At 35.1% G+C, this 72089-nt stretch overlaps 2 protein-coding genes and 1 long non-coding RNA gene across 4 annotated transcripts; 1 reads left to right on the plus strand and 2 right to left on the minus strand.

The window, feature by feature from the left end:
- Window positions 1–24459: 24459 nt before the first annotated feature.
- Window positions 24460–39387, plus strand: LOC114755503 (ran-binding protein M homolog). Of its 2 annotated transcripts, XM_028944386.1 has the most exons (10): window positions 24461–25045; window positions 27380–27526; window positions 29780–29866; window positions 30497–30542; window positions 31171–31247; window positions 32858–33020; window positions 35674–35742; window positions 38004–38063; window positions 38485–38571; window positions 38794–39387. In XM_028944386.1, the coding sequence occupies exons 1-10, from the start codon at window positions 24663–24665 to the stop codon at window positions 39067–39069; spliced, it is 1395 nt and encodes a 464-aa protein (XP_028800219.1). In that variant the 5' UTR covers window positions 24461–24662; the 3' UTR covers window positions 39070–39387. The 2 variants fall into 2 exon arrangements, with proteins under 2 accessions (XP_028800220.1, XP_028800219.1); XM_028944387.1 differs by lacking the exon at window positions 29780–29866 and having other exon boundaries at window positions 24460–25045.
- Window positions 39388–43648: 4261 nt separating this feature from the next.
- LOC114755498 (uncharacterized) lies at window positions 43649–44079 on the minus strand. Its single transcript, XR_003741311.1, has 2 exons — window positions 43998–44079; window positions 43649–43891 (listed from the first exon to the last, which is right to left on the minus strand). It is a non-coding gene; the product is annotated as an uncharacterized LOC114755498 (long non-coding RNA).
- A 468-nt stretch (window positions 44080–44547) lies between these two features.
- On the minus strand, window positions 44548–45242 carry LOC114755511 (uncharacterized). The gene is made up of 3 exons (XM_028944399.1): window positions 45168–45242; window positions 44814–45091; window positions 44548–44737 (listed from the first exon to the last, which is right to left on the minus strand). The coding sequence occupies exons 2-3, from the start codon at window positions 44939–44941 to the stop codon at window positions 44548–44550; spliced, it is 318 nt and encodes a 105-aa protein (XP_028800232.1). The 5' UTR covers window positions 44942–45091; window positions 45168–45242.
- Between the last annotated feature and the right edge of the window lie 26847 nt (window positions 45243–72089).

Genomic DNA, 72089 nt, shown 5'->3' on the forward strand with positions numbered 1-72089 from the left:
GATTTGATCTTCTTGAATCTAAGGCCATCTAAAGTGGTCCTAATTGACAAGAAATGGATCATAAGAATGGAAAATGATGAGATTTATGTTAGAAAAGTTAGAAAGAAAACCCTAAGACTAAGAGAAAGGGTTGAGGTTCAAGAGAGCTAGCTTTGAACTTTATGTAATCTAGTGGTCCTAATAGATTGTATGATCATTATGACTATGTTTAGGACCTTTGGAACATCCAAGAGGATGTTTGATGATGTTGACTAAAAGCTAACATGGTTGGAAAGTCAAGGGAGTCAAAGGAAAAGTAAGAGAAAGACTTGAGGTGCAAGGTAGTGAACTTACATATTGTCATTGCTTGATGTGGTATGCTTGTGTGTTGCCGTGTACATGTTATTGAATGTTATTGTGACATGTTTTAGCTGCTGTAATTGCTATTCATGATGAGTAGATTATGTCTCCATGGCCATGCATCAAGAAGTTAGCTTTGAGCATGCTAGTATGTCACTAATTAACAAGAGAATAAACAAGTTGCGTGTAGTGCATGAGTATCCATTTAGCATGATTAATATGGTATTGTTTGCTACTGAGATTCCCCCGAATCTCACCCCCTCCCTAAACAACCATTTAGGTCAATCAATGGTGGGCACTAATGGCATGAGAAGCAAGGAGAAGAAGTGGAGAGTTATTGATGCTAATGATTGATATTATTATTCAATGTATAATTCTCCTATGTTATGACTTATGTTATGAATGCCATCAATTCAATGTATGTGCTTAGGATGTTTATGGCATGAATGAAAGTATATGAGCATGAATGGGAAAAAGTAAGCCCATGTTAGGTATGCCAAAGAAATAAAAAGAATTAAAGTAAAGAGATATTAAGGGATAAAACGTAGGTCCTGAAGCAGTTAATTTCAAGCTTCAGTTCAACCTATCATATGAATGAGTTAAGCTACGAAATTTGGTACACTTATAATTCATATCCCAAGCTTTAAAATGAGTGGTAAATCACATCATTTGGATGTGTATACAATGAGATATGAATTTTTGAAGTTAAGGCGCAAAATCTGGAAAGTCCAGATTTTACCAAATGAATAGAAATTTTAATCCAATAAACTGTACGTTTTCAGTGAGGATGAGTTCAGTTGAATATTTTTCCTTAAAGAGCATTGAAAGAGCTTTCTGTAGAATTTTGGAACACCTCCATGTGATTTTTCTAGAATTAGTTATGATTTTTCAAAGTTGGACCTGTAATCTGAAAACTGGATAGTGAACAGTAATTTTCTGAAAATTAACATCTAAATTGAAATTTTTAAGCTTAAGACCATCCAAAGTGGTCTGGAATGATTCTAAATGAATGCTAAGGTATTATATAAGTAAGGTGTGACACTAAGCCAACACTCTTAGTACCTACTTAACGTTATTAGCTACTTAACTGGTTAACTAGATAAAATGCCTTAGGACTTAGCTTATATTAGACTCACATAGGTTCTTTAACTCTCAACCAAACTTAGATTCCTAGCACATTCAATTGGAAGCTTCAAGAACATGAACAATCAATTACAATAGACAAAAAGACTATAAGGCAATTGATTATCCACTAAAGGTAAATCTAGTACAAGTAATCAGAATCCAGATCAGGCATACCAGTACCAATCTTCAATACATACATCAATTGAACTACAACTAACATACATATAGAGTAGAAACTAAAATTAAACAAAATTACGCTTCCTTTTTGCTCTAGAAACTCAGAATAGCTTTATTAATCATCAAAGAGTAGATGAATTTAGCTTCTCATGACTAGAGAACAGCTACATCGAGCTCCTGGTTCTCCCTTGGCCATTGATTGTTGATATGAATACAAAGATGGATCAGATTCTGGAAAAGAGGAAGAATTGATCGGTGGAAAGTGATGGAATATGGATAGAAATAGTGTGGAATGGTAGATGGGATGAAATGAGAGTGGAGAGAATAGAGGACATGAGATCTGGATGAAAAACTACAAAATGGGATCTCCTCCTCGAAGATGCGCGTGATTCTATTTAAACTTGGAAAATTTAAGTCCTTTCTCTATGGTGAAGAGAATATTGCACCATGATGAAGCCAAAACGACATCGTTTGAATAAGTAGATCTTTGCTCCTCTATTATGTGTATTAACCGTGGCGAAGATAAATGTGTGCCACAGCAAAATAAGGTAGAATGGTCAAAGATATTGATAAAACTACCTACAATGCATACAAACCAAGGGTCAAAAGCACATACATATAAAATCACACAAAACATACAAAAACACATCTAAAACCTCACAATTCCATTCACAAACTCTTATGCATAATGAAGACTAATTATACCCAAAATATGCAATTATGAATGACAAAAGCATAAGTTTAGGATTAGAAATGTATGCAAATAATATGACTTATCAACTCCCTCACACTTAGCTTTTGTACTCCCAGGCAAAATCAAATCTAAACATAATGCAAAAGAGAAAGATGATATAAAACGAATAAGCAAGCTTAAGAGTTCAAGCTACAATGCAACCAACAGTGACTTTTTAATTAATATCAATCCATGAAACATTCTAATGCAAAGAAATATATTAATGATATGTAATTTAATCCAAATGAATAAGATATAGAAGTCCACACAAGGGGTTAGTGTATCACTCAACTCAAGTGTTTAGGGTTCTTTCACTCAATTCACTTTTCAGATGCTCTATCATATGCTTGTAATATCTCTACCTCTCTACCACTCAAATACATGAGCACTCAAGAATCAAGAGGACTTTTGTGGCTTGTAATGTAAAGGGTAGGAAGGTAATGCACAAGAATGCATATGAAGAGGAAGATAAAGTGTAGATCAATGAGTAGAATTTAATAGCATTAACAATGCTCAATTCAAGGTTTGATTTCTTGATCTTGAACTCTAAAGTTGCAAAGGTACTTTTATTCCTTATTTCCTTTTTTTTCCTTCCTTCCTTTATTTCTTTTTTCAACTTTTTTCTATTTTTTTCTTTTCATATTTCTCATTTCCTTTCTTAATTTTTCTTTTTGTTTCTTTTCTTCATTTTCTTTTCTTTCCATTTTTTTTACACCCATGCTTAAGTATCCATTTTCTCATATCAATCTATCAACTGAATCCATTGAAATGCTAGTGATTCTAAGGGGAAAGAATGAAACGAGATATGCATCTTTGTAAGAAGGAGGTTATATAAATGGGAGTGTAATGAATGGAGGATTCAACTAAAAAGCTCAAATGGGTAGCAAAGAATAAATCATGTATGGGTTGGCTATTTGATCTAAGTAGCTAATTTGAATGAATAACTCAATCATGTTCAAGTGATGTAAATGTTACATGTGGTCTTGATTACGAACTAGGACAAGTTCTAGAGAGCATAAGAGACAAGTGAATGCACATAAAGAAATGAATATAAAGGCCTAAAGAATCCTTCTAACTAGGCTTTGTCTTCCATATTCATTCACTTAAAGTAAAGAACATATCATACTTAATCTCATTGCACTAAAACATTTCACTTCATAATATTAATTTCCAAATCAAAATCAATTACAAATGCAATATTAAACTCTTAAAACAAGCTTAAATTTTCAAAAAGTTTTTGAAAACCAAGGTTTTACAAAGCATACAAACAACACACAAAACACAAAAACATAATATTCACTCCCCTACACTTAATTCTTGCAATGCAAATCTAAACAAAAGATAAGCAAGGAAGAAGGGTAACGGGTAGGATGGACAAGACTAAAATAACACACAAAACAAGAAATTAAAACACATAAACTACCTTTTACTATTGGTTATGCCCCTCCCCCATACTTGTTTGATAACATATAATCAAGTAGAGACAAGAACAAGGTGAAGAAAGAAACAACCTTACATCATGGTGGCTTATAGCTAGAGATGAAAATAAGGAGGAAATCCAGTCTTGTCCTCCTCGGTGGTGGCTCAGGCTCAATTAGCAGAGGATCCAAGTAATATGAAATTTGTAATCATAATACATCAACCAATTGTCCTATAAAAAGTTAACCAAACAAATAGCAATACCTACTCCAAGTGTGCCACATGAATCAAAGTATTTAAATCCATTAAAAGAATTAGTACATGTGCAGTGGCTAATTGAAGCATGCAATGTGAGAAAACTAAAGTTGGGAAATTTTGATAACAGGTGCTTCTCACAACCAATGAAATCAATCAAATCATCTATAGGCTCATAGCATGCAAAAGTAGGTATATCATAATGAACTTGGTTATCATCCATAATATCATCAAGATCAAGTATTACTTTGGCATTTAAAACATCAACCAAGTCAACATAATCACCATCTATATCAGGTCCAACTATATCTAAAGATAAGTCACATGATAGGAGTTGAGAGTGAGAATCATGAATATGCTTGACATCACTTAGCAAATGTATATGTTCATCAAGAGATACAAAATCAGGTTCAAGCAATTCAAAAGAATCCAAATGCATGTGATTAGCAATATGGAATGTATTGTCAATAGAAGTAGAAAGCATGCTCATGGAATCATAAATAATAGGCACATCAAACTCAGGAAAGCATGAATTAATCCTAGGACTAGTGACCAAGTTCAAAGCACCATTTTCATCTTTACTCTTATGTGAAGTAAAAGATGCAGAATCCAATTCAAAATCAGAGTGCAACACATCACTTTCACGTGTGAGAGGGAGAGGAGAAAATAAAGATGAAGAAGTTACCTTATGATCATGTGTCTCATGTATAGCACTAGGTCCTTGAGATTGAAGTCTTACTATGTCACTTACAAGTTTTCCCATGGCATCTTTGTAACCTTGTAACTCTTCTTCTAATTCCTTTGAATGTCCACATCCTTTCATTTCTTCAAGAAGTTTTAGGTAATATGGTTTTAATCTTGCAATAGCCTCTCTAAGCATTTAGATTTGTTCATCTCTAGGAATTAAACAAGGTGAGATATAATATGAATCACAAGAATAATCTTCACAATCCATAATAAGATAGAGTGGATAAATCTCAATAAAGATGAGTAACTAATGCATTCAAATCAAAGTCAAGGAAGGTATATGTGAAGAAAAATTTTCCAGCAAAAACATGCATGCACCGCAACAAAGAGCAGAGATCGCCGCAGTGATCCTTACAGAATCGACCTTCCCTATGTCCGATAATAGTTCGTCGTGATGAACAGAATAAGGCGTTGTGGTGATCCTTAACAGAATTGAAATTCTCTTTCTCAAATTTCTTTCTCAAAAACAGGTTTGCCGAGGCAAAGAGCTAACTGCGTCATGACGAAGCTTGACAAAATAGTGATAACAGAAATAGAACAAAGCGATTCCAAGGAGTTAAGATGCCAAAATGCACTAATAGATGTTTGAATTCTCAAAATACCTTTCAACACTCTTTTTACACTACAAATGACTTGTGTAGATGGGAAACCAATCCAAAATCTCAATATATGCAATCAATGGCAATCCAAAATTCTCAAGATTTCCAAATGAATATTGATGCTCAAATCAAGTTCAAAATGTTGCAAATGAAGTTTATAATAGACCAAACTTTACTTCTAACATTTCAATGTCAAAATCCAATAGAATGTTAGTAGCAAGAAAAAAAACATCAAAATGCAACAACAAAATTTTTGTTTAGTTTTTCTGAAAATTTTGACAAAAGAGAACAAAAACAAAATAACTAAGTGGAACTAACTGCACTATAGGACAACTAACCTAGGTGTCTGAGGAGCCAAGCCAAAAGCTCCTAGGTAATTAGGTATCTATTACATCTTGACCGAGGTTAAATTTATTTTTGCTTCCTTTGACCAAAATTTTCAAAAAAAAAAACCAAACAAAAATTTTGTTTTTGCATTTTGTTGCTGTTTGCTACTTTCATTCTATTAGGTTTTGACATTGAAGTGTTAGAAGTGAAGTTTGATATGTTGTGAACTTTACTTGTAACATTTTGAGCTTGATTTGAGCATCAAAACTGTTTGAAGAACTTTGAGACTTTAGATTGTCATTCATTGCATATATTGAGGTGTTGAATTGGTTTCCCATGTACACATGTCATTTTTAATGTAAAAAGAGTGCTGTAAGGTCTTTTGAGAGTTCAACTATCCATTTGTGCATTTTGGCATCTTAACTTCTTAGAATTGTATTGTTCTGCGTTACTATAAACATTCTATCATACTTCACTGTGGCATACTTAGCTCTTCGCCGCGGCCAACCTAATTCTAATAAAGAGAAAGTCGATTCTGTTAAGAATCATAGCGGCACATTAGCTCTTCACCACGACGAACCCGTTTCTAAGAAAGGGAATATCAATTCTGTAAAGAATTGTTATGGCGCCATCTTCTATTCGTTGTGGTGAACTATTATTAGACATAAGGAAGGTCTATTCTGCCAAGGATCGTCGCGATGATATCTAATCTTCACCGCGGCACACAAACCTACATACTTGTTGAAAATTTTCTTTACACATACCCTCACTTGATTCTGATCTAAATTCATTAGTTGCTCATCTTTATTGAGATTTATCCACTCTTTACATTATCATGGATTGTGAAGATTATTCTTGTGATTTGGATTATATCTCACCTTCTCTAATTCCTAGAGATGAACAAATCCAAATGCTTAGAGAGGCCATTAAAAGATTAAAACCACATTACTTGAAACTTCTTGAAGAAATTAAAGAATGTGGACATTCAAAGGAATTAAAAGAAGAGTCAGAAGGTTAGAACGATGTTATGGGTAAACTTGTGAGTGACATAACAAGACCTCAATCTCAAGGACCTAGTGCTATACATGATACACATAATCATAAGGTAACTTCTTTATCTTTATTTTCTCCTCTCCCCCTACATGTGAAAGTCATATCTTGCATTCTGATTTTAGATTGGATTCTACATCTTCCACTTCACACAAGAGCAAAGATGAAGATGATGCTCTGAAATTAGTCACTAGTCCTACAATTATTTCATGCTTTCCTAAGTTTGATATGCCTATTATTGATAATCCCATGAACATGCTTTCTACTTCCATTGATAATGCATTTCATTTTGCTAATCATATGCACTTAGATTCTTTTGAATTGTTTGAACATAACTTTGCATCTTTTGATGAACATATACATTTGCTAAGTGATGTCAAACATATTCATGATTCTCACTCTCAACTCCTATCATGTGACTTATCTTTAGATATAGTTGGACCTGATGTAGATGGTGATTATGCTGACTTGGTTGATGTTTTAAATGCCAAAGTAATACTTGATCTTGATGATACTATGGATGATAACCAAGTTCATTATGATATACCTATTGTTGCATGCTATGAGCCTATAGATGATCTGATTGATTTTATTGGTTGTGAGAAGCACCTATTATCGAAAGTGTCCGACTCTAGGCTTTTCACATTGCATGCTTTATTTGGCCACTGCACTTATACTAATTCTTTCCGTAAATTTAAATACTTTAATTTATGTGGCACACTTGGAGTAGGTACTGCTGTTTGTTTGGTTAACTTGCAGGACAATTGGTTGATTCCTCATGATTACCAAATTCCATATCACTTGGATCCTCTGCTAATTGAGCCTGAGCCACCACCGAGGAGGACAAGACTGGATTTCCTCTTGATTTTCATCTCTAGCTATAAGCCACCATAACAGTAAGGTTGTCTCTTTCCTTACCTTGTTCTTGGTTTTATTTGATTATATGTTATCGAACAAGTGTGGGGGAGGGGCATAACCAGTAGTAAAAGGTAGCTTGTGTGTTTTGCTTTCTTGTTTTGTGTGATATGTTTGTTCTATCTATTCTATCTTGTACCCTTTTTCTTTGCTTATCTTTTTTTTAGATTTGCATTAAGGACAATGCAAGGATTAAGTGTGGGGAGTGAATATTGTGTTTCATGTTTTGTGTCTTTTGTTGTCTTTTGTAAAAACCTCAATTTTTAAAACTTTTTGAAGATTTAAGCATGTCCTAGGAGTTTAGTGTTACATTTGTGATTGATTTTGATTTGGAAATTAATATTATGAAGTGTAATGTTTTAGTGCATTGAGATTAAGCATGATATGTTCCATAGCCTAGGTGAATGAATATGGAAGAAAAAGCCTAGTTGGAAGGATTCTTTGGACCTTTATATTCATTTCTTGTGTGCATTTACTTGTCTCTTATGCTCTCTAGAACTTGTTCTAGTTCTTAATGAAGATCTTGCATCTTTTGAATATGATTGAGGCATTCATTCAAATTAGCTACTTAGACTAAATGGCCAACCCTTATATGATTTACCCTTTGCTATCCATTTGAGCCTTTTAGTTGAATCTTCCATTTATTTCACTCCAATTTATATAAACTCTTTCCTGCAAGGATGCACATCTCATTCACCAGCATTTTAATAGATTCAATTGATGGATTGATATGAGAAAATGCATACTTGAGCATGGCTGCAAGGAAAAAAAAGAGATGGAAAGAAAAGAAAAAGAAAATTAACAAAAGAGATGAGAAACATGAAAAAAAAAAAAAGAGAAAGAAAAAGTTGAAAAGAAATGAAGAAAGCAAGAAACAAAAAGAAAAAAGGAATAAAAGTACCCTTACAACTTTAGAGTTCAAGACCAAAAAACTAAACCTTCAATTGAACATTGCTAATGCTATTGAATTCTACTAATTAATCGACACTTTATCTTTCTCTTCATATGCATTATGGTGCCTTACTTTCCTACCGTTTACATTACAAGCCACAAAAGTCCTCTTGATTCTTGAGTGCTCATGTATTTGAGTGGTGGAGAGGTAGAGCTATTACAAGCATATGGTAGAGCATTTGAACAAGTGAATTAAGTGAAAGAATCCTAAACACTTGTGAGTTGAATGATACATTAACCCCTCGTGTGGTCTTTTATATCTTATTCATTTGGATTAAGTTACATAACATTGTTTGATTTTTTTGCATTAGAATGTTTCATGGGTTGATATTAATTGAAAAATCAGTATTGGTTGCATTGTTACTTGAACTCTTAAGCTTGCCTATTCCTTCTCCATTATCTTTCTCTTTTGCGTTATGTTTAGATTTGATTTTGCCTGGGAGTGAAAAAGCTAAGTGAGGGGGAGTTGATAAGTCCCATTAATTGCATATATTTTTAGTCTTAAACTTATGCTTTTGTTAATCATAATTGCATATTTTGGGTATAATTAGTCTTTATTGTGCATAAGAGTTAGTGAAGCAATTGTGAGGTTTTATTTGTGTTTTTGTATGTTTTATGTGATTTTATACGTGTGTGCTTTTGATTCCTTAGTTGGTATGCATTGCAGGTATTTCACATGTGAGAGGGAGAGGAGAAAATAAAGATGAAGAAGTTACCTTATGATCATGTATATCATGTATGGCATTAGGTCCGTGAGATTGAAGTCTTGCTATGTCGCTCACAAGTTTACCCATAGCATTCTTGTAACCTTCTAACTCTTTTTCTAATTCCTTTGAATATCCATATCCTTTAATTTCTTTAAGAAGTTTCAAGTAATGTGGTTTTAATCTTACAATAACCTCTCTAAGTATTTGGATTTGTTCATCTCTAGGAATTAAAGAAGGTGAGATATAATCCAAATCACAAGAATAATCTTCACAATCCATAATAAGGTAAAGATTGGATAAACCTCAATAAAGATATGCAATTGATGTATTCAGATTAAAAGCAAGTGAGGGTAGGTGTAAAGAAAATTTTTCAGTAAAAAGTGCATGCGCCATGGTAATCCTTACAGAATCAACCTTTCTTGTGTCCGATAGTAGTTTGTCATGGCAACAGAATATAACGCCATGACCATCCTTAATAGAATCGAAATTCTCTTTCTTAAAAATAGGTTCACCATAATGAAAAGCTAATTATGCTGAGGCGAAGTATGACAGAATCGAAATACTCCCTACCAGAATTAGGTTCACCGCGGCAAAGAGCTAAATGCACCATGGTAAAGCCTAACAGAATGGTCACAGCAGAAACAGAATAATGCAACTCCATGGGGTTAAGATGCCAAAATGCACAAATAGATGTTTGAACTCTCAAAAAACCTTTCAACACTCTTTTTACACTAAAAATGACTTGTGTAGATGGGAAACAAATCCAAAATCTCAATATATGTAATGAACGGCAATCCAAAATTCTTACAGTTTTCGAAAACACTTTTAATGTTCAAATCAAGTTCACAATGCTACAACTAAAGTTCACAGCAGACCAAACTTCACTTCTAACAATTGAATATCAAAATGCAAAAGAATGATAGCAGCAAAAAGCATCACAATGCAACAATAACATCTTTTGTTTGATTTTTCTGAAAAATTTTGATAAAAGGAAGTAAAAACAAAACAACCATGTTTAAAATGCAATAGACACCTAATTACCTAGGAGCTTTTGGCTTGGCTCCCCAGCAACGGTGCCATTTTTTATTAATCGTGTCATAGGGCTCTCAAAACAATAACTAAGCTAATTGCACTATAGGGCAACTAACCTAGGTTTCAATCTCTTAGAGGAGCCGATTACAAAATACTAACTAACTAGGTGTTAATTACAAATTAACCAAGAGAAGTGATAGAATTTAATTGACTATTCTAAAATGAGGAAAGATAACTATTGTTTATGATTTTCTGATTTTATTATGGAATGGATGATGAATGTAGTGAATCTCCTTGATGGTTTGACTTAGCTACACTTTCTTGTTTCACTTGTACTAAGTTCAATTGCATCTCAGTTAGCCAACACTCTTAGTATCTAATTAACATTGTTAGCTATCTAACTGGTTAACTAGATAAAGTGTCTTAGGACTTAGCTTATATTGGACTCACAGAGGTTCTTTAGCTCTCAACCAAACCTAGACACCTAGCACATTCAACTAGAAGCTTCAAGAACATGAATAATCAATCACAACAGACAAAATGACTATAAGGCTATTGATTATCCATTAAATCTAAATCCAATACAAGTAATCAGAATCCAGATCAGGCATACCAGCACCAATCCTCAATACATATATCGATTGGACTACAATTAACATACATATAGAGTAGAAACTAAAATTAAATACAATTAAGCTTCCCTTAGGCTCTAGAAACTCAGAGTAGCTTTATCAATCATCAAGGAGTGGGCGAATTCAACTGCCTATGACTAGAAAATGACTCAATTGAGCTCCTGGTCTTCTTTTGGCCATGAACCTCTGAATTGGAGAAGGATATGGATCAGATTATGGAAGAGGAGAAGAATAATCAGTGAAAATTAATAGAGTGTTGTTATAAATGGTGTGGAATGGTGGATGGAACAGAGAAGATGACATCTGGATGAAAAACTGAAAAATGGGATCTGATCTTTCGAGCGCAAGCGATCTGATTTAAATCTAGCAAATTTCGGTCCTTTCACCGCGGCGAAGCCAAAATGATGCCGTTTGAATAAGTAGATCTTTGCTCCTCTATTATGTGTGTTCATCATGGCAAAGATAAATGTGCACCGTGGTGAAATGAGACAGAATGGTCAAAGATGTTGATAAAGCTACCTGCAATGCATACAACCCAAGGGATCAAAAGCACATATATATAAGATCACACAAAACATACAAAAACACAAATAAAACCTCACAATTCCATTCACTAACTCTTATACATAATGAAGACTAATTATACCCAAAATATGCAATTATGAATGATAAAAGCATAAGCTTAGGACTAGAAATATATGCAAATAATAGAACTGATCAATAATGATTTTATATTTTTTTTAAATTCCATAAAAAAATTTAATTCAATTTTTTTAGGTAAAAATGAAGCAAGAGGCTTCGTCCAACATGGAAACTCATTCTTATGGTTCGTTTAGCATAGAATACATGGATGATGTGCTTCCACAATACAAGCCATTAAGTGATGACTTCAAGGAGGAGTTAGAGATGTAACCAGAGGAGGACCTTGAGATGGATCCTGAGGAGGATCCAGAGATAGACCCTAAGGAGGATCCAGAGATAAACCTTAAGGAGGATCCAGAGATAGACCCTGAGGAAGATCTAGAAATGGACATTGAGAAGGACCCAGAAATGGACCCTGAGGGAGACTTGGAGATGGACATTGAGGAGGACTCTGAGATGGTTCTAGAGGAGGATCCCGAGGAAGAGGATCTTCTTAAGCATGGTCCCGTGGATCATGTCACATTCTATTAATTTTAACCCTGAAAATAAAAAATATAATATAGATCATGGGTCAAGCAGGATAGCCAATAGATAGACTGCACAACTTTTGAACTGAAACTAGACTAGGGACCGGATTGTCATTTTCAAAATATTCGATCAATATTGAACAGAGTGGGAAAGGGTACTCAAAATTCTAAAAAATTCCCAAAAAATTATGAAAAATAGAATAAGAGGTATAGAATAGTATTTGAGACCTGAAAGGTAAAAACAATATAAAAATAAATTATTTTGAAATTTTTCTGTATTTTCTTGGAATTTTGGCTAATTAAAGGAAAATTAGTCAAATTGAATTATTTAAAATACATAGGGGCCTCAATAATTCATGAAAAAATTAGAAAAATTATTTGACATGTTATTATGAATTTTAAATTTTTTTTCCAACTTTTAAAGATGTAGAGGCTAGCTTTAAATTATTTAAAGTGAAATTATATGGTGAAAAACTAATTTTAGGAAAAATTTAATTGAAGAAGTTATAGAGCAAAATAAAAGCTAAGAAAATTAAAGAAACCTCTCGTCATCAAAAGGAAGCTATTGGTGTAAGGAAAGAAATTTTTAGAGACAGTGAATTTAACAAGATCTAAGAAAAATTTAATCGATATCATGAAACTATACAGTGTAATAACTATAAGCTTTATGGGGCCAAAATTTCTCCTATTTTTCTAACCTATATGGTGCCATTTGAGAAGGAAGAGGACTTAAGTGGAATAAGACAATTTGTTGAAGGATAGAATTGGAAGAATGGAATTATGGATAAAATATAAGGAATTTTACACATGAGAGCTTATGTGTCCCATGAGGTGGCACCTTCATTTAATTTGGAGGATACCTAAGAGGAGCAAATAGTGTGTTATGAGGGAAGAAGAGAAGAGATGGAGCCAAGTGTCCTATGGTAAAAATCAATGGTAAAATGGGTTACCAAATAACCAAGACTTAGAGTAGGTTTATAAATACTATCTCCTCTCCTCTTAGGTTACTCTTTTCGGTCAATTTGGAGAGCTTGGGAAGCTAAAGGTTTTGGCCAAGAACGAGAAGAGAAGGATGGGTGAAAGAACAAGGCCAGTCTAAGTGATTTCAAATCTTTAATCAAGGTAAAAGCATGACTATCCTCTGTAGTGCTTTATTTTCTATAGATTGATGGTTTTAAACTTGGTTTTGATAGAGTTTAATGGTTGGAAACCCTAAGTGATGGTGCTGCACAACATGTTTCTTGATGGATTATGATTGATATTAAGTTGGTATATGGATTAAGGGATAGAAAATGGCTGTTTGCTGATGATTAAACCTTGTTATTTGAAAGATTTCAACTTATGCAATTGTAGGAAATTGTTTGGCCAAGGTTGATATGTTGTCATAGGGTTTGATTTTTGTTGTTTAATGCTTTCAATAAGTTTAGAATGTGAATTTGTGCACCGGTATATGAAAAACATATGTTTGGAAATATTGAAATTGAAAATAGAATTTTTGGAACCCTAGGGAACCCTCTCGGCCAAACTGAAAAGAAAGGAAAGAGTTAGATTTTGATGAATTTAAGTTCAAATATGGATTCTACATAACAAATTATGTAGGAAAAACCTATGAGAATTATGTTAAGAAGAATGATGCTAAAACCCTAAATTAAAGGCTAAAGGGTCAGGGCTTTAGAGAGAATTGTTTAATGGAATGGTATTATTGATTTGGAATACCATTATCCTTCTTGTTTGATAGGCATTATTTTTGAACAAGTGGGAGCTCAAGAACAAAGGCAAGATGCTGTGTTATTCAAGGAGACAAGAGGTAGCTTCGAACTTACAATTTAATGTTATCTTGTTTGGTTGTTACTATGTGCAATTCCTTGTTTATATGCCATGTTATAAATGAGCTTGATAGATGATAATGTGTTTGACTTATTGCATTGTATGTCATGGCTATATGCACTATTGAATTGATTTTTTAGAATGGTTTAATCCTCTCTTCCATGGCATGAAAGTTGATTGATAATTTGTGAAGTTACATGCCACATGCCTTGTTTGATTGATATTATAATTGTGGTTCTATGCTATTGAGATTTTCATGAAATCTCATTCTCCTCTATATCCAAAATAACACTATTAGGGGCTGCAAGTGGTCATGGGAAAGGCAAGGAAGTGATCACACCATAAGGGTTATTTATGTGGAACTTTATGAACTTTTATGCTATAATATTGTAATAATTATGAGTTTAATGACTTGTTGACTATTTGGAGGCTTGTAACTTATGTGAAAAATGCTTGATAGATGCTGTGACATATGGTATAAGTATCCTTGAATTGCTAAGATTGAATAATGGTAAGTTCAGCTTTTAAAAGATAAAATTTAACCTAAAATGAGCCAAAGTTTAACCACACATGATTCAGAGTAAATGAAGAAATTTGATCATGAAACTTGGCAGATCAATAGATTTCATTTTTAGCTTTAAAAGAAGTGGTAATTTATAAAAATTAGAGTTTTGCATGTTATGCCTTTTCAGAGTTAGGCATAAATTCTAAAAAAAATTGACTATATGAACAATGCACATTTACGTGGATATTGAGAACGCATGATCTGAGCTTCCAATCTGGAATTAGTTTTCCTTTAAAGATATCGTTGTAAGATTCAAGTAGAATTTGGAACCATCTCGTTTCGATTTTTTTCAAAATTGGTTATGATTTTTCAAAATTGGGCCAATTTTAGGGTTATAATGAATAGTAATCCGAGAAAAGAAATTTAAAAATTCAAAGTTTTCCAACTTCTTAAATGTTTCCAAATGCTTCTACTTGATATAAAATTAGATGATAAATTAAGGTGTTACAAATCACATGGAAGAACTTCAAGAAATTTATACAGATTCCGAACTAGAGTCAGCAACTTCCTATCCTTATGGACTTCTTGAAGAAGATGAAGAAGTAAATCAACTTCTCACTCCTACTTTGGGAAGAAGGATAGTGAAATACAACGCAAAAAGAATTAAAATTTTCAAGGATATAAATAGAGTTCTTAAAAGATATGTTATAAGTATGTATAATACTGAAAGCATTAACTTTTATCCTAATGTCATGATAATGTTTCGTGAAAAAGTTAGAGTTAAAAAGAATAGAAAATGAAGGACATGTAGGTCTATGCTGTAAATGTAGTAGTTAAGAATCACATCAAAATCACCCAAGCTTAGAAAGGCTCTTATCGATTTTTGCACATATTTTGATTTTTTTTTTTTATGTTATGGCTTCTGTATGAAGAGACATAGTTCTTTGTAATGCTTTCAATGTTATGACTTGACTTATATGCAATTTTCATTTGATTTTTATAACAATTGTTGATAGATTTTTCTTGAGTGGAAGTTTTTAGAAGATAAGTCTTCTAAAAGTCATTTTTTTATTGGAAAGTACTTATATTTCAAATTCTTAATGGAATCTAATGATAATGCTAGACTCTGTGTGATAGGAGGTACAAATGTACTCTCCTAATTGTGGACCTATCATTATCATTGTCATTATTTTGATGATTTGAATCTTCCAGAAACCGTAATGCATTAAATTGTTGCATAAGCTGGGTTTGATTATCTATAAATAAAATTTGAGCTACATCTGGTATGTTTTTAATAGGTGGAATGATGTAACTTGCTATTGAGCCAAAGACAAAGGACTTGGTTAAATGTGAAGTTATTGATAAGAGAGAACTGAAATCTTGGCATTATCTAAATGTCTATGGAAAAGCGCAATACTTCCTTACATAACTGATACTAATTAATTTTATTTGTTAATGGCACATTATGCCTTCATTGGTATTTTTAACAGATAAATATGCATTTGACATTTATATTATCTTCTTTCTTTCATGCATCAATGTTACAAACAAGGACTAGGAAGACATCAAATTTGGGGCAGATAATGAATTAGATTTCTACATTGTCTTATTTGGACATGGATGCTAGAAAGGTTCATGAATTAGAAGATTACCTATAAAGTATTTTTCTAGATGCTTCTTCGCGTTCAAAAATATTAGTCTTCTCTATCAACATCTGCAGACATGAGATAGAAACACATGATTATTAAATAACAAAAATTTTGTCATCAACAAATGGATATTGGAAACCAAATAAATGAACCAATACCTTTGGTAGCTAATAGAAATATCTTCCACCATGCAATAAGGCAAATGCACTCCTCTATGTTGTAAAGAGACAGAACACCTTATTATGAAATAATAGAAACATAGAAATTTAACAACCAACAAATTGCTATTGGAAGCCGAAGAAACAAACATAGATGTCTCAGAAAGTATGAGAGTCACCCACCATGGTTTGTTGTTGCTAATTTTTATGAGGAAAACAAATCTGAGGCAAGGACGGGGGAGTGAGAGGATCAAGCCACCTAAATGAGGAAAGGGCTTTGTTGAAGGGAAATGAAGAAGCACAACTATTGGGCTAAGAATGAATCATAGAGATCATTGATGGAATGAATTAGTGAAGAGAGAGTGTGGAGGAAAAGAAAATTGATGAAAAGCCGATGGAGGGAACTTAGGTGAAATTTAATGCCAAGCCAACGAGTTTAAATGTATGAGATGCCGAATTCAAAATTCAAAATTTGAAAACCCTAGGATTAGAGAGATGAGAATGTGGGGGAGAGAAATTTCATCATAACCTTTTGAAATCTTTCTTCTGGTTTTGATGCTTGAGGGAGGGCTCAGTCAAACGATTTTGAATTTTGTCTTTGAATGGAACATTGTCTATGTCAATGATCGACCCAAAATCGAAATATATGCTCTCTTGAATCTAGAGTTCGTTGGCCTCTTCTCCATCTTCATGTTTCTGTGCCGCCTGTAATTCAGCCTTATGCAGATCTGCACACTGCGACCCTAAATGCCTTGCTTCACTTTGTTCTCTCTTCTCTGTTACTTAGCCTTCATGATAGTAACTTCTTTTCTCTCTAGTTTCAAGCCGTCTTATGGAAATTAAAAAATGACAGAGTTTTTTTGCATAATATCCCCCTTTTATATTGTTTTATTTTTTATAATAGAAGTTCATATTTAAAAATTACATAAAATATTTATATATTTAATAGTAATTCGTGTGATTAATTTAAAATAGTAAAAATAAGGTTTAAAAATAAAAATTTTATAAGATTAAAGGAGATAATAAAAAAAAATTTTCCATACATAAACTTTCTCAAATATTAGAACTTCATTGTTTTTTTATTATTTTAAATCGTCTCATGAAAATTGCAAAAAGGATGGGATTTTTTCTTAATGTCCACCTTTGATATTGTTTATTTCACAATGGAATTTTATTATTTATACATAAAATTATATGTTTAAAAAATAAAATTTAAAAATAAAATATTTTATAAGATTTTATTTTTAACCAAAGTCCTTTGACTTTAAGAATAATATTCAATGATTCAATAAAAAAAATAATGTTTCTAATTTTCATAGAGGACTTTTAAAGCCTATTAAAACCAAACATGGCATACACCCAATTGTGCAAGCCAACAAACACAAAGTCCTAGAATTCTTTTCTCAAGCCATATTTTGTTTTTGAACCAGTGACAAAAGCAAAGTTTACAAAGTACATATTGAGAGTAAACCAAGTGAAAAGGAATTAAAATAAAGAAAACAATATTTAGAAATAATATTAAACTTATAATAAGAATAATTGTGAAGAAGTGCAAGGATTTCCTGCTAAGTAATAGTTGAATGGTTGATGGAGCAAACATGAAGTTGTAGAAATCTGTTGTCAACACTATGGATGCCCGACAATGGTTTGTCCTGAGAGTTTAATATGGTAGATTGTCTTATCTAAAATAAAGATGCCCTAATACATTTGGAAAGAAATGATTCCCTTGCCAGAGTGAGGTTTTGCCAGAGAAATTCTTTCAAGGGTTTGCCTTGATAATAGAGGATACCATGACAACAGTAGGTATGAGCATTTTCATATTTATATAGAAGAATATCCCAATCATGCATCTGAATAAGTTGTTGAGGCAGATCTAATTGTATATCTTGTTGCAAACAAGTTTGCTCACAAGCATAGTCAAAAACAAAAGCAAAGAATGAGCTTAAACGGTGAATCTCCTGAATCATTGACAAGGGAGGTTTCTTTTTACCCTCATGCAGAAATCTCTTTTTTTTCTGCCAAATTGTATGCAATAAGCAAATAATGCCACAAATTAAGTGGGAATGGCCATCTTTTTGCAAAGCAATGAAAGTGAAAGTGATCCAGATTTTGAAATCCTGAAAGCTATCAAGCTCAAGCCAAATTGAGAAGCAACCATACCAAAGAGCTCTAGTATAAGGGCAAGAAAAGAACAAGTGCTCAAAGGATTCCTCTTCATCACAACCAAGTTGGCACAAAGTGAGACTGTTGAGATGATGAATCTTCAAGATATCAGAGGACGACAATGCTTGATTTAATAGTGTCTAAATGAATAGCAACTGTTTATATGGTAACTGTAGCTTCCACAAAAGACACCTGAAATATGAAGAAATTGTGCTCATAATATCAGGCGTAGACCAAATGATCTTCATTCTATCTTTAACAAGGTACTCACATAAGGAGTTACCATTCCAGATTAATTTGTTGATAGATTTAAAAAGGAGTTATGTAAATTCATGATTTGCTTGGCAATATCCTGGCTATAAATAAGGTTAATCAGATGAGAATTCCAAATCATTGGATTCCAAGTAGAAGAGACATGCAATAAACAATCGAACACCATTTTATTATCCATATGATGTCAAAGATCTTGCTCCATAGGCCACCATAAATAGTGGTTTAAGGGGACAAGCAAACCATTTCCTATCCTCCATTTTAATCTTCCAACCATCAAATTAGCATGGTTAGTAATTCCTTTCCAGATCCAAGAAGAATTGTAAGGGAGTTTGATCATGGAAGGAGAATGAATGTCAATGTATTTCACTTTTAAAGAGGAAGCTAATAAGGATGGTTCTTTAGAGTTGATGACTCTCCAAATTTGTTTTGCAAAGAGTGCTTGATTTACCTAATAAGCCAAAAAAGTTTATCTCTTTTTACCAGATAAATTTTCCTTTTATTAGAAGAAGTTCCCAAAAAAAAAAATAGCAAAACAAGCACCAATTCTCTCACAAACATATGAAGGGAGTTTGGTACAAGAGAGAATATGAATGTTGACTGGGGCCGAGATTGATTTTATCAATGTGAGTCTAGAAGCTAGAGATAAAAGTTTAGAATGCCAAGCAGTGATCCTGTGCTCAACTAAGTCTATAACTTGCTGATTAATTTGAGATTTACTTCTCCTGGGGTCAATCCAAGTGCCCAAGTACTTGCTTAGTTTGGATGAGAAATGAAAACCCATAAACTTGGAATATTTGACCTTGTTTGAGTAGGAAATATTGGGGTTGAAAATCATGAAAGATTTTGAGCTATTGCACAATTGACCAGACAAGAGCCTATACATGTTAAGTACAAGTTTAGCAGAGTAAAGATTTAGTGAGTTACACTCAAGAAAAAGAAAAGAATCATCAGCATATAGTGAATGAGAGATGTCCTTTGCCCTTTGACAAACCTTAGTGCCTTTCCAATGACCCGAAATTTGAAGCTAATTGATCAAGCAAGATAGAATATTGGCAGAGATAACATAAAGGTAAGGGGATAGTGGATTACCTTGCCTGATACCCTTGTTAGGAGTGATGATTGGGGTGAGCTTTCTATTAAGGTGGATCTGGTAATCAATAGTGATGCTACATTCCATAATAAGAGAAATCCATTTCTGTGGAAAATTCATGACTTTCAAAACAACATGGATAAAGTTCCATGATAGCTTATTGAAAGCTTTGGAGAAGTCAATCTTAATAGCAATAATCTTCCTCTGGCCATTTCGAGCATTGTGAATTTGGGAGAGAATATCTGATGCTAGAAGGATGTTATCTGAAATTAATCTTCCTTTTAGAAAAGCACATTGGTTTGGTGCTATGACAGAGTGTGAGACCATTTTTAAGTCTATTACTCAAAACTTTGGAGACAACCTTGTATATGACATTGTAGAGATTTATGGGTTGGAAGTCCCTAAAACTATAATGTTTGTCAGATTTAGGAATTAAGATAATTTGAGTTTTATTGAAACTTCTCAACATATGCTCTGTGTTCTAGAAGTGAAGCACCATTTTATAAACATCCTCCTTTACAATTTCCTGAAGTGTGGAAGAATTTAGCATTAAAACCATCAGGCTCTAATGCACTATCCTTCGGTAAACCAAAAACTGCATCTTTGACTTCCAGTAAGGTGACAGCTGCATCAAAGAGTCATAATCTGACTCAAATAGAGAGGATATGGGGACTAAAGAAAGATTTTGGATAAGATATTCAAGTGAAAGAGAAGAGGAATCCCAGTATAGGTCTTGGAAAAATTGAAGAGCCTTTTTTCTGAAAGGTCTTGTTCTTCTGAAGTCCAAGTACCATCCTGTTTTTGAAAACTATGAATGTAGTTGGTTGCCGCTCTTTTATTGACCGTGGCATGAAAATACTTTGTATTTCTTTCTCCTTCAACTACCCATTTGAGTTTGGCTCGTTGAGACCAATAACTAGCCTCATAATCATAGAGAAATTCTAAATCATGCTTCGCATTTAAAAAAAAGAAGAGATCAGGGAATTAGATTGATCCAAATTTAGGTCAATAGAGGTAGAAATCTCTTGAAGTAACTTTTCTGCTTGAGATATTCTATAAGAAAGATTTCCAGTACTATATTTGCTCGAAGTTATTAGGGAAGTAAGAGTGTCACTAAGTTTCCCATGAACTTGGAAAGAAGGGGAGCCAACTATCAGTTGGGACCAGCTATCATGAATAATATCAGAGCATTGGGGAAAATTAATCCATAAATTTTCAAATTCCCTTGTCTTTCTCTTCACTATTTGATGATTAGTTAAGAAGAGGAGAGGGCTGTGATCTGAAGCTACCAGGGGAAGGGTAGTCACAAAAGAAGATGAGTAAGTTTGCAGCCATTGTAGATTACAAAAGCCATTTCAAGCTTTTTCATGACATTAGCTTCCAATTTTCTGCTATTAGTCTACGTGAAAGCAAGTCCATTTTGGGTGATATGTATTAAATTTGCTTCGTTTAAACACTGGACAAATTGTTCTATGCAACTTGAAGAGCCTTTGCAATTTGATTTATCTTGCCATGAGAAAATCTAGTTGAAGTCACCAATGAGTAGCCAAGACAAGGTTATGTGTTCACTTGTTAACTTGATTCAGTCCCAAAGCACGTATTTAAGATTAGTAAAGGGACGTCCATAAATAGAGGTAATGTAGTACGATATAGAGTTTTCATTACTAGTGATAAAGTAGTGACAGAAGAAGGGAGATACCTCCAATAGTTCAACATTAATCTTGTCTTTCCATCCTACAAAAGTCCCACCTTCCTTATTTCCTACATCAGTACCAGAGAAACTATTGTAACCTAAAGGAAGAAGACTGTTGCAAGTAGAGTGGAGATTAATCTTAGTTTCTGAGACGTACAAGAAGTTAGGCTAATGTTTACCCACAAGTTGCTTGTAGCGATGAACTGCCGTGGTCTTCCTGAACCCGTGATAATTCCAACTAATGATCCTTATGGCTGCTAGGGAAGCTTTCTATGGGCAGCTTCCCAAGCTCTTTCAGTAGTGTTTGAAGAAGAGGTTAAGGTCTTGAATTTTTTCTTGATTGTCTCAATAGTAAGTGTCACTTCTAGTTGTCTTTTTCGATTAGTGGGTTCATGAAGAAGGAACTCAGTGAGATCTTTCTTGGGGAGAGAGTTGATATCAAGCCTATGAGAATTCTGGTGCGCAGCTTCTTAGGCCTTTTTAATAGTGTTTGAAGAAGCTAAGGTCTTCAATATTTTCTTGACTACTTCAATGGTAAATGTCACTTCTACCTGTCTCTTTCTGCTTGTGGGTTCTTGAACAAAGAACTCAATGAGATCATTCTTGGGAGGAGAGTTAAGATCAAGCATATAGAAGCCATTGCCAAAAATAAATGCAGTAGATTCATTACCTCGATAGTTGATTTCCAACATAATTGGCTCAAAGATGCAATCACCTTGATGTTGCACCTTTATCTTCTTAATTGAATTCAAGCACTCATCTTGGTTCTATTTATTTTTCCATTTTTGCAAAATTGTAATTTGTTGATAAACCTCTTTCCCATCTAAACACTGAGAAAATTCTTTTTGAAACCTCCCATCTTCATCTTTATTAGAGTCCTTATATTCACTCTATTGAGATGACAATTGATTTTGAGCAATTTGTTGATTATCATTTCCTCCACAAGGGATATCATCTTCAAAAATAGGATTAGCTTTCTTATCCTACTGATGCAATTATCACAATTAGAAGAATCAGTATTCCTGAATTGCTTATTTGTCTATGAAGAATAAGGGGAGATGTGAAGAAGCTTTAGAGGATTAAGGTCTTGAACAAAAAAATTATCATTGCAACTCCATATCTTGGTGGACCTCCCTGTATTTTCCCATTGTAAAAGCTGGGCTTAGGCTCTTTAAACAAAGAAGGATGTGATTCATAAACAAGTTTACATCCATATTCCTTGAAATTTTGTTTAACTGTATCTATGCCTTCTCGAACGTGATGAGAATTCAAGTTACAATCATGAACGATGTGCCCAATTTGCCCATAATGCCAGCAAATTCTGAAAATTCTCTTATAATGAGTCTCGACTCAAATGCATTTACCATTGTCTAGCTGAACAAATATTGCTGAAGAAAGCAGAAGAGATAAATCAATGTTGATTTTAATTCTGAAGAAACACATTGCTGACATCATCTATCTGATCATCAAACTCCAAAAATTCTCCAAACAAGTTGCCAAGAACTCTTGCAACTTCCAAATTGAAATACTCTAAAGGAAGACCCCATAATTGAATCCATATAGGAATTTTTTGAAGGCTGAACTCTTGTGGAATTAAGTTAGGTTCCCAATCAACTATATGAAATAATATATTATCCAACACCCAAGGCCCATTATGTAATACAAATCTTAGATCTTCCTTTTTGTCAAAGTAAATAAGATAGCAGTTTTCTTTTTTGCTAACTATATCAACTTTACCTTGCAATTTTCAAACTGCTTTTATCATTGCTTGCATGCACCGAATAGATTTATTTTTTTTATCTATAAGAACACTCAAGATGCAGTTTTTGAGAAAAGCACGCTTTGCTTGTATTGAAGAAGAAACCAATTTAGACCAGAGAGCCATCAGTAAATCACCAAGACAAAACTAGAGTATATAAAAAAACTATATCAACTAGCGAGCCACAAGGCAAAACCAACCCACAGCAACAACACAACCCAAAGAAATAAGAAGCAACACCAAGTAGCAAATAAAAGCAAAGGACCAAAATAGTATGACTAGTTGAGCTATTTTGAATCCTTGATGAAAAATAAAGTCAAAGGAAAACTAAGAGAACTACCAAACACCTTAGATTGAAGAGTCAAAAATCGCATCTGTCCATGAGCTATAAGATGGAGAGAAGTTACAATGGATATTGAGTTTGAAACAAAGCAAGGCCGTGGTTAGAGCTATTACTAAAAGCCAAATAAGGAGAGACAATATCTAAAAGAAGTTAGACTGCTGCAGGATAATTGAATGAAGAAAAGCTCAAAGGCACCACATTCCATCACCTTGATCGGAATCAATTAGGAGCATTACGATGGGAGAAGGGTCCCAAAGTAACTCAATGCACAATCTTGAGAATCCATGCAAGTAGTATTTAGCTACAATGTTGAAATACCTGATAGCAGAAAAATTTTTATGAAGAATTTCAGCAAAAACCAGTCAAGATTGATAACGAGTTGAAGGGCATCCAAGAACCCTAATGCTTGGCTATGACAACGAGTTGAAGGGCATCAAATAACCCTAATGCTTGACTAAGCGAGAGCATCCGGTACCCAATCTTGATCAATATGTGTGTGTTCATCGAGTACTTGTTTTTTCTCAAGCCACATATTATTCACAGTGACTTGTGAACAGTAACATGAGTCTAAAGTCATTGACGAGCCATATTTTGAGGTAGCTTAGTGGGAGAGTTTGTGTGCGCGTATATGTGTGTATATATATCGATGATGATGACTAATGAGTTATATTAAATTAAATTATCCATTAATTCTTATTTTTTGGTTTGGAAATTGTGTGTATTCTCCTAATATTGCCCGGCGACTAGATGCAACCATTGGCCACTGCATCATTGAGCTAAGCTCCTGTTCCCACAAAAAAAAAAAAAAAAGAGAATAAAAGCTCCTGTTGTTCCTTTCGTCGTAATAAAGATACTGGGGACTCAAGATTCCCTCCGCTCTCCGGCTCAGGAACCAGACCGGAGCTTCAACCGTCATTTGAATCTTGGGGCGACAATTTCCATTCCCTTTTTCCATCGAACTCTAACCCAGAAACCGGATGAATGATTTTTGAGATTCTAGGGTTTTTGATTCGGTGGAGAAGACGATGACTGACGCCAACGGCAACAGTAGCAGCAGTAACAACCACCACCACCACCAAGAAGATCTCGGCCTGTACTTCCTGGATTTGTCTCGCCAGGGCTTATCTCAAGGTCCCTGCGACATGGACGAGGACGAGGAGGCGCCGACGGAGCTCAACACCATTAACAGCTCTGGAGGCTTTCTTGTAGTGTCCCCTGATAAGCTCTCTATTAAATACACCAGTGTTGACCTTCATGGCCACGACGTTGGTGTGATTCAAGCTAACAAGCCTGCTCCTAAGAAGCGCCTCGTCTACTATTTTGAAATCTATGTGAAGGATGCTGGAACTAAGGGTCACGTGGCAATTGGGTTTACCAGTAAGGGCTTCAAGATGCGAAGGCAACCCGGGTAAGGGCTTTGTTTTGTCTTGTGATGTTTCGTTTTGGCTATTTGGTGGCGTTAGAAAATGGGCTCGAGGAAATAGGTTAATGAATTGTCTTACTGGAAAGAAGGACATGGTGGTTTTCTTTTAGGCAGTTCGGCGATTTATGCTCTTCTTTCCTAGGAAAACTTATTAAGACCCAGTAGTAAATCATGTTGCTTTTGGTTCGTCGAGTTGTGGTCTTTGGATTTTTTTTTTTGTTTTTTGTTTTTTTGAGGAAACGGAGCAGTTTTCGCGAGAACAGGACTGAAGAATTGGGTATAGCAGAGACAGTGACTGTAAAATCTCAAATCTTATTTCTTACCATCATCCTGGGACATTTTCCTGGCACGGATACCTTTGCCTATTTGAATAGATCTTTATGCGGTAAAATCATGTCTCTTGAAGTAACAAAGTGCTTTTGCAGAGGAACCTCATTATATTTCTTTCGAGTAGGTACGTGTGCAAGATAAATATTTGATCTATTTTCTGTACAACCTGAAGGATGAAGCATGAATGTAATACTTCTTGCATATAACTTTAAGGTCCTGGTTGGCAGGAAGTATTGAAAATGAGGGATATGGACTAGAATTACAATTGAAAAAAATTATTAAAAAAAGTCTTTAGCATGAGTAATTGCTTATTACACAGGATTAGGCAAAACCATGGAAATAGGATTGGGGAATACTACCTCTCATGGTATTTCTCAATATCACATATATAGGTTTACCTAATCCCATATAATAAGCAATCTCTTATGCCAAACACTATTTTCTCAATTTCAATGCCAATCCTTATCCTTCATTTTCAATGCTTCGTATCAAACGGTATCTAAGGCTTCGAAGCATGACATTTGAAGTTTCAATTATTTGCTGACCCTTTCATTATATTATACTCTTTAGCATTCGGTGTGACTTAGGATACCGTATTCAAATTAATGGAGTCCTAAATAGGGAGTTTAATCTTATCCTGTGCTTAGCTACCAATATTTAGAGTCTTTCTTTTGAGCAAAATCAGATCAGTAGACACTGAATGCACGTGGACAGTCAGCTAGTTCTTCAGATCTTGATGCATCCTAGCATGAAATTCTTGAATGACGAAATCCTTGGATTGATTGTTAACTGAAACATGTTGCTCAATAACTTCATGAGTGTTCTCTTCGGCCTTCTTTATCCTTTTTTTTTTTTTGGCCGATATTCCTCTACTCCTTTGCAAAGGACTCACATTGCATGATCAACCCTCTTCACCGGCACATCTAATAGCCTTCTTTGAACTTGTCCAAATCACCTCAAACGATTTTTTACTATTTTCTTTTTAATAAAAGCCACTCCAACTCTTCCGCATATGTGTTCATTGCAATTCTTTTTTTTTTTTTGGTATAATCACATATTTACCTCAGCATTCTTATCTCGACTATTTCCATTTTATGCTCATGTTGTTTCTTTAAAGCTTAACGTTTACTACCATAAAGCATTGTAGTCGTGTTACAATGCATGCTATTTTTTTTTCCCAGGCCAACATAATAATATTGCATTGATTGCAGCTTAAAACTAGAGAATTTGGCTGAAAAGTTATATGGAAAAGAAGAGGCAAGAAATGCATATTGCATTTTATGGATTATTTCAAATGATGAAAATTTAAAACAGTTGAGCACATCATATTATTAATTAATAAAATAATTGATGATTAATTTTAATTATTTCAATAATCGATTAAGGGTTAATATAATTTTTGGTTTCTTAAGTTTGTCTTCATTTTAGTTTTGGTCCCTCAATTTTCAAACCATATGTTATGGTTTTTTAAGTGTTTTTCCAGTTAAAACATTGATCCTTATAATAATTTAATAAAAATCTGGACCATTTTACTCCTTGAGGGACCAAAACCTATGATTTGAGATTTGAAGGGCCAAAATCAAAATGAAGGCAAACTTAAGGGACCAAAAATTATATTGACCTATTAATTAATTAATTCTAAATATCATGGTTTTTTCCTAGGAATCTTAAGCTGTGACTGAATGGGTAGGCCTTTAGGATTTAGTTGTTACATATCTAGCCAGCTTTATGACAAATGTGTGTTTGTGATTTGGGAAAAGTTGTCTTCATCGGGCTTTTCTTTATTCTATTTCTTATTTGTTTGGAACCATGATGTAAATCCATTCTATATTGCTCGTATGCCGGTGAAGAGGGATATTTTGGGTTCAAAAACTGGCATGAAAAAGTAAATTAAAGTTGCTAAATCCGTTATTTGCTGCATTTTATTTTATTCATATGTTTACATCTAAATGTGATTTCTATTTTATCTTGTTCCTCGTTTGATGGTAGGTGGGAGCCTAATAGTTATGGATATCATGGGGATGATGGATTACTTTATCGTGGACCAGGGAAGGGTGAAACCTTTGGCCCAACATTTACGTCGGGTGATATAGTTGGTGGCGGAATTAACTATTCCACACAAGAATTCTTTTTCACGTAAGATGTCCTCTATGACTCTGTCCAATGCTTTCATTTTCTAGGAATGAATTATTTGTTATATGTTCTTTTTGATTTTGTTGTCAACGTCTCAATGATATTTGAAGAAATCAGCTTAGCAATTAAAGTCTTAGCTTCATTTTTTGTTCAGAATAGTCAATACCTTTAGGAAAATAATTAGGGTTTTTCTAGCAATAGAATAAAATATAGAATCTAGAAAAAGATAAAACCATATCTAATCAAATCTGATTTATTTTTTTGACTAAGTAAAAGAAAAAAATAATATTCCATGAATCAACTAATTAGTAAGTCCATCTAAATTGGCTTGGGCTTAGGTCTTTGTCTTCCAACACTACCTATCATGCTGGAGAATAACTGTTCATCATTCCTAGCTTGCCTGTGAAGTTTTCAGACGTTGCAATTAATAAAGCTTTGATTAGCACTTTTGCAACTTGTTGACTAGGTGGAGCGTGTACGGAACCAATTATTTTGTCTTCTATTTTTCTCTCTTGGTGATCTATCTCTACATGCATCACCCTATCATGATCCACAGGATTCTTCACAATCTTGATAGCGATTGTAGTGTCATCAAAATCATCATGGGCTGCTCTAAACTCCTTAACTGGTTTTTCAAGCCACATGTCCTCACATATTTATTGAGCTATCCTCTTAGTTTAGCTTCTACACTGCTCGAAACAACATATTGCTTTTTGCTCCTCTGTGTAACCAAGTTTCCCGCACAAAGGAGCACTAACTAGTAGTGGATCTCTTATCCATTGCTGAACTGGACCAATCAGCATCTGAATAGACTTTTATTCCTCTATAACTTGCTTTCCTAAAAAATAGCCCTTTTCTTGGTGTAGCTTTTAGATAATGTCCTATAAACTGTAGTCATATGATCCTTATCGGGATTGATTCATAATTGATTTACCACATCATTGGATAAGAGGTATCTAGCCTTCTGTAGGCTAAATAAGTTAGCTTGCGAACTAAAACGTGATATCTTTCTCTGTTGACAAGAGGACAATCTTCTCTTGCACCTAGCTTGAGATTCATTTCCATAGGTGTGGCTGCTAGCCGACATTGCATCATACTAGTTTCTTTCAACAAATCAAGAGTGTGCTTCCTCTTGGATACAACTATGCCTTGCTTAGACTTTGAAACTTCCATACCTGCGAAATATCTTAATTATCCTAGGTTTTTCATCTCAAATTCTGCAGCTAATAACTTCTTTTAAGCTTTCCAGGTGGTCAATATCATCACCTGTAATAATGATGTCATCAACATAACCCTTCTTGACTACATTTGCAAACCTTTCAAACCAAGCACATGGGCTTCTTTGAGACTACACAAAGATTTTTGTAGTTTGCAAACTCTATTTTTATTTTCTCTGTTTTTGAATCTTGGAGGAACATCCATATAGATCTCTTCCTCTAAATCACTGTTGAGGAGGGCATTTTGCACATGAAGTTAATGCAATGACCAATCAAAGTTAGCTGCTAGTGAAAGATGCGCCTTAATGCTGTTGAGCTTCGCTACCGAAGCAAAAATCTCTGATAGTTAATTCCATATTGTTGAATAAATCCCTTAACAACCAACTTTGCCTTATATATGTTTGTTGAACCCTCAGGTTTTTATTTCTTTGTTAATACCCAATTACACCTTACAGTGGATACAGTATTCAGGAAGCTTAGTTAACTCCCAAATACCATACTTGACTTCAAGGCTGTCACTTCAAGGCTGTCATTTCTGCATTACTAGCATTTCTCCATTTAGGAATCTCTGTAGCTTCATGTACATTTGTGGGGATTTCATCATCTGAAATTCTATTTGTGAATGCCCTCGAAGCAAGGGATAATTTTTCGTAAGATACAAAATGAGCAATTACGTACTTGGTAGTACGAGATCTTACCCCTTTTAAGGCTAGAGGTCAACCTAGGTTATCTTGTGAGGGATTTGATGTTGAGTTGGATGATCGGCGTGATGTACTTGAGTTTTCAATGCTTGGCTGCTGTTCTGGTATTGTAATAGCAAGGCAGATCATGAGAATTATTATGGATAAAAAAACCAACAATTGTTTATCTTTATTGGACTGCAGCAATTGCTTTATATTTGTCTAATAAGCTGTAAAATCACTGACTGCAGTCCACTTTAAATATTTGTTCTGTTAAGCTTGTTTACAGTATTGGGTGCTTGCCGAAACATAAAGATATTTATAATTAATTTTTGTTTTCCTAACTGTTTTGATGACAGTAAAAATGGGCAAGTTGTAGGGACAGTTTACAAGGACTTGAAGGGTCCTCTTTTTCCAACCCTTGCTGTCCATAGCCAAAATGAAGAGTATGTTGTTGTACTGCTTCCTCTTAGTATTAAGTATATCTGTGCATTTATTTATTTATTAATTAACTTGCATATTCTTTTTTATATTTTTCTAATAGTTTCTGAGTGGAGTAGATACCTGTGATAGTGGATAATTGTGTTACCATCTTCCATATATCGAGACTTGAGATTGTTCAATTGATTACAGTTTAAATACTTAGTTGGAGAGGTTACTTCCTATGTATGCATTAAGCTCTAGTTAATACTTCTGTTTAATTATTCTTTTGGTTGTTCTGGTCCCTCCTTTGCTGAATTTTGGGATCTTTACTATTAGGAAATCATTGATAGGAGAAAGATGATATATTCATATGAAAATTTTATATGGCATGTTCTGTAGTTGTGAAATAAAGATTAAGTTTTCTGAGGGACACTGTGCCCCTTGCCAACATCTGCTGGTGCTACTTTCATTTACTTGTTTTTTTTTCCTTTTGAAACATTGATTTGTCTCATATGTATGTATTTCTGGAACCTTGGATTACTGCCACTCTGCTTTTCTGATATTGAGCATCTTACAGCATCGTTTTGCATATTTGAAAATTGGTTGGGATGTTTCATTTTTTTTTAAAAGCGTGTGATGTCTATATATGACAGGGTGCATGTGAACTTTGGGCAGAAACCATTTGCTTTTGATTTGAAGGTGAGAAGCATTGTCAATTCCATTTTTCTTATTTATTTTTGTTGTGTTTAACTGGGTATATCTTACCTTGCGATAAGTCTTTTTTAGCCTTTTCTTTTTATTTTATGATGCCAATAACATCTGCAAACTTTACTCTCGTGTAATTTTCTTGCAGCTTTTTCACTTTTACGAAATAAGAAAATGGATATTTCAATTGTCCCTCTTTAATTACAAACTTATGATTGTGTCAGAAGTTAATTTTGTTGGAAATCAATCAGAAGTCTCTGCCAGCACTGTTCTAAGCTGCTTTCCTAACATACTTTGATTTTTCTTGTTTAATATCCTTAATTGCTAATAATTTGGTGTTAGTGTAAATATTTAATAAAGATGAAACTACTATACAAGCCGTGCATTCCAATTTGTCCCTGCGTAGATTGTTAGATGAGCTGGCTGACTAATATGTACAAAGGCCCTCTAAGAGAGAGTAACTTTGCCATATCACTAATTATCTCCGCAAAGCCCATTTTGTCACGGGAATTGTTTTTTTCCCCCAAGGAAATCGTAGAGTTTAACTTGAAGTTATTTGATTTTTTCTAAATTTTATTCGTGTATTTGCTTATATGCCTAAATATTTCTATTATTGGATAAGGAATTTGAAGCTCAAGAGAGGATGAAGCAACAACTGAAAATCGAGGAAATAGCTCTGCTACCAAACGTTAGTTATGGGTGAGATACGTTACTTTTTATTCATAGAGATAGTATAGTCTAAATTGCTCTCTTCTTTATGAAGAGATGGCTTGATTTCACGGCGCAGCCTTCTATTATTAAAATCTACATTGCCCTTCTGTTAAAAAGAAAAGAAAAGAGAAGAAACGAAAAGAAGAAAAGGAAAACAGACCTATAGCTAAATTCATCTTGCCCTTCTCTGAATTTTAAAAAATTATTTCTTAAATTTGATGGTTTCTTGGTTACAATGGGTTTATCTGTAAGCTGTCCTGTGGTCTCAAAGGGGGTATTTTAGACTTTCATAATAAAGGGGAAGGTCATTCAATTGGTGGTCTCTCTGGTGCGGTGGTGCGAGGGAGTTATTTACCCTTAAAATTGCTCTTTCTGTTTTTGGTAGAATAAATATATCTTCTCTTTTCAATTATTTTTTATTGGGTTAGTAACGACAATGCCAATTTTCTTGCTACAAATGACCTGAACTAGCTCCCTGTTGTATGATTTTCTCCATAGGCTTTCTAAAAAGGGAAAAAACTGGCACTTTCTTGCTAATCTATATATGGCACACATGGCCAATTGGAAATTTGGGCACCACAGCAATCTTGCTATATCAGATTTTAACGTTTTGATGATATTACACGTATACTCGGTGTGCAGTAAAAAAATGAAGGTTGGAAGCTTTGTTAATGCCGGTCAAATGAAAATCTATATGTTTGGTTATGAACTTGTCTCAACTTGTTGTGGAGATGAAAAAACTGCTTGAGTTTTAAGAAAAGTGCTTCGGTTACTTTACAAATGTTATTGAACTAGATATACAGTTGTTTTAAATGGCTCCATAATTTTCTTTTTTGGTCGTGGACAGGAAGGAAAAACTGGTGCTATTCCTTTGAGCCCTTTAATTCGTTCTTCCACAAAAGTTTCCCTTGCTCACTTAATTTACTTAACCCTTTAATTCCTAGAAATTGAAATATCACTATAAGATCTATAGCAAGTCAAGCTATGTACAATCCATGAACATTGTGGCTTATTTCTAAAAATTGGGGCATTACATGGGACCCACCATCTAGTTTTAGTTTAAAACCCTAATATATTTGATTGATGACACAATTGGACTGTGATTATATATAAAGGTGTATTTATAAACACACACACACACACACACACGAACACATATTTCTAGAATTTTCCCTTGCTCTAATAATTTTGGGTTAAACTAGAGATTATTATTATTATTTTTTTATTTTTTATTTTTTTGTGATTATATATATCTTTCATAGGAAGAAATTGGTTAACCACCCCAAATTATAGGATTTTGTGAGAGGGAATATGGCATGACTCATTTATAACGAATGAGGTGTGGTAGAATCCTTAATTTTTCATTCTGTCACTCCTTACAAGACTTCAGAGAATATATTATGTGGAAGCCTTGGTCGTTGGCTAGAAAAAACTTATTTTTATGATGCAAACATGGCGCTTTGTTCTTTTATAAAGGCTGAAATTACCGATCATTCGTTGGCTATTTCATTACTGATATTTTGGGAATTGATACTACCTAGTATGTGATGAATACATCCATATATCTCTGGATTTCTGAGGTACTCCTTTTTCATCAGAATTGTTCGTTCCTACCTTCTACACTATGGCTATGAAGATACACTCAATTCATTTGATGTGGCTGGTAGAAGTACTGTTCCCCCTGTAAACATAGCGCGAGAAAATGGAGTTGATGGCCAAGATATAACATATGCTTTAAGTCACCGAAAGACTCTACGACAGGTATGCTGATATTGTGCACATTTTGTTGCATGTTTGGCTGGATAAACGAGATTATAGTCTGACTTCTGTTGAAGTATTTTGGCAATGAAGAGAAAGAACACGGTCCCTGCTGAATGCAATCAAGTTCCAATAGTATTTTGTATTAAAACTTGAGTCTTGCACATATGTATATTGATTGATCCATGTTCGTTCACCCAACGCCTAACTAGGATGCATACAGCAGAGAGAATAATGACGATGCGTGGGGGGGGAGGGGGGGACCGTTGAGAGTAGTTATGAGGTTTCACAAGATGACGTGACCCATGCTTAACAAACTAGTCGCATGGTGCATGGGACTCGGGTATATATGGGCTGCTTGTGGTTCATAGAGGAGTAAAGGAAGAATTTGATGGGCCTGGAGCTACAAGGAGTGTTAGAGGGCTTACTTTGAGGAGCATGAAGAGAGGAGTATGTATGAAGGCCTAAGATTGTATTACATGCTGATTAGAGGGCTAGAGAGATCCAAAAAGGGAAAAACTCTGATTTTAATTAATTATGCAGTGATGCAGGAGGCGCAGAAGAGCGTAGGTCGTTTGAAGGGAATAGGTAGGAAGATTTTGAGTCAAGGGCAGGGGAAGGAAGAATTCTGTGTGGCTTGGGAGAGACGCTAAGGGTTGGTTCTGTTATTTCTTTTTATTTCTGTATTTTCTTATCAGTGACTATCTAGATAGCTATTTCCATGAAAGTGATCTATCAAAGTCACTGTGGATCTGCTATACTGCCATGAGGATTTAATTAGTGTGAGCTCCAATTTATTATATGTGATTTAATAATTATGAGTGACAATGCGCATGATAAGGGAGTTGCATGCACAAGGAACACTTGGAAGACAGATGGATGCATTTATTAAAATTTTCGAGCAAGCTGGAAGCAATCTTAGAGCCTGTTTGGTTCAACCCCATTGCAGGCATGCAATGGAAATGAAGATTGCATTGCCGAAAAAACATGTTTGGTTACTCTTTAATTTGGTAATGGAATTTACCATGGTAATGATTATTACCAAAAATATGGTAGTATCCATTCATACCTCCTCCCCCTCGTGAATCCCCATTGCCACACATTGCGTGTTTTAAAACATTTCTGTTTGTTCTCACCTTGTCCTGTCTTCCTACATTATTGACCACCACCTCCATCCAGCCCTTCTCTTTTTCCTCCGTCCCTTCATCATCATCATCTCCTCCTTTGCCCTCCTCATTCCATTAGTATTGTTATCTCCATCCTTTGCCTTCAATATTTGAAGTTGTGAATCTCTTTCTCAAGTCTTTTTCTACGAATGTCTTCTCTAGATCTATTTTCTGCAGATGTTCAGATCTGTATCTGTGGTGACAAGCTTCAGGTTTTTGCGTTTCTGTAGTTTATATCTACATGGAAGATTAGTTTTTCCTATATACAATTTGAACCCACATTTAAAACTTGATTTATGGATTGTTGCTCCGGATTTGTTGATTCTTGTCTGCATTTGCCATTGACAGTAGTGTTTTGGCTGAGGAAGAAGACGACTGAGGATGGAGAGCCTTTTTTTTAATTTAGGGGCATTTGGGACCTTTTATGATTCTGACTAAATATAACAAATAATTTCTACGCATCTTGTTAATAACAAACCAAACATATTGATGGTTACCGTTATTGTATTGCACTCCATTGCATTACTAAGGGAGTCTGCAATTGAACCAAATGTGCCCTTAGTGTTCTGTCTTTAATTTGTGGCAAATATCACAATATCTGAATAATGCTCTTTATTTGAAATCTGTTATCGTCTTTTTTTCCTTCCTTTGTTTTTTCTTTTTTTCCCAATAAAAGTTTTGTATCTCTGTCAGAATTTTAAGGGAGTCAGGGCTTTACATTATCTCACAAGTTAATAATGAAGAATGTAAAAAGTATATTAGTGTTGATATTTGTAGTTATTTGCAAATTAGTGTAAGGGGGTGTTTGGTTTACCCAAAAAGCACCTTTAAAAAGTTCTTTTACGCAAGTTGAGACAAAACTCCTATTTAACTTTGTATACCGTAAAACCACCTTTAAAACCATGGTTTGGTTTTCACCCAAACACCTCCTAAACCATTAGTAATGACAAGGATGAGAAATGAAGAAGTCTATGAAATTGCTTTTATTTTATTTTAATTGCTTTTAGACTACTCTATTCTAGGCTTTAAGCACCCTTTTGTTATTTATATATTTATATTTTTATTTCTCACTAGAAGTTTTTTCTTGTGCTGTATACGTATGTTTTGTTTCTACTAGGGCTAGTTAAGGTTTTCAATTGGTTATTAAGATTCTGATTCTCGTTCAAGCCTCTGCCTCCACACTTTATTTCTCTTCTATCATCTACCTCATTTTCCGTCATCTCTCTCTGTTACTTCACTATTTGTCATACATTAGTTAATGTTTAAGAGAGGCTGTGATATGGAAGAATAGTGTTTCAATCTGTTATACTGATTATCGAAGTGTTTAATCAGGTTTGGAAATTGGGGATAAATTGTCAGTTTCTTTCAAGCTCTTGCATCCTTATCAATTGTTCCTGTAGCATTTCCCCTAATTTTGTTATTGCTGTTATATCATGGCTTTACTGATTTACAATTGTAATTAGTCTGATGTCTTTTCTCTTTTAATGAAGCTAATCAGAAATGGCGAGATTGATGCTGCCTTTAGTAAGTTGCGTGAATGGTATCCACAGATTGTTGAGGTGGGTTGTCTTGGACCATACAGTTGCTTTCAGAAGTATCTATTTATATTCTGCTTCTAATCTAATCCTTCAAATTTATTAAATGAAGTGCTATCAAGTCAGTCTGTTCTGGGGTATATGTGATTTATAGTTGAAACTTAATGTTGTGATGTACGTGATTTGTTGAATAAATAATGGTGTTCTGTTTACGATTTGCACCATAAGTCGGTGGAAGTAATAATATGCTTCATTTGCATTGTTTGTCGCTTGTTCTGTGCTTATGTTGTTTAAGGACTCTTCAACTTAGTGGGAAGTCTGCTTTCATCTTATTGATGAAAGAACTCATGGTTAGATGGAAATTGACTTCTTTACTTTCCTAATAAGACAGGAAAAATATGCTAGGCAAAGTAGGAAGTAGCTACACATTTTGAGAGTACTTGTGTTCATAGTGTAAGATATGACAAAAATGGAGGAGTTCAGATTAGTTGATGCCCTGAAGCTGTAATTCTCTGATAAAATCGGTCTCTATAATTTAAAGGGAAAGCATAATTGAAAATTCTAAGGCATTGTTAACTGCTACATTTTGGAATCTAGATCGTATGGTGTTGGTCTTTCCTTTTATGAGAATGAAGCCTCTCATGCTTCTTTAATTTTACCAAGCAACTGCTGATCAACACTCCTTCACAAGTTGGGAGGTAAAGAACCAACGAAGCTCAGCTTCAAGCTTAATACTTCAAAATTGTTCTTTGTAATGCTTTGGTTAATAAACAACCATACTAGCATAGTTCTTTGAAATTGTTCTCTGACTAAACTAGTCATTCAACATCTGCATTGCTGAACAAGTCTCAACAGCCTTTTGTTGTTCCCTTTGAAAGAAGAGCCTCCCTCTCCCCACCCCTTTCTTTTTTTCATTTTTCATTTTTCACTTTTCACATTAAGAAGGTTTGGACTCTTGACCTATATTTATGCTTCGCCCCTCTTACAATCTTATGCTCCACTCTTACCAGTCTCATTTGACGGTTTTTTACTGTTTAGCCAAAGTTCCAGCAAATGTTCTTAGTGTAACCAATGTTTTGACAGTGATCACGCCAAGGTTTTCTTGATTTATTTGATTAGTGTCAAATGTTGGTGTATGTCTAGGAACCAAGGTGAAGGATTCTCTCTCTCTGTCCCCCCCCCCCCTTTTGGTCTAGATTTTGGGCTATTAGTGATTGCTTTCTACTCTCGTCAATCCTCCCTCTTCAGCAAACACTTCTCTTGGAGATTGTAATGGTTATATGGCTGTGATATTTTCCCTTACCCCTAAAACGTAGGATTAATTTTTAGGAGGAAATTATAAATTCTCAACAATTTTCTTATAATACTTTATGCAACATCAATGGTCAGTTTTGTACATATATAATTGATGGCTGCATATTCAAAGATAATTATAGTATTGTCTATTGGGTAACATTCACCTTTAAAGACTGTCAATGGTACTCCTTCAATTTTTCTTTTTCTAAAAGAGCTTTTATGTTTCTACTAAGGAGTAATGAAGAATACGATGCCCAAATAGCTTGCTTTATTTTGTAGGCTAAAATCCTAGGAGGTTGGTTGGCACCGGGATCTGCCTGATTACATAATAATTGAGGAAATGAAAAAAGTCAACAGAATTAAAAAAAATCATATTTGCCGTCATATATGGAGTCTAGTGCAGCTACTGAAAACCTAATTAAACCCTAGACTATCATAACAGCCTTGGCCGAAGGCCCATATGGGCATCAATACTGCCCCTCAAGCTGATGAATAGACGTCTATTATTCCCAGCTTACTTCTAAGCTCTTCAAGTTGTGGTCTTGCCAATGCTTTGGTGAAGAAGTCTGCCGCTTGGCAATATGAGGGAACGAGCTAGATTAATGATTATGGCATCCATCTTTTTTTTTTTGATAAAATGCTTGTCTATGCCAACATGCCTAGTCCATTTGTGGTGAATAGGATTTCTCACCATTCCAATAGCTGACATACTGTCACACGTTAGCTTGATAGGTGAATTTACTCAATTTAGTGCAAGTTTTAATTCTTTTACCCTAAGAATTCACAAACCTTCACATGCGTCGTGAGGGTTGTGTCTAATTCTCTTTTTTCCCCCCCCCCCCCTCAAATGAGGTCTGTTATTCTCAGCTCTGGATACAGTGGTGCCAATGTGTTATTTTGGGAGGGTTGCTTTGATATATCTAATTGAAGCATCACTCGTTAATTATTATCATCTCTTAAGTGATCACTGTTAATTTTGGTTTTTGCAGGATGATGCATCAGCTACATGCTTTCTTCTTCATTGTCAAAAATTTATTGAATTAGTTCGGGTATATTCCTTTCTATATTTAGTTTGATATATGTAAAATTCTATGCTTGGAAATCTTAGTTTTCAAATGGAAAGTTTTTGGCCCTCATTTAATGAGATGTAGGCTGGTATTTTTCATGGCTGATGCTAAATGCTTAACGGTATATATTCATATGCTCCCTTCTTTCAACATATAGATGTGGGCCTTGTATAGAGTCTATAAATTGAGTCACGCTATTTATTTTTGCCATTTGAATAATGTGGCTTTTTACAGATTTTATTTATATATATCAACTTATCTTACTGAAAATCAAGCGCGAAGTGCCAACACACCTTTATAAAGTTTGTTATTAACTTGAATGTCTTTTTGTTCTCTTAGCTTTTCTTTTGGGGTCAAACTTCTGAATAGGTAACATTTTGCATTTCTGTTTGTAACATAATAGGTTGGAGCGCTGGAGGAGGCGGTCAAGTATGGAAGAATAGAATTGGCAAGATTTTTTGGGTTGCCTACTTTTGTGGATTTAGTTCAGGTGAATTTCCTCATTAGAAACTGCTGCACTGGTAGCTCCTATGTCTATAAATTTCTGAGGGCCTCGTTACGTTTTCACTATTAATATATTTTAAGTTTTGACAGTTGCTGTTTGACTTCTAATTTTAATTCGTCCTTTTGTGAAGCACGTCTTGTATGCTATTATAGGTTTTGTGTATATAGTAGGCAATTTAGGTTTCTCATTGGGTTCTCTTTGGTTTAGGATTGTGTTGCATTGCTGGCATACGAACAACCACAGGAATCCTCTGTAGGTTATCTCCTTCGGGACTCGCAGCGGGAAGTTGTTGCTGATACAGTAAATGCAATGATCCTGTCCACAAATCCCAATGTGAAAGATTCAAAGAATTGCTTGCGCTCATATCTTGAAAAGTTGCTCAGACAGCTCACTGCTTGTTGCTTAGAGAGAAGGTCTTTGAACGGCGATCAAGGAGAAGCTTTTCAACTGCAGAGAGTGCTTAGCAGTGGTAAAAATTGCTAGTGCTGGCTAGTGTCACTGTTGCCCTTCTCACTCTTGACACAATCCTGGCCTATTATCATGATCACAGTTCTAAAGAGGATGCAAGGTCATCATCAAATTCAAATTTATGCGAGTCTCTTGCAATGTTTTCCTTCCTCATCCCTATCTATAATTGCATATACTCCATTACTTCTGAAAGTGGGGTCCTTTGTGCATTCAAGCTTGTAATTGATAGAAATAATAAATTGAACGAGTAATGATTTCATTGTATGTAGGAAGCTCAAAAATCTATTTAGCAAAATGGAAGTTTCGTCTATGCGAGTGCCTGAGTTGCAACAATCATGGAATGAGTTGCGAAAGAAAAGAGACCACTTCTCGTCTCAATTCCAGCTAGAATTGAAAAAACGGGCTGAATCTTGAGTTGACCCGCTTAAGTTAGAGTCGGGCTTTTATATTAGAGTCTTAAAAGAGAAGTTGGACTGAAAAAGGTAACATTTGATACATGGCGTGCGTCTAATTTTACTCACCCTTAGTAGATCACACAGACAACATTCAAAAGAAAGAGAGAAAATTTGCAATAATTGTTGGAAAAATGACAAAAAAAGGTGGAAGTTAACAAAATTTAAAATTAGGCAAGAATGTTTGTTATTTGTAAGTTGTCAAAATCTGTTAAAATATTGTGTATAATTTTTATTGTCTTTATTTGTCACTCTTATTTTTTTTTATGCTTGAAATAGAATTAATTAAAAAATTTTTTGAATTAAAATAGAGATATATATCATTTTTGTAATTAGAAACAAATTTGGAACTATAGACGATGATTTTTCTTTCTTACCAGCAAAACGTATGATTATTCCTTATGTATATTATATTTGTTGGTTAAATTTTTTTGTTAATTATATATAAACTTTAATTGAAATTAAAGTGTTTGTTACCCAAATCACTTACATATTCGATATTTCATTTTTATATATTAAATTATTAATGAACCGTTAAATTTAAATTTTGACTTAAATATCTCTCCTTAAACATTATTTAACCATTTATATGTCAAAAACTGTTTTTCTTATGCAAACAAAAAATAATTTTAATACACATTTCTTAATACAAATAATTACATTTATGCACACAAAGGTGTTAATACCGGGCAAAAGTCTAAGATTTCATCCAAAGCAGAGCAAGTGACATTATTGCCGAGACGACTAATCATCACTAGTTTAAATAGGGTAAGAGTGCAAAAATGCCCATTCTTATTTTTAAAAAGTGGGGCTAGCACTATAAACAAACTTTGAGTATAAAAATACATATAAATTTTTTAAAATAGAGTAAAAATGTCATTTTCACAACGTTTGTTACTTTTTAAATCATGTCTTTTTCAAAAAGTGCTGCTTATAACACCTCATTTAATTTTAATCCTAACTGCTCATTATCTGTCATTTAAAAATAATGCTTCTAAATTCAATTTTGTTAAATTATTTTAATCATTTTTTTTGTCAAATATCTTTTCTCTCTCTGTCTCCCCTCCCTTTAACAAAACCCTTTCTTCTTCCTCTCTTTATCCATGAAGCTTCACCCTCCTTAGATTTGGGGCCGATTGAAGATGACTACGATAGGGATTGTGCAAGAAACCCATTCCTCCTCTTTGCTTTTCATCATCATTCTCCTTCGAACAATAATGTAAAACAGCAATGGTGATGACAATTTTGGCGCTTTTATTCTTCTAAATTTGAGCTCATAGGTGAATGTGATGAAGAAGAGGGTGGTGGTGGTAATGGAAACTCATCAAGAGAGGCGAAGAAGATCTAGAGAAAAAAAGGAAGAGAAATTCCTTTTTGAAAAAGGTTAAAAATAATCGTTTCTGATGTAATTATAGAGAAAAGACATAAGGAGACATGTAGCATAGCAATAATATGATATAGACACTTGTGATGTTTGATTATGGTGCCATCAGAACTTTTTGAAAAAAATTTATGAGTAGTTTTGTTCAATATGTATGTTAAAAGTAACAATCATTTATAGCTATGAACTTTTACTAAATGTGTAGCTGACATCATAAACAAAATTTGGATGTAAAAATACATATAAGTTGCAAACATACAATGACCGTTAATTATTATAACATTGACCTTTTTTTGATCAAAGATGATGACATGGACGTTAACATGGTTTGATAAAAACTAGTAAATGTGCAAATATACCTATGAACTTTTTTTAAATATGTGCCTACCACTATAAACAAACATTGGATGCAAAAATATCTATGGTCATTTAAAAAAAAAAAACCTAAAATGCTACAGTCATTTAATTCATCAAAGTCAATCTTCTGATTCAAATTTTTGACCAAATAAGATGACACAAATGCTATGTTAGCATTTCATTCTCCCTCCTTCAAGAGCAACTCTCCTTTCCTTTCAAATGATCACATTTCAATCTCCCTCCAATTCTAATGATGTTCTCTCCTCACTATTACATCTTTGTTGAAGAGAAAATAAGTTAAAGCTTTCCACGAAACTTGCTCCTTTATTTCATCTATCTAAGTCTCTTTTTCTAAAAGGAATATTGCTACTCTCTTAGTTACTTCTCTTGTGTCTCCTCTAATTACTCATTGATGGAGACTAGAGTAGAGCTAAAGTACCATTATTCTTAGAACAAGAGAGATTGAGAGAGATGAAATGAGGGAGTGAGTGCCATAGAGAGCTTCAGCTTTCTTCTTCTCTTTGAGAGAGACTGAAATGTGTTTGTTTGCAAGCAGGAGAGAGTTATGGGCAAATTTGAGAGACTAGATTGGAGCCAAAGTACCATTATTCTTAGAACCAGTGGGATTGAGAGAGATGAAACGAGGGAGTGAGTGCCATGGAGAGAGCTTCAACTTTCTTCTTTTTTTTTAAGGGAGACTGAAATGTGTTTGTTTGCAAGGAGGAGAGAGTTACACTTGAAGGAGGGATACTGAAATGCTAGCTTAGCATTATGTCATCTTATTTGGTTAAAAGTTTGAATTAGATAGTAATCTTTTATGAATTAAGCAGCTGTAGCATTTTAGGATTCTTTTGGAATGATCATAGGTATTTTTGACTCTAAGATTTGTTTATGATGTCAAACACATTTAAAAAAGGTTCATAGGTATATTTGCATCTTCACTCTTTTTTATCAGACCATCTAAGCCACATCAGTGTCCACATTATCATCTTTAGTTAAACAAACAATCAATGTTATAATAGTTAATAGTCATGGCATTTTTGCCACATTCTAAATTCTTCATGTATAATTTTGCATCAAAGATTTGTTTATAGTGTTGGACTCATATTTGGTAAAATTTCATAGGTATATTTGTACCTTAACCCAAAAATGAATTAATGGAGTTGACATTTTTGCTCAATTTAAAAAAATTTATGTGTATTTTTACACCTGAGATTTATTTATGGTGCCAGTCGCACTTTTTGTAAATGATAATGCATAGTTTTGTATCCTTACCATATTTTCAAACTTAAAATTCATTAATTTTGTTTGTATTATAAAATTTTTATAGTTTAAATTTTTCATCATAGTTATTGGAATTTATTTATCTTAGTTTATGTTAAAGGGCTAAGAAATCTTTCAAACACATGTTTTCATCGTATAGTATAAAAGATGTAATTTGAAAATTTATATAAATCATTTTAATTTGTTATTTAAAATTCTTAAACAAATTTTTTTGTTACAAGCATTGCAAAGAATTTTTTTGGCTAGATATTTATGTAAGGAATCAATCAAATTTTCAATTAAGTGTTTTTGTATCTACGTTAATTAAATTATTTAAGTTCTTATCCCAACCTTAATTAAATTATTTAAGTTTCTATCCCAATATAATAAAAACATTAAACCATTAATTATTTGCAAAAATAAAAAATATTATTAAGGAAAAAAATTTAAAAATCTTTAAAATAATTTTAACCAAAACTAGTGATTTAGTACAATGAAGGGTAAATTAATAAATAAGAATTATTAATTTTAATATAAACACTACTACAAAATGAAAAATACTCGACGGTTATTTTGGATCATATTTGACGGTTAAAAATCGTCAACTATACTGGCGTCATATATTTCAACAGCAAATATTTGACGGTTATTAACCGTCAAATATTTAAATCATACTTGACGGTTACTAGAGAAAAACCGCCAATTATTTTGAGATTATAATTGACGGTTCCAAAAACCGTCAAGTATTCTGTAATACTTGACGGTTCCATAGAGTGACCGTCAAGTATTATAAACATACTTGACGGTTATTTTTGAAAAACCATCAAGTATTATTTAATACTTGACGGTTTTAAAAGTAACCGTCAAGTATTTTATAATACTTGACGGTTTTAACTAATAACCGTCAAGTATTATTCATTTTTTTTTAAAAATTCGTTCTCCTTTGCCAGCAACCCCCTGCAATTTTGAAACCGATAACAAAGGCTCATTCAACAGAATCATGCAGGCCAGCATTCAAACCAATTCAGCCATATCCATATATGTTAATGAACCGAAAATATTTTACATTATCATATATATATACATGAACCAATGAAAACCAACTGTGATATATTAAAATTCTGGCAAGTACAAAAAGGTGAACCAATTCCAAAATTAGCCAATTGCCAAAGTTGTGTAATGCCTAAAACTAACCAACAGCCAAAAATGAACCAAAACCAAAATTATATTGAAACCAAAGCTAGCTGTACGTACATACACTGTCTTAATGTACACTTCCCTATCTATGTTGTGCCCACTGACGGAATAAGGCCATCGCCAACTCCTCAACGATTTCTTCCATCTGAGCAGATGAATACACTGTGCAATATGTGTCGGCAAAGTACTGTATGCAACCACAAATTATGACTTAAGTTAGATAGAAATGTAAAGCTACAGTAAGTACAATAATTCTTAAATATATAAATTGAACCTTAACAAATGCATATTACCTGCGTGGGAATTGAGTCAGCATTGTGCAGAATTATCTCCTTCATAAATTTCATCACGCAATATCCACAATGGGAGCTCTTGTTGGGCTGACATGGGCACTGTAAAGAATGGAAAAGGAAATAATATTAGTCAATCATATAAATAAACCATATTTAGTAGAATAGTAAATCATGGTAGTGAATACCTTCACTTTCTTCCACGGGAAGGTATCGTCAAATTGGCCGTTTTTTACCGGGGGGCAGGGTAAGGCCTGATTTGTGCGGTATAGCCACAAAGCCCTGAGAAGACAATAAAATTGAATATTAATGATTGTCAAAAATTTGATTGAAGCAAGAAATTAAATTAAATTTAAATAATACAGATAAATATTACTTGTTGAACAATGAAACCATAAATGGTCGATTGGTTGGATCCCCATGAAGAGAATCAAGATACCAAATCCTCGGCTTTGTGGGATTGACCACAATCAGCATCCAGTGTCCCCTAAGTATAAGAAAGACAATTAGAACTATTACAAATTATTTTGAAAATGAAAGAATTTAGGAAAGTTTACCCTTGACAATAAGGCACCAAAAACAAAGTCTGAGCCCCCGGTGTTGCCCTAGAAATGAAGATATCTAACAAGTCTCTGGATAAGTCTTTCTTCATATTAGGTCCGTGGCCAGCAAAAGTGTGGGGGCTGATAATCTTGAACTTGTCATCAAAGCCACCAGGGGCTATGAAGTTCTTGAAAAGATATCTAAATCAACAAACGAAGATATCAGTAGAATAAATGTTCAAGTACTTAAGTATTTAGTTAAGGTTTTAACAAATACCTGATATAAAAGTTACAGGCATTTGTGCTGGCCATTCCATGCGTCAGAATCTCTTTCAATACTTCATTTGTGACATAATCTGACGAGGGTCGACCGTATACCTCTGGCTCAAACTCTAGGGGAATCATGAAATCCTCGCCATGTTCTAATCTGGCCCCAATTGCATATTCCTCAAGACATATTCGAAATCTTGATGATACCACTTGAATGGGCTCAGAGGGCTGCTTCTGTGGTGATGATAATGAGTGATCACCCAATAGGCTCTTCTTCCCCTTAGACTGACAAACAGACTGTTAGTAATTAAAATAGAGTTTATTTTAAATCAGCTGAATTTGTAGACCTATACATATATACCTTTGAAGGATGTCCTAATGTAAGAAGACGGCCAGGCCAAGCGACAAAGCTACCCACTGCTTGAGCCACTGTCTCTGCATCTCGGGTGGGAATCGAGAGAGCATAATTCGCATCAATAGCAGTGTTCAACTGCACCCTCACATGATCAGCAGGGAGAGGAACATTATGAATTATACTCTCCCCTGGTAAATTGAACATGCGGCCCGTTGCAACAGTGTGATGTTTAGGGCTATCCGCCATACACTGAACGTCCGCTTCACCCTGATTTGTTTAACATAAGAGACAAGTTAGCTAGATATATAAATTATTGAATGTAATTATATAAACACAAGTATTATACCTCAGGTAGCAAGGGGAATGTGCAGCTGTCTTTGCCACTTGGGCTGAGATTTGGAGCCGGCTGTGGTGCTTGATTCTTGATCAACTGCTCGATTAGGAGCGCTTGCACTTTAACCTGCTCCTTTAACTAGCGTGTTTCTTCCTTCAGCTCCATGAACTCAGCAGAGGAAGGCGTGCACGATGAAGAGGGCTTTTGTCGGTACCCAAAGTAATCTCTCTTGGTGACTCCATAACCGACACCCCTAAGAAGACCAGGATGGTCAGGAGTCCCCAATGCCCTCCTCAATATATCCTGGTCATCTGCAGAATATGCCCCCTGCGAAACTTCCTAGGACAAACTCTCCTGTGCAACAAACATTGATATAGTTATTCATACTTAAAGATATTTGACAATAACGTGAAGATTATTTAATTTAGAATAATACTCACCATCCTGTCCACGATCTCCTTAACGCGAGGATTATCAATTTGGCCATCTTTATTTTGCCTGGCCAGTGCCCACAGCATCTGACGTGATACAGTGACATCTGATCCCTCCTGCTAAGTCACCTCTTGCTCAAGGCCCGCATAACCCAAGCGGCCCTTTCGGTAGGGATACTTATTCTTCTTTACTCTTTCCTTATTTTGGGAACTTAATTCCTGCAAAAACAAAGTAAATTCACAATTAAACAATATATAGATTAAACAAAATGGACTATTTAATATCAAAAAGAGCGAGGATTATTACTTGAAATTGCCTATCATGACGTGACGTCACAAAAGCAGCCCAATCCTCTGGTTTGACCAAGTCCCGTATCAAGCTAGGAACATGGGACTCGTCGGCTGTGGAAGGATCCTTCAAGTACTTGTGTGTGACAAAATATCGGAAAGAGCGTAGTGCCCTCCCAGCCTTCCCCTCCACAAACTTCTTCCTGCTCTCATCTATATCAAATGCAGACTGCAAAACATATAAAACAACACATTAGTGTCACGCAGCTTGTAAGAAAATGAAATTTGAGTTATAATATATTACCGATACATCTGTCCAAATAGTGTCTCGCACTGAACGATCAACCCTCCTCCAATGCTGCGCTGTAATGGGCACGGTGCTTCGTGCCACTGCCCCAATATAGCTGATAAATTTATTTGACTGTACAGCTTGTCCTTTCTTATTCCACTGTACGGCAAATTTCTTTCCTTCTGTTCGAGCTTTCACGACCTCTTGCATGACACAAAGGCCCCTCTGTATGCGTGCTACCTCCTCTTGTAACTGTCTCTCCTGCTCAGAGGCATCTCTCGGCTGAGATGGGTTATCAGTGCTAGATCCGCTATCGTCTGCCATCTGCAATGAAATTGAAGTAAACAAAATGAATCAGAATCCATTAAATGAAAATAAAGTCATTAATGACGAAATTTATTTGAACAAAATTAAAACAAATAAAAGAATCAAAGAAAATAATGAGAGAATTTACATGCATGTTTAAGAAGATCTTTTTCTTTTTCTACTCTTATGTTTTTGCATGTTCTTCTTGGTTTGAATTGTTTTGATCTTCTTACGAAACACTTTCCCCCTCTTTGAAATCCATATTCCGTCGTTGTGATCATGCCTGACATACATGGATTGATCTTCATTTAAATGAGAATCAAGTGAGGCCCCTTGAAATGGATCATCTTCAATTGCATTGTCTTCATACCCCATCTCTTCAATATCCATTTTATTAGTCAACAAAACAATAGACCATCCTTTGGCAACCGGGTCAGGGACATAAAACACTTGCGTAGCCTGAGAAGCCAAAATGAATGGCTCTTCCTTGTATCCTTCTTTATTCAAATTCAATTGTATAAACCCTAAGTCATCAATCCTCAATGCATTATTATTATCCACCCATTTTCAACCAAATACCGGAACTCTGAATTCAATGTAATCCAACTCCCAAATATCCTCAATCACTCCAAAGTATGACATACGTGCATAGATAGGATTTTTATCTTTGGCACTCGATATATGCATGGTACTAGCTACAAGAGTTACGCCACTATTTTGCTGTTTACTCCGATCATCTTGTTGTTTAGTATAGAAAGTGAACCCATTCTCTAGGTACTTCCCGTATCTTCATATTTTAGACCCTTTCATAATTTATCTTAAGGGCTTATTCCCTTTCTTTTACATTCTGATTTCATACATAGCTTGTCTGAATGCATAACCTTTAGGATTTACGGCTTGTGGTTCCCTTAGTTCTTACTTTCCTCACTTTTCTTTGTTGACTAGAACAGAATTGAGCTCAGTTTAATTAATAATAACAGTATCTATGGAAAAAGTCAAGGGTACTCTCTCTGTACTAGGTAACCAACCTGAGCATGTTTTTCCATCTTAAACTTATCCTTGGTCATCTCATTCTCCCACTTCAAAGAGATACAAAGGACACTACCCTCATGGCTCAATAACCTTCCCTTAGGCTTGGTCTACCACGACATTGGGAGCGACCTCACTCTACCATAAGCCTTTTTAGGATCTACCATGACCCTGGATTCTCTCACATTACACCTGAGCCATGTTCCATTCTTTGGAGCCTTTAGACTAGTAGACTGAGTTAAAGAATAAGTCACCTATCCTCAGCTAGTAACTTGATTGATTATTCCCTAGAACTGATCACAGACACCCACATTGCCTTCTTAGGCCTTACTTAATCCTTTCCGCCAACTCTGGAATTATTCATCCTTCCTGTCTTTCTTTTTTCCTTAACTTTTAGCTACCTCAGGCCATTTCCCTGTCATTTTGCCCCTGTAATTCTCTAGGCTATTTGTTCATCTCTATGGCCTTCTGGGCTTATCATTATGTCCATGACAGTCTGTCACGCCTTAAGATTCCCTTTCTCATCTTACAGGGAAAGGTCTTGTAAAATCATTTTCATCATATCCTCAGATATTCTATCCTTTCATCACTCTTGGCCAACTTTACTCTTATTAGGGTAAGGTCAACTCCATGAGCCTTACGTTGGCCCTTATTACTCTTTCCTGTGGGAGGACTTATTGCTCACATCAGAGCACATCACCTCAACCACTTTCCCGGCCTTGATGGAGGACATAACACTTTAACAGGTATGACGTCAACTCTACCACTCTGGGAGGACGCACTGTTACCTTCATAATGTTGTCAACCCTATCATAACAGTTCCCTTTCTTTCTCTTCAGAGGACAGCTTGCTCTTGGCAGAGAAGCATCAACTCTGCATCGGAAAACTAGCTCCCAATTTGAGAGACATTCCATGGCCAAGACCTGCTAGTTATTTAATCTCTGTCCTGGCACATTCTTACATGCCAAATCCCTAATAAGGGAGCCTCTCAACCTGACCTGCTCGATCATCCTGGCAATGGCATTTATCTGTAGAGATCTCATCTCTCATATTTCCTACTGGCCTGAGTGCTATGGTCGCACTTCTCATAGATGCCTCAGGGACACAAAGGAATAATATTTAGTCCCCAACGTTATCAAGTATCTAAGCATCTTTGGGAACTTACTCATCTCTCTTTATAAATCAGTTCCCAGTGCAGCCATCAACTTTCACATTCTCATCTATTTCCTTTCAAATCTATCCTCAAGAGGGATCGTGCCTGACTTTAATCTTTCTAACTTTCTTTACCTCTTGACTAATTATTCTTATAGTTAGATATTAATCACCATACCCTCATCACATCACACAGCGAACAGTTAATCATCTTATTGGATGGTATCTAGGTCGGGCACCAAGGTCATCATTGACTCTTCATTCATTATCATCTAACCTCTGTCCCTCTTGGTTTACTATCCCTTAGAGATTTTTACCTCTATTCAGGGATTTGAACAAACCTCAAGCAGCTTGTCCTGTTACCTTGCCTCTATTGGGGTTACATCGATTACTTAGGGTTTAGGTTGCCACTTGGTTCCCTTACTGGGGCACTGACTCATACCCCTAACTGGTCTATTGCACTCTTAGCCACTATCCTCTGGGGGAGTCTTTTGACTTTGACTCATACCCCAGTCAAGCTTTCTCAGCTTAACCATTCCTTTCTTGAGGAGGAGTCTCTTAACAGTGACCACCTATCTCTTAGGTTACTTTTTGTCATTCCTTACACCTCTTCTATATCCATTTCCCTTAGAGAAGTCACATCAGTTTCATAACCTTAGTTAGACCAATCCTGGTAACCCATCACTTTCCTAGATAAGGATTTCACTCATACTGGGCTTTCCTTGAACCAATACTCTACTTACACCTTTATCAAAACCTTTACCAGAGCTTCCGTTCTGTTTAAATAATTGCCAGTACCTTTGCTCTGATACCAAAAAGAAACATCCTACCTTTAACCACCTCAGAGTACGCATTCGTAAGCGTTATAGTTCAAGCAGGTCAAAGTACAAGCCTGTGGATTAAAAACTTCAACATAACTACTCGGATTACTTTTCACTGTTTAAATTCAGATTTTAGGTCCAATTTTGAAAAATCATAACTAATTCAATAAAAATCATATCTCCTTGTATACACATCTAATTGAGGTGATCTACCTCTCATTTTAAAGCTTGGGATGTGTACTATGAATCTACCTAATTTTGTGGCTTAACTCATTTATTTGATAGGTCAAACTAGAGCTACAAACTCACTGCTTCATGACCTACGTTTTATCTCTTAACCTCTTTTTACTTTAATTCTTTTTATTTCTTTGGCATACATAAATTGGGTTTATGGTTTCCCAATCATCCTCATACATTTCTATTCATCCCATATACATTGTAATTAAATACATGGCATCATTGGAATCCATAACATAAATTACATAATAGGAGAATTACACATTGAATAATAACATCATTTATTAACATCAATAATTCTCCACTTTCTTCTCCTTGCCTCTCATGCCATTATTGACCACCATTGATTGACCTAAATGGTTGGTTAGGGAGGGGTGAGATTCGGGGGAATCTCAGTAGCAAACACTACCTATAAGCATGCAAGACATAATGCAAATGCATGACATGTTATAACATTAACACATGAATGCCATGGAAAATAAGCTAAAGCATTTCATGCTTTCATAACATATTGCCAAGGCAAAACATAGCATAAACTTGCAAACATAAATTTGCAAACATTTCATCATAGCTTAGTCACATCATGGCAACACAATCACATCACGCAAGCATACATATCAAGCACACATTACAGGTAAGTTCACTACCTTGTAACATAGCTTTTCTCTTGCTTTTCCTTTGATTCCCTTGTTTTTCCAACCCTATGGATTTTCAGTCAACACCATTAAACATCCTCTTGGATGTTCCAAGGTTCTAAACACATCTATGCACAAAACAATCAAAATCCAATCCTAACTATTAAGAACAGTCAAGGCTAAACAAAATCACAAATTAAGGGAAAGTTGGATTTCTTCCAAAATCAACACAGAACCTCATCAATTTGGTGCAGCACCTCTTCATAGGATTTCAATCATCAAAACTGCAATCACACTAACCACCAAGCTAAAAAATAACAAGGGAGATAGAAACTACATCAAAAACAGCACACATACCTTGTTTTAGAGCTTGATCTGGCTTGGGACCACTTACCTTTCTTTCTCCCTCTTCTTTCTCTCTCTAGAAACCATTTTGTAAGAGCTTCCCCATGGGTTCCTTGTGCTTGGATGAAATGATAGGGAGGGGAGGGGTATTTATACAAAATAAGAATGAATCTCGTCCGTTGATCTTAAAAATACGGGGCTTGATCTGGACCGTCCATTTTCTCTTTTTATCTTGTGATGACCTGTCCAATGACATCATGCTTACCTCATCTTGATGACATGATGCTTACATCATCAAGCCACATGTCTTATCCAACCGCACATATGTCTTGCATCCGACTGTACATGTGTCTTGCATTCAACCGTACACGTAGTACCTTCTTTTCCCATCTAACTGTACACTTGTCTGTTCCATATTCCTTCATCATTTTGGCATTAAAATAGGAAGGAAATTAATATAAAATTCATGCAAAATATAACCCTTAGGCATTACTCTACCTATTTTGCCATTTTGCACCGTATTGGGTACTTTTTTTTGAGTCCTGACTGACTCGGTATCTTGGGACATGTTTTAGCGTCATTTTCTCATCTTAATTAAGTACATATATGGTGCCATCTTGGAAAAGCATAGATGAAAATAATTAGCTCTACTGACAGGCTACTTAACCTTACTGAGGCTCCGTTTGGGTGACATCCCAAACCATGGTTTGGGGACCCAAACCATGGTTTGGGGAATAGGTCACCCAAACACCCCCTCCAAAAACAAAAACCATGGTTTTGGGTCAAAACCATGGTTTTGGAAAAAGCAGAATTTTTTTGCTTTTGGAGAAAAAAGGGAGAATGTGAGGGCCTATATGATATATATCTTGTTATTTTTTTTATAAACATATTTTTTTTATAAATATATTTAATCTTATATTTTATAAATATATATACACATTAATTATTTATTAATTATATTATCTTATGTATTATTAATTATGTTGGTAAAAAACATATTATTAACAATTTTATTCCTTCAAATTAAAATATATCATAAAATCTATTTTTTCTGTAATTATCATATTAACTTATGTCTTTTTTTTAGTAATTTGTATATATAAAAAGTGCTTTTGATAACAACTATCCAAACACTCTCACTTCTCAGAATCACTTTTTTACAAAATCTATTCTTCACAGAATCTATTTTCCCCAGAATCTATTCTCCAGAATCACTTTTTCAAACCACGGTTTGGTTTTATCCAAACACACCCTGAGTCACACAGTCGAGATTTCACTATAACGGGTAGACAAAGGACTGTCTAAAATATTTCCGCATTGCGTTCTGATTTTTATGCTGTCCATAAATATCTTCTACTAACTCAGCATGATGACTTGTAGGTGTCATGATTGCATTTGGTGACTCAACATGGTGACTCGTAGGTGTCATGATGGTCATTAGATATTTTCTTTCTTCTTTTCCCAGAAATATTATTAAATAATACTTAATCAGGGTTACCTTCTCTGAATTCTTTCTATCGGCTTATAACTACGTTGATTTGTCTCTGGGTTTCATTCTTTCCCTTTCATCACGGGAAATTCCTCTAATTTTTCTTGGGTCAAAAGTCAAACTCTAAACAGCTATTTGGACTTTCCTCGAATAGGGTATATATAGGCTTTAAATTTAATTAAAGCTCACCTTGTCAGTTTCTGGGGATGGAATTAATTTTACAATATGTGTAGATTCCTCAACTACTATTCCCCAGGTTTTCCTGATTATTTAAGGCCGTCTTATAGCTTAAATAATTCAATTTAAGTTACTATCTCAAATTGTCCAAAACCCTGAAATGACTTCACGGCATTTCCGTTATTTCTAGCCTTATATCGGTGCTGGGATCTTATTCCTATTTTTCTAGAATTTTTCTTAGTCATTTGGGCTTTTTTTGCTAACTCTGAGCATTGGCCGACCTAAACTTTTATTATTTACAATTAGGTCCCTATTTGGCTTAGGAATCTTTTCTTTGCAATTTGGTCCCTCCTTAGGCCTAACCTTCGGTTATCTCTTATAAGTTTCTAGCATAACCTCTAGCCCTTAGTTGTTTCCAGTTCATCATTCTTTAGTCCCCGAACACTATTGTTTTACACATTTGCCCTTGGAAAATCTCTTTTTCCTTCCGAGGGATCTGCGGGATTTTCGTTGCATTGGACTTAATAATTATCCTTTCCTTGTGCTATTACTTGTATCTATGAGCCAAAATTTAGGACGTTACAGGAACTCCCACACTGAAGCTCATTCACAGCGATGAAGATTGCAAAAAAGGCATTCTTGAATCTTTAGGCCTTGCTACTCTATATTTGAGTCAATGCACTTCTTTTCTTGATATTCCAAGGTACCTACAAGATCAAAATAACCATATGTAGCATCAACAGGTGCAAGGAATCTACATCAAATAAGAGAAATCCCGAAATGTGCAAAACATAAAATCACTTTAAGTATACCAAAAGCTATGAAAGATGCAATAATGCCCAAGAAACTAGCTAAGTGCTCTCAAAATGCAAGGTAAAAACATTATACAAATTTGGTCCAATTAATTCCCCTTATCCAAAGCTTAAATCAATCTAAACACGAGGAAAAACTAAGACACCTTAAGGTATAAATGTAATGGCTCAACCAACTATTATTATTAAGTTAACACAAGTCACAACCTAGAGATGCAAGGCAATTAATGTAAGGCAAATTTAAGCAAAGAAATTCATTCAAGGTTAAGTGTTTAACTCATCTCTCCAAAGGGAATATTTCACTAGAAACACACTTAAACTAGGTCATACCATAAGCTTGTAAGATTGCTAAACTCATCATTACTATGCATACTTATACTAACAAGCCATCTTAAAACAATAACTAAGCTAAATGCGCTATAGGAAAATTAATCTAGGTGTCGATTCCTTATGAGAGCCAAGTACAAAATAATAACTAACTAAGTATTAATTACAAGTTAACTAAGAAAAATGACATAAATGAATTAACTATCCTAAGCTAAGATAGACTAACTATTGTTTATGATTTTTTGGTTTTATTATGGAATGGATGATGGATAAAGTGAATGTCCTTGATGGTTGGTTAACTAAACTTCCTTATTCCCCTTATGATAAGTTTAATTGCATCTTACTAAGCCAAAACTCTTGGTACCTAATTAACATTGTTAGCCACCTAATCGGTTAATTAGATAAAGTGTTTTAGGACTTGGCTTGAATTTAGATTTACAAAGGTCCTTTTTAACTCTAAACAAAATCTAGACCTAGAGTTCACATTAAGAGCATTAAGAACATGGCAGCAATCACAAAGCCAAAGGACTTAAACATAATCACAACTATTAAACACAAATCTAACACAAGTCTCAATCTTTGGATTACACATGCTAGTATCAATCCTCAATACACACATCAATTAAATTACAATCAATATGTAGAGAGGAAACTAAAATCAAACCCTAGAAGCTCAAAGAACTCATAATAGCTTTATCAACATCAAGGAAGGGATGAACTCATGAGTTTATGGCAAAAGAATAGCTCCATCAAATCTTAGGTTCTCCTTTGGCCATCAAACTCTAAAATGGAAATGGAGAAAGATTAGACTATGAAGAATGATTGGAGGAAATTAAGGAGGGTGGACCAAAATGGTGGTGGAATATTGGATCTAGATAGAGAAAGGATAGAGAGAATGGAGAGAATCGATTTGGAGTAAAGAAGTTTGAATGTAATGCATTCAATATGAAATTATGCACTTCTAGTTTCAAATTTCAAATTTCAATGCATTCACCATAACCCTTCTATCAATTTACCATGGTGCCCAACCCAAAACAATATTGCCTTGATAAGTGATATGATCTCCTTTAACGATGGCTTTGTTGTAGTGACTGCATCCTTGTGCAGTGGTGAACTACGAATAATATGCAAGATATTAATCTAAAGCCACCTACAATGCAAACCAACCTAAAAGATTAAAAGCAAACACATATAAAATCACACTAAAGAACCAAAAACACACATAAACCTCACAATTCATTTCACTAACTCTTATCTACAATGACCCTAATTATGACCAAAAATATACATTTATAAACCACAAAAGCATAAGTTGAGGACAAGAAATATATGCAAATAATAAGACTTATCAATTTCCTCACATTTAACTTTTTCACTTTTGTCCAAAATCACACTTAGCTGAGGTTTCCATACAAATGACACAAAAGACACAACATAAAATTCACTTCCCCTCACTTAATCCTTGTATTGTTCTCAATGCAAACCAAGCTAAAGATAAGTGATATATCCCTATTTTATTATATATTTGTATATTTATTGGGGATTTTATTATAATTTGAGGGCTTAATTGCAATAGTTGTCAATAATTTGAGCTAAAAAGGAATTATATAAATAAATGCTAAAATGGGTCTAATTGTTATGTTTTCTTAGTTAAACTAATCTACACGAAGGTATTTCTACTTTCTTGTGTGTTTCAGGATAATTAGGAACTTTTAATTTAATCTAGGCCTAAGACACAATTGCAAGGTGATAAAAGATTAAGAAAGGGGGGCTTTGGAGCCCAAATGAATTGAAGAAAAACGTAGGTATCGATGAACCAATAGATTTCAGGGCCTTAAGGATGCATTTGGGCCAACTTATAACATAGTTAGGGCCCATACATGTTAATTTACCACTTATACCTCTCAGATAGGCCATAACACCTCCACTTAAGCCCAAATAGCATCTCTTTCATGGTCCTATTGTTAAAAAACGTGGTTTACCATTAAGGAAGGGTAGGAAAGTGATTTCACAAGGTTTTCTTTCTTATCAAGTCAAAGAAGGTGGCACCTCATTAATGAAGAGCAATTTTGGGATTGTAAAAGTAATTAAATTAAAGGAGGAATTATTAATATCTAATTAGAGATATCTAGTTAGAGAATAGCCTAAAATATCTTCTTTAAATTAACTATCATTCCAAACCCTTCATACTTCCACTCCCATTATGCCAACTAAGCTTCTCATTATCCTTAATTCAAATAAACATAAGTCATCTTTTATCTTAATTGAAATATTAATTTGATGACCTATTTTCCAAGCCACATCAAGAGATAAAAATCCTATCCTCTATTAGTTAGGGATTATTTTATTGTGTCATGGTTGTATTAATTCATGTGATTATCTTTTGTATATGACACCATTTAATAGTTTCCGAGGTGATTATCTTAGATTATTTGTATAGGATAATTTATTCAAAATATGTAATATTTAAATAGATTATCCTAGGATTTATTTGAATACTATGAAGATAATCATGGGAAAATCAAGGACAGTATAAGGAGGCTAAATCATTCAAAAATCAAGAGTCCAAGATGAAGTAAAGATCATAAAAAATAGATTGAATCTTTATCCCATAAGGAGGCATGGAGATGGTTAGCCAAGGCTATAAAAAGGGGTTGTACACTTCTCACAAGCATCCACTAAGGCGTTAAATTCTCTCTATTTTCATCTTTATATTTTTGTTTTTTTCCCCTTTATCAGTATGATGTGTTCTAGCCACATGAGTGGCTAGTCTCCTTGTTCTTGAGGAGAGATGTTGTGGCTTGAGTCCCATGCTTTAACTTGAATAAGTTGTAACTAGAGTTTTTAATCTTTCATATGTAAATTTTTATGATTTCCTAGTTTTAGGTTTTGAAACTCTTATATGTGGTTCCATTAATTATTAATGTGAATTTCTTTTTTAGTTATAATTTGTGAGCTTATTTATAAATTTTTTTTCCTCTCATGATTATTTCATGTTATTCTAATATGTTATTTTTAGGGTTGCATGAGTAATCATGAATTAAGTTTAGCGCTAGCTTACTTTTGAAAAATATATCATTTGACTTTTCTCATTTTAAGGAATAAATTATAATCAGAATTGAATTTCACATGCTAAGTGGTTCTAAAAATAATTATTTGGTTGATATTTATATACTAGTTCTAGGTATAGATATTAATTAAATAGTTATGACCTACGTGTTTATCTAGGGTTTATATTTTGACTTAGTACTCTTCTTTTTATTAACTCTTATTAACATTTGGGCCGGGATAGCCACACATCGATCCTTGGAAAGCTCATCTTATCAGTAAAGTTTTTCTTATTCACTATCTCCTATTTTTACGTTCTCTTTACTTTCTTATTCACCTTAATTTAAAATCAACATTCTCTTCTACTCTTTAGTCCTCTTTAATCTCGTAACTCAACTTAAAAGTTGTTTTAGAGCCAAGCTTTGACTCCATAAGAGACTAACCTAGGGTTAGCTCCTATATTGCATAGGGTTAATACTAGTAACTTATTTGAAGTGCCAGCAATAAGTGTGATCAAATTTTGGTGTTGTTGCTGGGAAGTCAATCACTTTTTGAGCCCTTTTTAAGTTGTTGTTTGTGTGATTTTCAAAGCTGTGCTATTTATAAAATCTATCTGTCTGTGATTTCTGTGCATGAATAGAGACAAAACCCTTACGCCTATCGATTTGGAACTTGAAAGAAATTTTCATCCTTAGAGAATAAATATTTTGTAAAGAATTGAACAGTTTACCCCACCTAGTAGGTCTGGTGCAACTATCCAAAGTAGTGACTCTAGTTTTGCTAGTAGTTCTTATTGTGAAACTATCCCTACTAGCCCTAAGTATAATCAAATATATAACATAATGGCTAAAGCTCCATTTGGTTGTAACCTTGACCCTAGCCTTAATAATAATATACCCGAGGAAGAAGATAGACTTAACCATGAAGAGCATGGTGAGAATAGATTACGTAGTATTAGGGAAATGAATTCTTCTGTGGGTTATTATAACCCTATGCATGTTGCCTATCTTAACTTTGAATCTGATTTTGAAATTCGTGGACCTCTTTTAATCAATTTGCCTAAGTTTCATGGTTTGGCAGGTGATGATCCACACAAGCACTTAGAAAACTTGATGATGAACTGTGCCACCACAAAATCCGTAGAGGCTAATTTAGAAGTCTTTTAGAGGGTGTTTTGGCTAACTCTAGAAGGAAAAGCTCGAGATTGGTACCGAAGACTACCACATCACCTTACCAACACCTTCACTTCATGGGCTGACTTGAAAAAGGAATTCTTGGAAAGATTCTTTCTTGCCTCATGAACTGCAAACCTAAGAAATCAAATATACTTAGTAAAGCATGAGACCCAGGAAATCTTCTATGAGTTCTGGAGAAGATTCCAATAGTTATTGAGAAAGCGCCCCCATCATAACATCCCTGACAAATAGTTGATTGAATAATTCTATGAGGGATTATTGGGCAATAAACGTGCTACTATAGATGCCACAGCTGGAGGTTCTCTTTTGGACCTCATAGTACCAGAAGCTTAGAGAATCTTAGAAAAAAGAGTCCTAAATAGCCAGCAGTATAGCACTAGAGATCGTGATGGTAAATTAGTAAGCTAGTTGCTTGTATCATCTAAGCAAAATCTTGACATGAGCAGCGTTGCTGAGCAATTAGCCACTTTGACCACTACAGTCACAAATATGCAAAAGAATTTATCTTATAATGCCTCTTAATCCACCCGTTCTCATGAACTTTCAACACCTAGTTGCGATTATTGTAATTCATCATTGCATGTCACTAGTGTATGTCCTAATAAATACGAGAAGGTCAATACAATGTATCAGGGACAAACAGGTAAATTCTAAAAGCAGGACCCCTTCTCTAACACTTATAATGAAGGGTGGGGAGGCTATCCTAATCTTAGATATGGAAAGGGAAACAATAGTCAAAAGAGGTACCAACCTCCCCACTCTAGGTAGTTGTAACAATTTGGGAACAATCAAAACAATTCCCAATTAGTGCTTCAGGATGATGACAAGATGGCCCTCCTTATAAAAACTATGAAGGATGGGTTTACTTATAGTGATTCTAGAATAGTTGCAATGGAATCAAGGATTGATGCTAGAATTGCCACTTTAGAATCTAAATATGACAATATAGCATCTTATATGACACAGTTGTCAAACTCCTTGAATGAGCAGCAGGCCAGAAATGGAGGCAATATTCCCTCTAATATTGTCATCAACCTAAAAAACTTGAATGCTATCACCTTAAAAAGTGGTAAGAAGGTAAATTTCAAATAAGATGGCAATGAGAAAGACGCCACAATGGGTGTCCCCTACAACACCATTGAAGACGTTGTGAAAGCGAAAAAGGGTATTACTGATTATGTCCCTTCAACCCCTGCATATGAGAGCTTGAAGGAGAAAGAAATCATAGAGAAAAAGAAAAATGATGAAAGCATTCTTTCAACATCAAAAGAGGTAAGTATCAATGATATTCCCTTTCCTGATTCTTATCTCATTCATAAAAGAATTTCTAGAAAAGAACAAGACAAAAAGGTGTTTGAATTGTTTAAAAAGGTTGAGATTAATATTCCACTATTAGAACTAATCAAAAGCGTACCTAACTATACTAAGTTTTTTAAGGATCTATGTAGTCAAAAGAAAATGTAAACCTAATGAACGAGTACATATTAGTTTTAATGTGTCTGCTTTGTTTAAACCTCGATTATCTGTAAAATGCCAAGATGTTTCTTAAGAATTGCTTGTACTGTTATTAATATAAAAGAAGGCTCTATCACCATGAAAATTTGGGATTGGAAAATATCATTTAACATGTATGAAGCAATGATACACCCATATGAGGACTATTTTTTATTAGGTGTGAATGCCATTGATTTGGCAATTGAAGAAGCATCTGATGATTTTGAATTAAATGATTTTGCTCAAATATCACATCTCTTCTCCATCCTTTTCTTTTTCTACTTATTCTTGTGACAATGAGAGGATATGTGCTGCATGCTTTGAAACTAAAACTTTTCTCTCCACCTCATATTCATGTTCTTTTATAAGTAATGACTCCGAGAAAGGTTCTTTGATGAGTTTTGTAGGTTTACAGGAGTTGGTGGAAACTGAAGTAATAGCTGATCCCTCTTGTCAAGTTCCTTTACCAGCACATATGTTCCAAGGGAAGTTGGAATCAAAAGAAGAGGAGGTGTCATTCCTCAACATCAACCTCAACCTCACTACTTCTTCTTTATCCTCTTCATCTGACTCCTCTGCTTCTTCTTTTTCATCTTCTTATGACTCCCTTATCCCTGGAGACACATATAAATACATGCAAGAAATACAGTAAATGAGCAAAGAGGAATCCAAGATAGATGGAGCTATGGACAAAATTAAGTCTATGATTGGACAAATTGAAGAAATAAAGGATGCCTATCTCCTTAATGAAAAAGGGAGTATCTCTAATTCCTCTAAACTCCCTCATTTGATTTAATCTATTATTCAACCACCTGAATTTGAGCTTAAACCCTTTCCCTCTAATATGAAGTACGCTTTTCTAGATATAAATGAAAAATTACCTGTTATTGTTTCAAACGCTTTAGCCTTAGATCAAAAGGAGAAATTAATTGATATGCTTAAAAGAAATAAAACTATTATAGGTTAGACTTTAGCTGATATACCTGGAATCAACCCATCTATTTGCACTAACAGGATATTACTAAATGAAAATTCTAAACCTGTTAGGCAACTTAACGAAGGCTTAACCTACTTATTTTAGATGTTGTGAAAAAGGAAGTCACTAAACTCCTTAGCACAGGTATTGTATATCCTATCTCTAATAGTGAGTGAGTTAGCCTTGTTCATGCTGCTCCTAAAATGAGTAGCATCATTGGTGTGAAAAATGAGAATAATGAATTAATGCCTACTCGAATGCAAAACTCATGGTGTGTTTGCATAGATTATGGGAAATTGAATGAGGCTACTAGGAAGGATCACTTTTCCCTACTCTTTATTGATTAGATACTTGACCGTTTAGCCGGAAGATCTCACTATTGCTTTCTAGATGGCTTTTCAGGATATTTTCATATTCCCATAGCACTAGAAGACTAAGAGAAAACAACCTTCACATGCCCTTTTGGCACATATGCTTATAAAAGGATGCCTTTTAGGCTATGTAATGTCCTAGGCACATTTCAGTGTTGCATGATTTCTATCTTTTCTAATTTTCTTAAGCAATGCATGGATGTGTTTATGGATGACTTTACAGTGTATGGTGAATCATTTGATGTATACTTGTGTAGTTTGGATAAAATTCATGCTAGATGCATAGAGAAAAACCTTGTTTTGAATTTTGAAAAATGCCATTTTATGGTTGATCAGGGTACTGTTCTGGGTCATTCAATATCTAGGAAGGGTATAGAGGTCAATAAAGCAAAAATTAAAATCATTTCCTCTTTGCCCTACCCCACTAATCATAAAGAACTTAGATCTTTCTTGGGACATGTTGGATTTTATAGGAGGTTTATTAGAGATTTTAGTAAAATTGCTTTACCTTTATCTAAACTATTACAAAAGGATGTTGAATTCATATTTGATGATAATTGCAAACACGCATTTGAGAAATTGAAAGAGAAGCTTGTAACACCTCCTATCCTTATCTCTCCTAATTGGCATTTGCCTTTTGATTTCTCCTGTGATATGTCTAATAATGCAATTGCGCTATATTAGGATAAAGGGAAGGTAAGATGCCTAAGGTTATTTCTTATGCATCTAGAACCTTAGACGTTGCATAGGTTAATTACACGACCACAGAGAAGGGGTTATATGCTATTGTGTTTGCTCTTAATCAATTTAGATTTTTACAGATCATGCAGCTGTGAGCTATCTATTTAAGAAACCTCAATCTAAACCTAGGTTGATAGGATAGATGTTACTTTTGGAAGAGTTTGATGTAGAAATCAGAGATCAAGTAGGGGTAGAAAATCTTGTAGCTAACCATTTAAGCAGACTTCCAGATTTAGCAAGGGGAGTAGATGTTTCTGATTTAATTTGTGATGATTTCCCTAGTTCTACTTTCTTTGCTTTAGCTCTTAAAGATCCTTGGTATGCTCAAATAGTAAACTACTTGGTCGCAAATGTAGTCTCTCACTTTATGCCTCCTTTTCAAGTACAAAAATTAAAAAGAGAGGCCCAATATAATGTTTGGGATGAGCCTTACCTTTGGGTGATTTGCATCGACCAAGTGATTAGGAGATATATACCTGATAGAACCAAATATTTATATCATTTTTTAAAGTATTTTCTAATGTTTTGCAACAATTTTACCCTCATTATACATGCATTTGTATCCATTTGATTACATTGAGTCATGCATTGCATTTTATTGTTTAAGGGGTAAAAAGGGTCATTTTTCTCTCCTCAATTTTAATTGTCTTGATCTGTAATCAGTTGGTCTTTACAAAGCTCTCTGTTGTGATTTTCAGGTAATTGGAGAAGAACCCAAGAACCAAGATGGAGCATGGATGGAGCCAAAATGTTACAAGGACCAAAACACAAGTTTGGAGTATTCTGCCTTATTAGGTCGCGACATGGACTTCTGAGGTCACGACCTAGATGCCCTTTCGATGAAACTACACGTTTTGGACCTGAGTCAAGATTTCATCTCTCTGTCTTCTCAGGTCGCGACATGACACTACTGAGGTCACGACCTAAGCCCCCTACGGCACGACCTGACACTCCTGAGGTCACCATCTGAGTACGTTAAGTGAAACTGTACATTTTGGGATAGGTTTTTGAGCTTCTATACCTAAGGGGGTAGCCACCACGAAAAGATACTCTTCCATTCTGCACATTTGCATAAGGTTGATCCACCATCATCTCCTCTCAAGTATCTATTGATCCTACACCCAAAACTTTCATTTTTCTTCATCTCTTCATCATTTTCTGCATTTCTGAACAGATCAAACCACTCCAACACCCTTCTTCTCTATTTTTTCAACTTTATTTTTAGCTTAAACCATGGCTGTTCATTCTTGGAGCGATTATGATTGGTTTGAAGGCATGAGAGGCTAAACCCCTTAGCCTCTTGGTGATGGAGAACAAAGCTTGAGCTCAAGGACTTAATCAGGGAATTTTTCTATAGTCTAAACCTGTGCTTAATGTTGTGTTGAATATTTTTAGATTTAGGAACTTTCTGCACATGTATCAAACTTGGTTTATGATTGTAAATCTTGTGTTTAGACTATTCTATTGTATTTGGATTGGATGATGTTAATGTTGATTAAATCCTTGTGTTCAATTTGATTATCAGTGATTATTGTTGATCGATCTGTGTGCTTGGTATTCTGTGCTTGTCGATTGACATTCAGAGGGTATTTGCATCATCCGTTCATCTACACTCTAAGTGGTTTTCAACAGTGTCTTAAGAGATGTTAATTAACTTGATTAAAGTGAGTTTTCAATTAATTGAGACATTGGACCCAAGTGATTTACTTGGGGTTTTCTTCAGACTTAGAGGTTTTCTAAAACTCCCAATCATTTTAAAGAGCAGTGATAGCTGAGTTTTCATCATCAAGGGACTGTTTAACCATAATTCCCTTTTAATCCAAAACATTTCTTCATTCATTTAAAATACCAAAAACAATTTATTCTCTACACTTTTCATTTATTGCACCACCTTAAACAATTGAAACTCCCTTTGCTTCACCCAAATTTACAATGCTTTTGATAACCAATCTAGACTAGGATTTTCAATAATAAGCTCCTCAAGAAGAACAACTGGTTGCATCCTATACTGTATTTTTTCTCATGCAATTCACTTTCTTGATGATCCCGAAGGCGACAGTCCGATATCGATCAGTACCAGAAAATAAGAGTGAGTCCATACTCTCAACATGCCATGCCTCAATTTGTAGTGGCCACTTTAGTGCCAAGAAGACTTCTAGAAAAGTCTTAGATGCTAGTTTTTATTGGCCCTCCCTATTTAAAGATTCTTACTTTTTTTGTAAAGCATGTGATAAATGCCAAAGGTTTGGAGGCCTGAGTAAGAAGCATGAGATGTCATAGCGACCTATGCTATTTTGTGAGATCTTTGATGTATGGGGTATTGACTTCATAGGTCCATTTCCCACTTCTTTCAATTTCACTTACATTTTGTTGGCTATTGACTACTTATCTAGATGGGCTGAGGCCATCCCTATAAGAAAGGATGATGCACAGACAGTGTCCAAATTCCTTAAATCTAACATCTTCTGCAGGTTTAGAGTACCAAGAGCAGTAGTAAGCGACAAGGGAACAAAATCTTGGATAAGCTCTTTGCTAAATTTGGGGTTACTTATAAGGTTTCCACAACTTACCATCCATAAACCAATGGACAAGCTGAGGTATCAAATAGAGAAATCAAACACATCTTGGAAAAGATTGTGAAGCCTTCTAAGAAAGATTAGAGCTACTATCACACCTTACTTATATACCTTAGAGTTTATTTAGAACTATTTTTGACCACTTTGGATGGCCTTAGGCTCATAAAAACATAATTTGGATGTTACTTTATGAAATTACTGTTCACTGTACATTTTTCAGATTACAGGTCTAACTTTGAAAAATCATAACTAATTCTAGAAAAATTGTATGAAGGTGTTCCAAAATTCTACAAAAAGGTGTTTCAATGCTCTTTAAGAGAAAAATATCTAATTGAACTTATCTTTGTCCAATTCATACAGTTTAATCAATAAAGATTACTATTATTTGGTAAAATCTGGAACTTCCAGATTCTGTGGTTCAACTTTAAAAATTTGTATCTCCTTGTGTACACCTCCAATTAAGGTATTCTACCTCTGTTTTTAAAGCTTGGGACATGTAATGTAAGCATGCCAAAATTTGTGGCTTAACTCGTTCAATTGATAGGTCAAATTGAAGCTTGAAACTCACTGTTCTATGACCTACGTTTTATCCCTTTACCTTTGCTTGTTTTAATTCTTTTTATTTCTTTGGCATGCAATGTGGTCTAAAATGGTTGTAATCGAACCCTAAGACGATACGATAGTAAGGTGTAACATTTTTATTATCAGAGCGGAGGCCCTGGCATAAGATAGAACACTCTGCTTAAGTTATTCTTTAGATTTTGGGGTTAGATAGGAAGAAACTGACATGTCTTTACAGGAATCAGGATGGAAAACACCATGGACTGGGACCCTAGATCTGAGCCATCAGTAAATGATTGGGATCTTAACATTATTGATCTCACCGAAGAAGAAGATCTGGTAGAATGGACTATAGGAGATGCTAGCCCAGGCCATTCATCAGTGAGCTCAAATGACTATGCTGAGTGCTATCCTGAGCTGCTAGGAATCACTGCAGAATAGTTACTGTACCTTCCCGAACCCAGTGACCTGATAGATCTTGTAACTAGCCTATACCAAGAACCAGTAGACCTAGGCCTTTACATTTAGTCCATCAGATAGCCTGCTACCCCTATTGTACATCCATGCAACATTCCCGGATCTAGTACCGGACCAGTTATACCCCCAACTCCTGCAACACCTGTAGCACATACAGTACCAGTTGCACCTGCCCCTACTCTGCCTAGTCATGAGATCCGTAGTGTGGGTCAGCTAAGTGATCGGCTGAGGTTCCTAGGGCTTCACATCAGGAGGGATGTGGATACAGACCTGAGAGTACATCTAGACTACCTCCAGGGCGTGAGAGAGTTGTACCAAGCCCATGGACCAGGCAACCCTTACCTGGAACCTTTTGATTGGTTATATGAGATAGTAGAAGTCCTACCTAACACTCCATTCTGGACCCATGAGATCATCCGCCTGAACTACATACTTGGAGATGATGTGGAGGACTGGATCCAAAGCCTTGAGGGCTTTGTTATTGTTCACTTTCTGTAGATGACTAGGACCGTCCTATTACTAACATAGGATGTATTTTAGTGCAGCTAACCATAGTAGGTTAGGCTAGCAGTGCTCAGTGTATGTATGCTTTGAACTGCATTGTTGATGCCTGATGCTTAAATATTGAATGATGCATGCCTCTTTTGTTAAATGAAATCCAAGCATGATATTTACTTCTTATCCCTTATTATGCTATCCGGTTAGTTAAACACAATGGTTAGAACCCGATGAAACTCTTCGCCAAAGAGACCCCCAGTTTAAGATGCAAGGATCCCTCTCGATCCATTGTAAATAATTTTGGAACGTCTCGAGCAGCAGCAGAAGACCATCAAAGAGATGAGGGTGGCACAAGCTTGCTAGGAACAAGAGAGGGATGTAGCGATAGCCGCAGCAGTAACAGCAGCAATGGCTAACCTCGACAGGAGGCAGCCAGAGGAAGAAGTCTCCACAGTACAAGCATAAGAACAATTGCCTAGACCAGCAATGCCAGCAGCAGACCTTGATAGCATCCAACAATGGATAACTTGCTTCTATAAACACAACCCGCTGTCATTTGATAGAACGTTTAATGTTCAAGCAGCGAAAGATTGGATTAACCATCTAGAGAAGATCTTCAAAGTATTAGACTACTCATCAGAGCGAAAAGCCCAGATGGCAATATATAAGCTAGAGAAAGACGACAATCGCTGGTGAAAAAATACTGAAATTCTTCTGGATGCTCGGAACACGAGGGTAACTTAGGAAGTGTTCCTGGAGCAGTTCTATGAGAAGTATTTTCCAAGATCCATCCAAGACGAATGGGGAGCAGAATTTCTGACCCTGAAGCAGAGAGATGATGAGCCATTTGATAAGTATTTAGCTAAGTTCATACGTCTCTCTAATTACTCAAGTTATCTCCGCTACCGAGATGACGAGAGGTAGATGACAGAGAAGATGGTTCAAGGACTAAGGCAGTCCTTGAGGGAGATGATTGCTCCCAGACAATTCGAGCAGTTCAATAAGGCAGTCGAGGCTTGTCGAATCATGGAAAGCAGCTTAAACCATCATCTGATAGTCAAGACTACTCCCAGAGAAGAGAAGGGAGGTTAGGGAGGTCAGGGTTGCACCTCATATAATGTAAGTAAGAAGAGGAAGCAGCCATGGAACAATCGCAAGAATAAGAAAGGCAGTAAGCCACCGAAAGGCAAGGAATGTACGAAGTGTGGCAAGAATTATGGTGACAGACCATGCATGGCTGGGCAGAACGTTTGCTATACCTGCGGCAAACCAGGACATTTCTCGAGAGAATGCCCACAGAACACTGAAAAGGCACGACCACGCACCTAAGGCTGAGTGTTTGCCCTCATAGGGGAAGAAGCCTGGAAGTCCCTAGAGATGATCCAAGGTACCATCATGATTAACAACTCCCCAGTGATTGTAATGTTTGATTAAGGTGCTAGTCATTCTTTTATCTCGTATGCCTGTGTTAAGAGACTTGGCTTAATTATGAATACATTGCTATATGATATACATGTGTCCACACTAACACAGAATAGGGTAATTACATCTGATGCATGCTTGAACTGCATAGTTTGTTATGAGCACTGCTGTACTGTTATAGACTTAATATGTATGCCCTTCCATGAAATTGATGTGGTGATTAGACTAAATTGGTTATTATCCCACAATATCCTAATGGACTATAAGAACAAAACCCTAATCTTACCCTCGAGAGATTTAGAGTTGAATCCGGAGGTTATATTGAATTTCTTAAAGGAAGCCCAAGCGGGCAAATGCCTACAGAAAGGTTGTCAAGGATTCCTCATTTTCTTCTCGATGCAAGCAGAGGTAGAAGAAGGGATAGAAGAAATCACAGTTGTTAAGGAGTTTCTGGAAGTGTTTCTGACAGAAGTCATAGGACTACCCCCAGATAGAGAAGTAGAATGCACGATTGACATCATACTTGGAGCAGGACCAATTTCTAAGGCCCCTTATAGAATGGCTCCAAATGAAATGGTAGAACTTAAGAAGCAGATAGAGGAATTACTTGAGAAAGGTTTTATTAGACCAAGCGTATCGCCATGGGGTGCTTCAGTGTTATTTGTTAAGAAAAAGGACGGTAGTCTAAGATTGTACATAGACTACAGGGAGTTGAATAAAGTCACAGTCAAGCATAAGTAGCCGCTCCCTAGGATAGATGATCTATTAGACCAGTTAGTTGGTGCTAGTGTGTTCTCTAAGATTGATTTAAGATCTGGCTACTGCCAACTCAAGATTAAACATGATGATGTCCCTAAGACTGCGTTTAGAACTCGCTATGGGCACTATGAGTTCTTAGTGATGCCATTCGGATTGACGAATGCACCTGCGATATTCATAGACTACATGAATAGGATCTTTCGCCCTTACCTAGATCAATTCATGGTAGTGTTTATCGATGATATCCTGGTATACTCCAAGTCCCCTGAAGAACATAAGATGCATTTGAGAATTATCCTAAATACCCTAAAAGAGAAGCAACTGGTGGCCAAACTTAGTAAGTGAGTTTTGGCTTGAGGAAGTCTAATTCCTCGGCCATGTGATTTCCCGAGAGGGAGTGGCTGTCGACCCCAGTAAGATTGAGGCAATACTCAATTGGGAGAGACTCAAGACGGTGACCGAGATCAGAAGTTTTCTTAGACTAGCGAGGTATTACAAAAGATTCATCCAGGACTTTTCTTGAATTACTCTTCCACTGACCAAGTTAACCAGGAAGAACCAGCTGTTCTGGTGGGACAAGAAGAGTGAGGCTAGTTTTTAAGAGCTGAAGAGGAAGCTCACCTCCACTCCCCTACTTGTACTCCCTGATCCTTCACAACCTTATGTGGTTTATACAGATGCTAGCAAGCAGGGACTGGGATGTGTGCTTATGCAGCAAGGGCGGGTAGTAGCATATGCCTCACACCAGTTGAAATCTCATGAGGAGAATTACCTGACCCACGACCTAGAATTGGCACCAATAGTTTATGCATTGAAAATATGGAGACATTATTTGTACAGAGCAACAATAGAATTGTTTTGCGACCACAAGAGCCTCAAGTACCTCCATGATCAAAAAGAGTTGAATATGAGGCAATGAAGATGGATGGACTTGCTTAAAGACTACGATTTCCAGATTAAGTACCATCCAGGCAAAGCGAATGTGGTTGTGGATGCCTTGAGTAGAAAGGCAGTGCAGGTAGCATCACTAATGATTAAGGAGCAGAAGCTGGTAGAGGATTTCAGAGATTGGGGTCCTCTATATCAGATGCAGTTAGTAGAAGGAAATGAAGGTAGAACCCAGTTTACAGCTTTGCTCGAGGGGCAAATTAGAGAAGCACAGTCGCAGGATTGGCTAGCAGAAATTCTCAAAGGAAAATTGTCTAGAGGTGAAACTAAGAACTTTGAAATTTCAGAGGAGGGGATATTGAAGTTTAAAGGAAGAACCTATGTTCCCCAAGTAGCCGACCTCAGAGAAAAGATACTAGCAGAAGCCCATAAGAGCAAATATACTCTTTATCCAGGAATGACAAAGATGTATCATGATGTTAGAGAACTTTTCTGGTGGCATGGAATGAAGAAGGATATTACGGAGTATGTGGCAAAGTGTCACATCCAGTACTATGGTAATTAGGAATAAGAAATATTCCTAAATAATTAAGGGCCAAAATGATAAGGAGAATTAGAAGAATTTTGGTGGAAAATAATTATTATGATTTTCCAAGCTAATTATGGAAATTTGACTAATTAAGGAAAATTGGTCAAATATAATTATGGAATAATATTTTCAAGCCTTAGAAAATTAAGGAAAAAGAAGGATAATATTCTTTGAGAATTATATGAGATTATAAAATTGGTTTTATGACCAAGTTACCCTTAGAGAAATTACAAAAGAATTTAAGGGTGATTTAAGCCAATTTAAGGGATTTTATTTGGAAAATTCCAAAATAAATATTTTTAAGGGGAATAAAATCCTAAGAAAATTCTTATGATATCCCAAGGAATTATAAGAGATTATGGAATTAAATAAAGACCCTCAAGTATCCAAGATTTTTCCCAATACCTTTGGAAAGTGGGAAAAACCCTAAAGGAAAGGAAATTAGTTTTCCTTTTTATTTAATTATTGGGAAATCAATTTTGAGACAAAGAGGGCAATTTGGAAAGATAAACATAAGGAGAATAAATTAGGGATCTGACAGAAAATAATTACAAAGGCCAAAATACCGTAATTATAGAAATGAAGTTAAACCCGGAGTCAAAGTGCACTGATGAAGCAAGACTAGAGTCTTGCAATTCAAATGGTCCACAATTAGCCATGTGTCAAGCCCCTAATGGAGAGGATTTGAACTTGCCCAGTGTCATTCCTCAAATGGAGAGGATTTTGACTTTTGGTAATTAATTTCATTTAGATTTAGTTAATTATGAAAGAGAAAGTAAGATCAAAGGGGGTAATGACACTTGGAATTTCATTTATGATGGAGGTTGGGATATTTTGGCTCATTAAACAAGCTCATCTCCCCTAATATTCAGATGTTATTTTGTGCAAGAGGGAACCAAGAGAGAAAAGAGGGAGTTCAAAGGGAAATCAAAGGAAAAGCTATCAACTTTGTTCACCTAATCAAGGATTCAAGGTTAGTTCTTGGTTCTAAATGGATCCTTGCCTTGTTTTCTTTCTTTGTATGGTTGAAAATTTCTGTTTCCTCTCTTCTTTGGGTGCTGGACAAAATGCTTCTCATGTGGGGAAAGAAGTTTTGTTGATCATACTTGCTAGAACACTTTAAAACATGTTAGATCCTAGTAGTTGCAAGTGGTTGTGAGTTGATTTTTGAAGTGTTTTCTTGGTTGTGTACCATATGGACCATTTCGGCCAAGGTAGTAAATGGACCTTAGGATGTGTTTTTTAATGTTTTAAGGCTTCCATGGTGCTCAAAATGAAAAATGGTGTAGGGTAAACCAAAAGGAACAAGTGTTGGAAGCATTAAAACCAAAGTTGTAATTTTGGGTTAAAGAACCCTCTTGGTTCAGTCAAGAGCAACTAAAAGGAGGAGTTTTATCTTCTTAAATCTAACCATATATTTGGAATCTACATGAAAAACCGTGTAGGAATAAGTCAAGAAGCCATTTTTAAGGTTAAAAGGAAACAAGTTCAAAAATAAAGAACAAAGGTGGAAGCTTTAAGGAGCAAGAGTCATATTGAGTTATGTTCTTGCTTTTACTTGGTTTGGTTAATGACTTTTGCTGCCCTTTTTTGATGGATTGCCATGCTAGGGTTTGATATTTGTGAAGGAGAAGAGAAACAAAGAGCTTTTTATAGAATCTTAAACCACTCCATTTTGATTTTTCTATATTAAGTTATGAATTTTTGAAGTTGGGCCAGAAAACTAGATTTTTACCTGATGAACAATAAAAATCTGAAATTTAACATTTTTGAGATAAAACTGAGCCCAAAACCATCCAATGTGGTCTAAAATGGTTGTAATCGAACCCTAAGATGATACGATAGTAAAGTGTAACAGTATCTCCTTGAAAAAGAAAGGATAAGCATCCCAAGGATCGATACTCTTTTATTAGTGATGAGGCATGTGAGATGTTTGTCAAGTAAAAGAAGACCCTACATTTCAGGTTTGGTTTCTTCAAAATTAGTTATCAATTAATTTATATTTTATTTAACTAAACTAGCTTTGTTGAATTTGTTTTATTGTCATAGGCGTTGAGTAGGAAGAATAAGCAAATATCTAAGCTAAATGTGTACCCACATACCATGTCTTGTGGAGGGTATAGGGGGTTAGAAAGAAGTATGATAGAGGAGTGGTTGCAGACTACATAGATAGCTATTGCCTTAGACTCTACTAGATTCATTCCACCCTTCCAGTGTCCTTCTCAACAAGAAAAATAAAAGGCAATTAGGCTTAAAAAGGGTCAATATATCACTCTAGAGTAGAGCCGGGAAAACGGGCCGAGCCCGTCGGGCCGGCCCTTTTAGGCCCTGAAATTATGAGGGCCGGGCTTGATATTTTTCTCTTAAAATGAAACATAAGCCCTGGAGGGATGGCCCTGGAGGGCCGAGGGCTTAAAAGGGCCGGCCCTGGAGGGCCACGGGCCGGCCCTTTTAAGCCCTTTTATATTTTTTTTATTTTTAAAATTTTTTATATAATATTAATGTTATTATTTTTTACATTGTTAATGATATTTCAAATATTTAGTTATTATTATCATTTTAAAAGTAAATTTAGTTTTAGATAATAATTTATCCAATTAAATTTTTAAAAAATGGGTTAATTTGGACTTTAATAATGATTTGATTTATATTATATGCGT

The sequence above is a fragment of the Neltuma alba genome, unplaced genomic scaffold (genome assembly GCF_004799145.2).
Source record: "Neltuma alba isolate B1F8T4 unplaced genomic scaffold, ASM479914v2 tig00010280_pilon, whole genome shotgun sequence".
Classification (NCBI taxonomy): Eukaryota; Viridiplantae; Streptophyta; class Magnoliopsida; order Fabales; family Fabaceae; genus Neltuma; species Neltuma alba.

Bases quoted from the DNA above. Each gene is read 5' to 3' on its own strand.
- LOC114755503 (XM_028944386.1), top strand. From the start codon at position 24,663: ATGACTGACGCCAACGGCAACAGTAGCAGCAGTAACAACCACCACCAC. The intron at 29,867-30,496 runs GTATGTTGTTGT...TATATATGACAG, and splicing joins GTCCATAGCCAAAATGAAGA to GGTGCATGTGAACTTTGGGC. The intron at 35,743-38,003 runs GTGGGTTGTCTT...TGGTTTTTGCAG, and splicing joins GGTATCCACAGATTGTTGAG to GATGATGCATCAGCTACATG.
- LOC114755511 (XM_028944399.1), bottom strand. From the start codon at position 44,941: ATGATTCCCCTAGAGTTTGAGCCAGAGGTATACGGTCGACCCTCGTCA. The intron at 44,738-44,813 runs GTATTTGTTAAA...TTGTTGATTTAG, and splicing joins GCCTGTAACTTTTATATCAG to ATATCTTTTCAAGAACTTCA.